Source organism: Bidens hawaiensis, unplaced genomic scaffold (assembly GCF_021521415.1).
Source record: "Bidens hawaiensis isolate Kalapana, Puna unplaced genomic scaffold, B.hawaiensis_p1.1 tig00060973_1, whole genome shotgun sequence".
NCBI lineage: Eukaryota > Viridiplantae > Streptophyta > Magnoliopsida > Asterales > Asteraceae > Bidens > Bidens hawaiensis.
The window spans coordinates 1,194-73,282 of NW_027500973.1; the positions used below are offsets into that span (position 1 = coordinate 1,194).

The 72,089-nt window shown below is 34.1% G+C and overlaps 2 protein-coding genes across 2 annotated transcripts; both read right to left on the reverse strand.

The window, feature by feature from the left end:
- Positions 1 to 26,894: 26,894 nt before the first annotated feature.
- LOC143603179 (uncharacterized) lies at positions 26,895 to 27,710 on the reverse strand. Its single transcript, XM_077080060.1, has one exon. It carries the CDS (start codon positions 27,708 to 27,710, stop codon positions 26,895 to 26,897), a length of 816 nt encoding a protein of 271 aa, XP_076936175.1.
- A 490-nt stretch (positions 27,711 to 28,200) lies between these two features.
- On the reverse strand, positions 28,201 to 30,764 carry LOC143603180 (uncharacterized). The gene is made up of 3 exons (XM_077080061.1): positions 30,688 to 30,764; positions 28,467 to 28,831; positions 28,201 to 28,394 (listed from the first exon to the last, which is right to left on the reverse strand). The coding sequence occupies exons 1-3, from the start codon at positions 30,762 to 30,764 to the stop codon at positions 28,201 to 28,203; spliced, it is 636 nt and encodes a 211-aa protein (XP_076936176.1).
- Positions 30,765 to 72,089: the final 41,325 nt, after the last annotated feature.

A 72,089-nucleotide genomic window follows, 5' to 3' on the forward strand; every position in this document is an offset into this window, starting at 1 on the left:
AGTAGAATAGGTTTTATTTTATGCATTTGAGAAATCAAGACCAAAGGAAGAATGAAGATTCAAGAAAGCTAAGACGGGCCAATAAACAAGAACTAGACACTTGAGAGCTTTGAAGATTTCAAATTGAAGATTGTATTTATTTTTCTGAGAATTTAATTCTCAAAAGTTTGACCGTGACCTTCTATAGACTTTTTGATGGTCGTGTCGGCTCTCACGTCATCAAAACCCTGAATGGCTAAAAACGCATTATTTTTTTAGTTATTTTTATAATCGTGTAGTTGTTTATAAAATAATCACAATAAAATACATAAAATTTGAAATTAAGATTTTAAACTTATAATGATAAGATTTTGAAATAGAAAAGTTATTTTATAAACATGAAATTAAAATGTTATGGATTTAACAAAACCTACTTAATAAGAACTTTTATTTTCAGTTGAGGTTTTAAAATTTTGATCGGCACAAAGGAATTTCAATTATTTATCATCTAACCGGCTACTCTAGGACCCCAAATCCTTAATATCTAAAACTAAAAAGATAACATTAACCAATTTTAAAGTAATACAACAAGTCCTTAGCTTTTATTGTTAATCTCCAACCACCCCTTTCTCGCTTGTACTTTCCGCACCATCCGTTTGGCCCTTTGAGCTAGTATTGTCACATTTTTCACACTCTCTTTCAATACCGACCTTTCCATTCCCAAGCATGATCTGAAATCTTCCAACCATGCGTTGAACAAACTTTTCGTTAGCATGTCTTCCACGTGCTTGTTGGTATCAATATTGATCATATCCATCTCAGCTTTTAACACCCATGAATAAATTGATGTTATATTTTGATATGCCATCTCTCTTTATCTTTGTCGTTAACTTTCTTTTGTCAACCATATCTCTTCTTGTACTTATGTGGATTCTAATTTCGCTTTTAGCATGACTTTTCTTTAGATTTTCCATCTATAAATGACTCTTCTTGAACTTATGCTTCTGTTTTGCCAAAACCTCCTCCCCCCTGCTAAGAGGTCTAAACTAACAAAAAAGAAAAGTGCAAACTAAGGCCTTAGGATCCCGGGACATTTCCCCAAGGAAAACAACAAATCAAACTAAATAAAAAACCAAACCTAACAAAATACTTAGGCCAAACCCCCAAACGGGTCTCAACCAAAAAGCGTAGACAACTTACGAAGAACAACCCAAAAGCAACAAATATTCAATCTAACTATTGCAAATCATGACTCAAAATAGGTCATTAAACAAAACAAAATTTAAAACCATCCATCCATAGCCGCAAGCCAGATTTGTTAAACATAAATAATCCAAGCAAGCAAGCTCAAACTATCATCAACCACATGCTTCTTCCAAAACCAACACTCAAGATGACACTAATTGCTTCAAAACTAAAGCAACAAACCCAATACTTGAGTTAACCTTATTCAAACACAAATTAACATGTAAGCCAAATCCACAAACTAATAAGCATCTTATCCAACTCCAAGCCAGCAAACATAAACCACAATTTAAGCGACGTTAAATGAGTCACAAGTAAAATCCATACACATAGTTAATACACAAAGTCAGCGTTAACAATGTCTTCGGCAGCTTCATCTTGACAAGTTAAACCATTATTTTGACATACCCCAAGCTACATCCCAAGTCTTCCAACAAAACAATTTGTAATCTTGGATCTTATAACAAACACTATGATCATACCAATTCGAATAAAACCAATCTGTCAATAGCCAACAACCATTTTTTATGACCATAATCAAACTTTTTGCCACTCCATTTGATAAACCAGAAAATTTCTATATCAATCATGCAGGTTCAACAAAGTATTTTATACCCTTAAGGATCACAAACATATACTTAACCCAAGAACTACAACCAGTTATTGTCTTATAACCCCCAACTCAACTATAATAAGCATGATTAACACAAAATATATTTTTAAAATTCCCCCATAAAATACAAACCAAAACCACACCAGTTATAATCTCATAACCCCCCAACTTAACTGTAATAAACCTAATTACCATAAAATATATTTTTAGAATTCCCTCAAAAAATTTAAACCAAAACCACACACGTTATAATCTTATAACTCCCCAACTCAACTGTAATAAACATGATTACCACAAAATATATTTTTAGAATTCCCCCAAAAAACTACAAACCAAAACCACAGCAGTTATAATCTTATAAGCCCCCAACTCAACTGTAATAAACCTGATTACCACAAAATATATTTTTAGAATTCCTCAAAAAAATACAAGTCAAAACCACACCGTTTATAATCGTATAACACCCGAACTCAACTGTAATAAACCTGATTACCACAAAATATATTTTTAGAATTCCCCCAAAAAAATACAAACCAAAACCACACCAGTTATAATTTTATAACCCCCAACTCAACTGTAATAAACCTGATTACCACAAAATATATTTTTGGAATTCCCCCAAAAAAATACAAACCAAAACCACACCAGTTATAATCTTATAACCCCCCAACTCAACTGTAATAAACCTGATTACCACAAAATATACTTTTGGAATTCCCCAAAAAATTACAATCCAAAACCTCACCAGTTATAATCTTATAACCCCCCAACTCAACTGTAATAAACCTGATTACCACAAAATATATTTTTGGAATTCCCCCAAAAAAATACAAACCAAAACCACACCAGTTATAATCTTATAACCCCCCAACTCAACTGTAATAAACCTGATTACCACAAATATATTTTTGGAATTCCAAAAAAAAAAAAACAAAATCCACACCAGTTATAATCTTATAACCCCCCAACTCAACTGTAATAAACATGATTACCACAAAATATATTTTTGGAATTCCCCCAAAAAATACAATCCAAAACCACACCAGTTATAATCTTATAACCCCCGGCTCAACTGTAATAAACCTGATTACCGCATCTGATTACCACAAAATACTAGCAGGGTGCCCGCGCTATGTAGCGGGGCACGTACCGTGTCGGTATATACGTTACCTGATGATAGTGCGCACGTAGCCTAAAATTGGACGCGTAACTCGTGCAAAGCCAGTTGCGTGTAATTGAAGATTGAACACGCGTAACCGGACGGGAATGCACGTTACCGACATTAAAACACGCTTAACCAATATACATTAATTTGAAATATACAGTAATTTGAAATATACAGTAATTTGAATTAACTCATTTTTTAAACCAACTTGTTTTGGCCTCAAAACCCGTTTCGACTTGACAGCGTTCTGACCTGGCCCCTTTCTACTCGAACCCAAACCATAACCATTTTTTGTATCGATTCATTCCAACCATATTGTACTTTTACAAATGACCCGAACTCGCCACCCGGATCTAAATGGTAAGCGCGTAACATGCTAAAATTTTAAACTAAAGACTATAGCAATATTATACTCAAATTAAAGAGAATACATTGCTCGTTTTTATGATCTATTTTTTTTGAAAAATATTAACGTGTGAAAAAGTTATAGCCGTTAAATAATCGTGAGGTGGTTGGTTTTGAATTAGGGGAAATATGTGTAACCATTATTAAACTTTACAAAAAAGGTAGTGAAGTTGAGGGATCAAAGAAGTATATTTTGAAAGAATGAAAGTTACGTAAATTTTTGAGCACCTCTAATTTCTAAATTTTTGATGTATTATGTGTTATATATAAAGCAATGAGTTTGACACCACTTAAATTATAAGAGGTCTGTAACTCAAGCTTTATATATAGTATAGATATAGATATAGATATTTTTTGAATTCCCCCAAAAATACTCAGCATCATCAAAGGAATCTTTGGACATTTTTATCTTTAAACTCATAAACCTTAATCTCATAGTTTCAATAATAGCCATGCTAAGAGCACAAGGAGATCTTTCATCTTGCCTAAATGTTCAATTGTTCGTTTCTTGCCGGATGTAGTAGATAGCAATAGACACCACCAACCTTCTAATAACACTCCAAACAAATTTATTGCATCTTATATATTAGCACAAAGATTCAGCAACAAGGTTAAAGAATTAGGAGCATCCGGTAACCTAGCCAAGGGATTATTCCTATCTAGAGGTGCAAAAAAACCCGGTTCTGGACCAGCCTGGCGGTTCCTGCTCGAAACCGGACCCGACCCTACCCTACCCACGGGTACAGACCGGGCTTTGGGTTTCCCTGTAACTATACCAGGAACCAGAACCGACCCGGACCCGATGGAACCAGTTTCGCCAATACCCGTCAAAATCTGACCCCAACGAAACCCGAAAAAAACCCGGTGGAATCGGTCGAAACACGGTCAAATACCCGACTATACCCGGAACCGGTGACTTTTGTTGACCATACCCGGTTCCGGTTCTTAAAAATACCCGGTTTGTGCACCTCTAATCCTATCCCAAACTTCTTGCAAAAGTCGCATTAAAAAAATAAATGGTTATGACCGTCAGGCTGTAATATGCTAAAACTCATCTCAAGTCTCCTAATCTCCCTAAGCCAACAATCATCTATATAGGGTAAATAATCTAAATTTAATCCTCTCCAAGCCAACTAAGCTCAACCCCTTGAGTTCTTAGATAAGTATAAGCATTTTTAATAGAAAATTCAGTTAACTTCCTATCTTTACTCTTCCATCACACCTCATCATTCTTCAAACAGGCCAAGATCCAATAATAATCCCACAATATTTATCATGATGGGAAGTTCCAATTACCATTAGTATAAAGAATCAGCTACCTTAGAGGTAAGACTAAAACCAACAGATTTAATATCTCTTCTACACGCATACTCAACTAAAGGACCCTTCTCAATAGTCGTTCCAAACAAATATACCAACCCCATTCCCAAGTATAACAAAACATTCCGTCTAGATAGACTTCTTACTAGAAATGCCATTCCAAGTATGCTTTGACATTCAAGCAGTATTCCTAACTCTAAGAGAGGCACCTAACCCACATTGGCTTTTAGAAATACAAACTTCCTCCCAATTTACTTTGGCACTTCCCTGTTTTGGATCACCTTGAAGCTAAAAAAAACACTAATTTTCTCAATTTCATCACCAACACTATACAGAATAATAAACACAGGGGATTAGTAAATTAAATTGACAAAGATAAAAGCACAACTTTAGCTATCCAAGCCTGCTAGCATAAGATAAAACCTATTTTGCCACATGTTAATTATAGCCTTAACCTTATCAATCAAAGGCTTACAATCCCTATTATAAAGCAATTTAGAAATTAAAGGCACCCTTAAAAGGCAAAATATTGAGAATTTGTGCTTGCTTCTCACCATTGACATTCCCAAAAAATATCTCTCTTAGGCTGAGACAACAAAGTAAACTCATCATGGGCATCCTTCATAGTGTTGATAGACCCCAAATCAGCTCCATGAAAGATATTTAGATCATCAGCAAAGCATAAATGAGACAGCCTGGACTTCTCACAATTTCGATGGTAAATCAAATAAGGATTATTATTAATATGCTTAATAAGAAGAAGATTAAGAACCTCCATCACCAAAGTGAATAAGTATGGAGAAATAAGGTCCCCTTGCCATATCCCTCTCTCACCCTTAAAGTACCTATGCAAATTAGAACCAATGATGTTGACTGAATAAGATGCAGAGGTTAAACATTTCATAACCCAATTGACAATTTGAAGAGGAAGTTCAAAATTTAACAAACAATTTTTTAGAAAGTTGTGATCAACAGAATCATATGCCTTCTACAAATCAATCTTAATAGCCACCCAAGCACACCCCTTGTTAAGATGATAACCCAGTTGAGATATAAAAATGTTATCATTAATCCACCTACCCGGGATGAAAGCACTTTGAGATTTGCTAACAACCTCATCCAGACAACCTTTCATTTTGTTGCAAAGTATTTTGCTTATACACCTATATAGAACATTGCCATAAGCAATTGGCATGAATTCACTAACACACTTAGGATCACAACCTTTAGGAACCAATGAAATAGTTGTTGCAGTCAGACCAACAATATCTGAACAAACCTTAAAAAACTTGGCAGAATAGAATATCCATCAGGACAAGCCTACGAGGAGCCTTAGGGTCATTGATATGAAATATGGAAAATTTAATCTCATCAAAAGTCACCCCTTTGATCAATTCATTAGCCCTACTAGAAGAGATTTTAGAAGTAAACAAACTAACAAGATTCTCAAAGGCTTTAACGTTAGAATTTCATACCCATAAGATTAACATAAAATCTAACAAAAGCATCCCTAACCTCATCTTCAGTAAATTTGTAACCCTCAACATCAAGAATTACACTAATCTTATTCTTAACCTGCCAATGAAAAAACACAGCCCATTTGTAGGCTTTAACATAGACAACTTCTTCATATCCCTCAAGTAAGTTTTATCAAGGTCATGAATTAACTCCTCGTGAACTTTGCACAATTAAAGGCTAATCTTCTCATAGTTATCATAGACATTCCCATTTTTCCGGTTCAAATTTTTAAGAGGCTTCTTTAAAGCTTTTTGTTTAGAGGTCACAATATACATATTGCAATCTTCAACGTTCATATCCCAAACCCTCTTGACAAGAGGCATAAAATCATCAAGTAAAGTTAAATTATTCTAAAGTTTAAAAGGTTTAGGTTTACCTTTACTATCCATAGGACAAGATAGGATAGTAGGAGAATGATCGGCGGTACGATAAGGCAAAAACTACCTTAGCATGATGGAAGCAATCTAAGAAGGAACAGTTACCCATAACCCTATTTAATTTCTCTAAGACACCATCTATCTTACCAGGGCATTGAACACATGTGATAAAACCCATACCAATGGACATTAACAATCAAAGACTATTCACACAATCTTTAAACTCTTCAACAGCATAATTAGTCCCCTTGCGAGGCACAATGTAGCATTATTTTCTTGTAAAAGATTATAATTTTTTGTTATTTTATTTTCTTTATAGATTTTAGGGCCAACAAGGTGATTGGGTTGACAGGGATTATTTCTACATGGGCCAGGTTATCAGGCGATCCGGTCAACTTGTGATCGGGTCAACTTGGGATAGGGTTGAAAGGATATGGGTCGTTACGAGATCGGGTCAAAAGGTACTTGGTCAAGAAGTCAACATTTGCCATTTTTAAGCAACATGAAATGGCAATACATAATTTAGTTACAAATAAAGCAATACATAATGTATATAGAAAAATGTATTACCTTTATGCTTGTATCATTATACATAAATTGATTTTATTTATATAACAAAATTGATTTTTTCCAAAAAAAAAATGAACTTAATAAAAAAAATAATGCACGTGCAAAAACATGTCCAATAACAGTCCATATATTGAAAATTTATTCTTAGTATCATATATGTAATTGAAAGAAATTTGGTTATGAACCAATTTCAGAGTATACTTCTCATATAATAATAGTTTTGAGCTACACCATGAAAAAAAATTGATAAAGTTTGAGGGGCTTCTCGACTTTGTCAATTGACAAAAAAAAGTCAATGAATAAGTTTGAGCTACACTTGAGTGTAATTTTGTACAACATGCTTCACATACAACATTTTGATCACTATTCAAGGAAAAAGAAAAGTCAATGCTGACACAAATGTTTATAATTTGATAAAAGTTATATCGGAAGTGTTTTGTCATTTTTTTCTTAAATGTCCTTAAAGATAAATTCGAAAACCCAATCACATTTAAAATTCGAACTTTCATGTTTTTACACTTTCAAGTAAAAACTTTAAACCTGTAACAATTTTGACGATAAATATATTTGCATTCTCTAATTTTTAAAATTATTGATATTACCCCTTTTTTACCCGTAACAAATTTGAGCCAAATGTAGTTATATTGTACCAGGTGATCTATTTACCGAATTTTAACCCGTAACAAACAAATTTAAGTTCCACAAAAGCCCCGAAGCAATCCTTGATAAAACAAAACCCAAGAAACTAAATATAATAAACTTTATTATTTTTGAAAGTAATTGGTAGATACTATCCTTACAATTAAACATATATATATATATATAGTTTACTAAATTAAACGAAAAAACAAATAGATAGATTTAAATCATATATTATTAATTTATAAATTTATATGACAATGTAAAAAAACCATTAGATAAATGGATTTATTTTTAAAAAAATGATAAACTTTTAAGCATATATTAATAATTTAATGATTAAAAAAACTACTTCGTAAATTGAAGGCATATTAGAGTTTTTTTTTCATTACAATCTTCAACAATATACATATTATAATATGTTAATGATATCATTTAAAATTATATTCTTTTTAATAATTAATAAACACGGTTTGTTGTTGATTTTTGGGTTTCACCAAGTATGCTGTGAAATATATTCTAACAATTTATAGTAGTATAATATGTAAATATTTATTTTTATAAAAGTGTTGAAAGTTGGTTACGATATTCCTAATATAAATAGAGTTTAGAGAAAAGTGAATAATTTAAATCATATATAATATAAATGGAGTGTAAAAGTAAAGTGAATAATTATTAATCTATGTCATATATTAGTTTTGGAAGGAAAAAAAATTGTAAGGATTAATCACAAACCGACACGTGTCTACAGTTATTTTTTATTATTAGAATAGGTAGATCTGTCAGCCCATATTGTTTTCGTACTTGTCTATATTGCTTAAATAGTTAAACAGAGTTCTCAACCATTTTCACATGCTTGCAGGTTGCAATACAAGAAGCACATGATGATGTTTGGTAAAATTGAGACAGGAACCCGATGGTGATCAGGCGTGTTCTTTGTTTCATTCATGCATCGATAACACGTTGTGAAGGTGGGTGCACTCGCGAGTTGTGATATTCGTCATAACCTTAGGAATCACCCTATGGTTGTGTTTTGGGTTTCTTGAACTTTTGCAATTGGATCATTGGTGGGATTTTGATAGCATCAAAGTTCTCGTTTCATAAAATACCAACAGTGTATCAAAGCCGCTTTTGCAAGGTTCCAGAATCGTGATCCGGTTACAAGTTCAACTCAGATAAAAGATTTGATTTTTATTGAAAAATCAATTCATGGATAAAAAAGATTCAAAATTTATTAATCGTAATTGATTAATAAATTTAAAGTTTGAAACTTTAATGTCGGTGTGTTGTTTAATGCGTTTAAAGCCATATTGTCCCATTGTGTGTGTTTGTTTGGTGGTTTGTGCCTATTTTGGAGGCTTGCGTGTATTTTTCTATTTTTGTATGTAAAAGTTAGAATAGGTTATGTATTTGACAAATCAAGACCATAAGAAGGAATGAAGATTCAAGAAAACTAAGAAGGGTCAACAAACAAACTAAATGACTGTGGTGACCGATAGTTTTGAAGATTTCAGTTTTTATTTATTGAGAATTTGATTTTTCAAAATTTGGCGTTTTGATGGTCGTGCCGGCTTACACGTCATCAAAACCCTAATTGGTTAAAAGCACATTATTTTTTTATTTGTTTTTACAATCGTGTAGTTGTTCGAACCGTAATCACAATCAAATACTTATAATTTGAAATTAAGATTTTAATTTTATAAGATTTTAAATAAAAAGTTATTTTATATAATAGTATGTGATAAAACATGAGATTAAAATTTTATGGATTTAACCAAACCTATTTAATAAGAACTTTTATTAAAATCAATTCAATTTAAAGAAACAAGATACAATCACAGTTGCATAAACACTTTTCTTATCAAACTTCTGATCGGCACATAGAAATTTCAGTTATTTATTATCTAACCAGCTACTCCTTTTGAAATTTTAAACATAAAGTTATTCAGTTTAGTCTTTAGCTTTTATTAATCTCCTCCAACCACCCCTTTAGAGAAAGAATTTTGTTCCACTCTTGTGCTTTGCATACTATCCGTTTTGACTCTTCCAGTTATTATTCTCACATTTTCCACACTCCCTTTCAATACTGACATCTTCCATCCCCAAGTATGATCTGTAATCTTCCAACTTTGCCTTATGACAAGCCTTTGTTAGCACGTCTTTTACATGCTTGTTTGTATCATATTGATCTCTCATTTTAACATCCTTTCATGAATGAAGTGATAGTATACTTTGATATGCTCTGTACATGAAATTAGAGTAGGATTATTCGCCAACTAGATAGATGATTTGTTTTCATAGAACAACCACACTTTGTAATGGATTGGTTGTTTAGGTTTGCTCAATAAACGAACCAGCCAAACCAACTCTTGCGTTGCTACTACCAAAACTTCAAATCGTGCAAATGTTGTTTGACAAGGATACCACAAGCTGTTGCTTATTGCACAATGATATTGCACTGTCACCAACAAAGAATGCTGACCACTTCCCCTTAGGGTCTCTTTCATAGTTGTCACACCCCAACCTATGACCACTTCCCCTTAGGGTCTCTTTCATAGTTGTCACACCCCAACCTAAGAACGTATGGGGCTCCTAAGCATGTTACTAAGGCACCACTAACGACCTATCTTAAACTTTCGGCTCTACCTATCTATCACACCCCAACCTAAGGCGGAAATGCCGGGGTGTCAGCTATTTGCTCACAGCTCTCAAGGTACCATCGTGCAATAATTTAAATTGACAATATCTATTTAATTAAATTGAATATTCAAACAACCAAGTACATAAACCATAACATACAACAAAACAAATTTATATCTCATATGATCTTGATTAAAATTCTTCTAACGTAAATTCTTCACTAAGTAATCACTCCCCTTTTTACTTATTTTTTTTACCTTTTTGGGGACATGTGCGTATCTTATATATTTATCTATTATCTAGTATTCAAAACCGCAACGGGTAATCCTTGTGTGTATATCCGTTTATGCTTAACTTGCTATTTGCTTTCTTGCTTTATTTGAATACATTTTGGAGAGGTCTAACATATCCGCATTATAGTATAATCATAACGTACGTAATCAAAAACCGACCGAATTGGTGTGAAGTTACGCCTCATGCTCGGGATCGACAACGCTTGGGTTTTACCACATGTTGGGTTTGCCAACCAAATAAACAGCATCTTAAATATTTTTTTTTCTTATATGTTAATGTTTTTATTCTATATTAATTTGATGAATGCTCAAATTATACAAATTGTGTCTATATCGTAACGAACGCATCAGGAACTAACAGAATTTGTGTCGACTCATTTTTATAACGCTCGGGTTTCAAAGTTGGGGTTTTGCCGGCCGCCCGACGCGATACGCATAGTAGAAAAACTAGTTAGGTATAATTTTATTATTGTGTTTCATAATAGTTTGTTCTGCACCTTTAATTTACATTAGTGGGTGTTCTCATTCCCTTATATTGACCAAAAGGGCTTCTAACTTGTAACAACAAGTAAAATTGAAGATAAAAGTATAAGACATGACAACCTTGGATGTTTTAACATCTTGTTTGGCACAATATGTGTTTTTTACAATTGTTTAACCGATAATAATACGAAGTAATATAAAAATGAAATGAACCCTCCTCTTTTCTTCTATGATTTTGTGCATCTAGTGTTTTCATGCTTAACAAAATTAGAATTCAGTTTTGTGTGCTTAGAATATGTATTTATGTTTAAAACATGTAAGTTTTCTTTTGTTCATAGTTTTGAATATGTGACATGTCAATTTGTAACATCATGAAAATTTGGGCCAAAACTGTCAAGTTTCAAAGATAAATGACCAAAAATAATATTCTGATTCCTCGGCCGATCGCGACACGCGACGGCCTTGGGCGCAACGACATTGCGTATCGCGATGGCGATGTCTGACAACCCGACATGTGGTGGACGAGTGGCACAATGTTCGCCACGTGGCACTACATCTGCCACGTGTCGCCATGTGGTAAGCCTACAAGGCTGGTCATCACTGTACGTCGCGATACGCGACTGGTATCCATAGGACCATCGCGTATCACGATGGTCCCAGAATCAACCTATAAATAGCAAGCTCATCCCAACCTCACAGCTCACTTCTCTCTCTAAAATATACTCTACCTTGAAGTACGTGCAAACCCTCCTCGTAAACCGCGCCATACACCAAAGTTTCCTCTATTTCTGTGTCATAACCCCACAAAGTTATCTTGATAAACGTGATGTCCTGAGAAGACCCGACGTCCCACCTCGATAAGTGTGCCGACGAATTTTGAAGATTTGGCGTGCCTCTATTTGCATGCCAAGGGTGTGCTGATCAAGAAGCTCGAAAGAAGTAAAGGCGTCGAGGTGCTGCTCAAATGACTAGGTTTTCTATAAGCCAACCAAGGTAGGCGTAATGCCCTAATATGTAACATCCTAAATATTATAATGATAAATAAAGAAAGTTACGTTTAGTGATTTCGCGTTATTAATTAATTAATATCGAGTAAAGAACGGATCATGGACTTAGATTAATTAAGGTGGGTTAAATGGGAATGGGCCTTAGGTCCATGGGCTTTAAGGGATATAAATATCACCTAAACCAACCTAAAACCCTAAACCCTCATTCATTTCCATCTTAATCTCTACACACTCAAAAACACACACATACACTTACACTTATATACGGCCGAGAGCGAGAGTGAGATCCAAGGCCAAGTAAACGAGATTCTTGATAGATCCTTCAATACGCAAGATAAATACAAGATCTATGGTCCGTGACTAAGCCAAACAAACACGGAAAGGTACGTTTTGATTTTAAAGTTTACATTTTTATAAACGTTTAGCCTTGAAACTTAGAACGAGAATGGATCGGGTATGAGTGAAACGTAAAGATGTAAACTTGATGATAAAACAACCTAATGAACCCGTAAACATAAACGGCTCGCTAAACCGTAGTTATGTTATTAAACGTTTTAAGCCGAAAGGTCCAAACTTTATGTCTTTCCGGGCTAAGTTTTACACGAACTAGGCCATGGGAATGATGGCGGAATTAGTTAACGTAATATCCGAGAAATTATCGATGAAATAAGGGTGATTTTGGTGATTAAGATTGAACAGAGACGAATGTTGAATAATTTCGCATGCAAGCTAACTTCGCCTTCATACAAGTTCGCTTGCAAGCAAGTTCGCCTAACTAATCAACTTCGCCGAGTACATAAGTTCGCTGAGTAAGTTCGCCAAGCCATAACTTCGCCTGGTGATAAGTTCGTTCAATGCTAACTTCGCCCGAGTTAAGTTCGCTGAATGCTTAACTTCGCTTAATGTTAAGTTCGTCTAATGTTAAGTTCGCTTAACACTAAGTTCGCTTACAGTAAGTTCGCTTAATGTTAAGTTCGCTTATTGTTAAGTTCGCTTAATGATAAGTTCGCTGGTGTTAGCGAATTAGAAAATAAATTAAAAACCTAATGAAAAATGTGTTAAGACAGTTAATGAAAATAAAATTTTTCCAAGCTGACCTGGCAGCTCGACCCCAGCCAGGGGCTCTGCCCCTTGGACCCTGCTAGGGGCTGCCGCCCCTAGACCCCGCTGCCAGGGGCGCTGCCCCCGGACCCCGTTCGTTGTGGGTTATATAAAGATAGAAATACAACATGAGTAGTAGTAGTTAATTGATACATGTAAATATATATACAGTTAGCCGTGCACAGCTCAAGAAGGGAATAACGATTAACGGAGAGCGTAACAGGATTCAGGTGAGTTTCTAGCCCCACTTCATTGTTATGTTTTCGGGGCTGTGTGCATACTCGATGTGATAGTTAATACACTTATCTTAAGTGGTAAGTGTATGCCTTGTATGATTTATGTATGATGATTGTTTGACGGTGCGTGAACGATCTTCGGATATTGCATGTACCGTCAGGTGGTAGCTAAGATATGATTGATAAGTATGATGAAAGATATGATGTATGTATGAATATATGATGTATGCATAATTTATGTATGTTATGATGATGGTACGTGAACGCTCTTCGGAGATTGCACGTATTGTCAAGGAAAGTATGTATGAACAGGTACGGTACAGTTACACGAAACAAAGGGACCAGACCCTAATAATATCTGTGATGTTAGAGACCAGACCCTAATAATATCTGTGATGTTAGGGATCAGACCCTTATAATATCTTTGATGTCAGGACCAGACCCTTATAATATCTGTGAGGTTATAGGGCGAAAGGCTCTTTAAAACGTATGATTATGTATGTAAAGAAAGTATGAAGGTAAGAATGAAAGTATATGCACTTATGTGTGTATGAAAGAAAGTTAGGAGGTTAAGTATGAAATGTAAGAAGGTATTGTATGAGTATGTGATTAACTATAACTCACTCAGCGTAGCTGACTTTTAGTATGCACGCAGGTGAGTAGAATGAGGCAGGTAGCTTGAGGAGGACACATGGCAGAGTTGGACGAAGCTGGCATCTGAAGATTTTGCTATGATGTTTTATTTTAAAAGACTATGTTTTGTTTTTAAATGACTATGAATGCTCGATAAGACAAGAATTATGGTTATGGAATGTAATGGTTTGAATGTTTTTAATGTTCCGCGAATGTTTTAATTAACTCTGATATTTAGAACTGCGTTTATGAGTAAATTCAACACGAAAGTAGGGCTACCGGTAACGGGGCTTTACATAATAAAATAATAATAAAATATTAAAAGGCTTAAACCCTAAGTTGAAAAGATACTCGATACCTCAAGAATAAAATAAAGAAAATATAACAAAGTAAATGTGAAGAAGAAATATGTGATATAAAATACATCTTCGTAATTAATATTATTATTATTTGAGTATTCTTAGATAATAATAAGTAAAGGATTAAAGTATACGTTTCTTAAAGAAAAAGAAACGTAGAATTTAAGAAAAAGTAAAACAAGTTAAACTAAAGGTTTTAAACTTGTAAAAGAAAAGAAAGAAAAGATATTTTAAACTAAAGGTTTAAAATAAAGAAAATATGTTTTGAACATGTTCATAAAGAAAATATAATCGAGTTAAAGATTATAAAAAGAGACTAGAGGTCTTAAGCCAGATTAAAGATATGGTAATAATAAAAGGTTATACTCGTACTATAGGTGCGAGATAGCAATGAAAGGAAAGAACCGGTTAGTGTATTGAAGCTGATCATTTCAAGAAAAGGTGAATATGCCCAACTTTATAAACGTGTTTAATCGAGTCAAATAAATGAAATGAATTCATGAGATTACGTATCTCTAAAACGTTATAAACAAAAGTAATCGCTAGCCCTCAGGCTGTCGTGACGTTTGTTTGGATCCTTACATATGTGGCAAAAAGTCAGTGGGTACATGGCACCACACCTGGTCATGAGTCTCCGTCACGATGGGCCGGACCTAAGTTACGTCCGAGTGAGGGTGATCATGTGTATACGTATGGTACCTAAGTAATGTCGAACGTTGCAGTGTTTGCTGGGGTGTCTTGTGTGTAACTTAAGTTTATATTATTATTCCTAAGCCACGATGGGCCGGACCTAAGTTATGTCTCGAGGGGTAATCAGGTAAAGAAAATATTTTATGCGTCAGCTTATTCACCGGCCTGTGTTGCTGACGTATTTTCTAACCATTTTGTAGATAATCAAGTTTAGAAGCTTGGAATGTTCGAAGTGCTTTCTTATCCGATGGCTTGGATAAAACTTGTTTTGTTAAAATTCTATAAAATATGTAATAATAATCTAAAACAAGTGAATATTTCTTTTGTAAACTGGGTGAGTATTTTATGCCTCGTCTTTTAGAAACCACTTAAATATAATGTAACTATTATTATTTCCGCTGTAAACCTCTTATTTTTATTAAATTACAATTGTGGTACCAACATTGGTGTCACACGCCTAGGCCGTGCGTGTGACACAATTATGGTAGCGGTGGTTAGGAAAGAAAATGAGGGTAGCTAAATTAGGTGTCGTGTTTGTTAGAGCTTGTGGTGGTTAGGGAAGACAATGGGGATAGCTAATTTAGGTGTCATGTTTGTTAGAACTTGTGGTTACGTTAATTGTGATGTTGAAAAAAACAATAATGGTATGAAATATTTTGAAAACTATAAGTTTAGGAGTCGGATATCGTATTAGTGGAGACAAAAAAGTCTTAATTGGTGATTTATAAATTTTAGTTTTATTTGTTTAATATTACGACAAACCGGTTATTTAATATGGATATAATATCTTCTTTTAGCATAAATATTACAAAAAATGTATAGCAATGACAAGAAAATATAATTTTCTTTTTAAAACTCCATGGTAACATACATGTACAATATTATGATTATAACAAAAGACTATAAAAATTAAACTCTATTACTATAAGATACAAACCATTTAACTTCAATTGGAGAGGTGTGAAAAAGACCCCTCCATTCCAAACTTTGAAGATAGTAACATGAGAATGAAGTTCTCTCAAATTTTATTTCGAAATACAAAAACGTGTTATAAACAAAAGGGGTAATTACTTATTAAATAATTGAAAGTGATAAAAAACAATTAACATAATATTGTCAAAAACAAGTATTCAAAAAAAATAAAAAAATAATATAACATAATAATGAATCGGTTGGAATAGGATTCGAATTTTAGACCTTGCAGCCTATAATCCAAATCTTTACTTTCCCTACAACACCATAAAAATATAATTGTATCATATTGCCCACAAATTGAAATATGGACTATGTATGTTTAAGTAAAATTACTCTTTCAACCCACCAATTTTACAATTATTTGATTTTTGCTTGTGTTTCTCTAGCAAGGTCACACTTTGTCATCCCACGTATTTTCCAAATGACAAAATCCCTACAAAATTCTTGGGGAGCATTATCTTGATTACTAAATCCATAAATGAAAACAATGTTATACAACGAACAATATTACATAGTGTTTAGGGTTTAGTGCCATTTGTATAAATATCCCATTGGGACCTCCGTATATTGTAAGTTGTAACTCTATCACATAAGTGGAAATTAGAAAGATGCTCCATCTGGCCTGAATAAGCTAGGATTTTATTCGGTCAACAACCATTAGTGTGGGCAGCCAAAATAATCTTCTTCAATAACTATTAACAAGTCATCATAGTGGTTTTTCTTCAACTTATTTTGTTCCAAGCTATACATCATAACGAACTATGTTTAGTTTAAGGTGCATGCTATGTTGTTATGAACATTATGATTATTGAATTCGTGATAGTAAGATGTTAATTTAATAGTAGAAAATTATTTTTGATGTTTTTTTTCATATATTAGGATATAGCCCGTGTAATATACGGGTGGTAAAAAAATACAACAAAAAAGTTAAATCTAATAATATACCTTATGGATTCATAAGGTACAAATAATGATAAATAAAATTTTATTATTCATAAATATTTAGAAACCTCATTTAATAAACATTTTTAAAGTGTATTTGTAGCTTTGTTAGTAATTCTATAAATGATAATAGTATTTATTAGTTAGCATCCAAGTTGCCTAGTCTTGTTGAATTACATGTGGAATAATGGTTTTGTTTTAATAGTACTAGCAAAAGTGCTCGCGCGTTGCTGCGGGTTTGCGCAAATTATCCCTTCGTATTGGTTTGCAGTGTCTGGTGTGTTGCGTAAAGGATTATCAGTGAGAACGTGTTGCCGCATGTGCATATGGTTTGTTGGATTCTTTTATGTGGGGTGCGTACTAAAATATTGAGCTATGCATATATATTGGATGTATCGTGTTTTGTGAAATATTTGTTAAGAAAGTAGGTTTATGGGTTTAGTGATTATTAAGCAACATACAGGATTGAATGTGTCTAACGGGTTGGTGACGACTGCAATCTCATATAGTGTTGATGTGCCATTAATCAAATCATGTTTAACAAATGTTAGAAATAATATGAGGTTGAAAATCCGTCCAAAGCAATATATATGAGTTGAGAAGGCCAATGAAAGAAAAATAATATATAACGTGCAAATAATGCAACATAAGTGACCTCACAATTCATGCATGCTTTGTTTTCAATCTTAACATAAACCACTTGGCGTACATTAAACATGGGAAGAAAGTGACATCATATAACCGGTGCAACAATGGTTTCCAAGTACATGGCACCTACACCACCATCAAGTGAGTTGACGCTGTGGAAGTATTGAAGGGGTCTCATATCAGTATCTTAATTAAGTGTCCGTGAGTTACTCATGAGAAACCACTTCCCATTTGTCATGTAGTGTGTGATTGAGCACCATAAACGCTCTGGTATAGGAGGGATGGAAGGAGGGGTGAAGAGATTGATCCAATGGTCTTGTCTTAGGATCAATAACTGGAGCGTCCGATTCTATAGGCCATTTGTAACAATCATGTAAAGATCATCTTGAATAGTAAGCATGTTGGTTTCGAGAACACCAGTTGTTTGGACTTGTGGGAACTGTAGCTTTGTCACATGCCCGGAGAAGGCATCGCATGCAATGACGACATTTTTACCTTCTATCACGGGTTTGGTAATTGTGTAGTACATGGTCGTACCACATTGAGTCCCTATGGACCAACATAATTTGCGGTCTAGCTAGGTACTCTACTTTTGCTGGGAATGGTATTTCCGTCCAAGATGTTAGTAAACGGGAGTATACATGGGCTTCGAAGGCATTTGGTTTTTGGATCACGTGCATGACTTTGTAGTCGTTCAAATGGTCCTTGAACAAAGCAACTGTATCTGTGGAGTCTACAAATATGCCTCGGTCAGTAGAGTTTGATAATGTCTTGTAGGCAGTAGTGGTTGGATTCCACAAGAACAATTAATGTGTATCATGTACCCAAGTACATAAGAGGCCATCCATGTGTGAGAGGATGGAGATGCATGTAATATCATGGGAGAATGGGCATGTGATGGGTTTACCCGGGCCGTATTCACCGGTTGTGAAGTCAATTGGATGAACAGTTCCAATGAAGCGATGGATGACAAGTGTTTTTTGGTTACTCGGAAGAAGTGATCGATACGAATGGAGCTTTTCAAAATTTCGGGTTGATAGTAAGTCGTGCCATTCCATGCATACAACCTTAAACCGGCCAACGGCTTTTGCCGGTAGTCTTGTGAGTATCTCAAGAACAACTGCGTCTGGAGACATCGTAAACACGAGGTGGGAGGCTTTCATGGAGCCTTGAACCGGCATATCTAAGTAGGATAAGAAACCAATTTATCATTTTTGGAGTGGTCTGCTACAAGTTATTTGAGTGAAATTGGGTAAAGAAAGATCATGCAATAAAAAAAATACTACATAAAAAGAGGTTGAATGATCAAATGTGTCGTATTCACACCAAAAAATTAGTATCGATAACACCAAATAAATTGCAATGTATGATATTTCAAATTAAGGAAAAAGATTAAAAAATCGAAGAGTTTATGAATATTTAAAAAGAAATGAATCTTGGCTTTCTCTTAGATGTCTAAAAACGATTTCAACAAACTAAATTTAGCTATGTTTTAAAATGAAGCTTAGCCGGCCATCTTTTTCTCGGAAATTTCATGTTGGATTGCACAACCATTAAGACGATGGGTTGCTAGGGTCCATTTTAAAATGAATATAAATGTTTTTTATTGAAATCATTTTTAGTTATCTAACTGCAAGTCAACATTCTTTTCCAATTAAAAACTCATAAGCTTTTTAATTTATTGAACTTTTGTACTTGATCGAAAAAACAAAACTTTTTAAATTTTCATTCTTTTTATTTCACACCTGATTTAATAAATTATAAATCAAGTCCAACAAAGTAGTTAATTCTTTCATAATTATTTGTTATCAATTAGTGTTTCAAAAAAATTCGGGTCTTGAATATTAGCTGGTAAGATTTTTGTTAAAAATTGCCCAAAAGTGTCTAAAAATCGGCAAGCTGTTTAAAAAAGAGAATGAAAACAAACCCGTTTGTGAACTATTTGACAAGAATTTCATTTAGTTAAACGAACAAACATGAACACATACCTAAACGTACGTTCATGTATGCTCGTTTACACTCACTTATGTTCGTACATATTTATTTATACGTTTACATTTATTTATTTATACGTTCGTTTACGTAATGTAAGTTTGTTTATATATTCAGTCAAAATTTTGGGCCCATTGTACATGTTAGTGTATGAGTTGTTAGAATCAAATAAGTAGATGGAGGCCTATATACAAAATTTCATATTTGTGTGCTCCTGGTTAGACTGCGTTAATTAGCAAAACGTTAATAATAATAACTATTATTATATGGCATGGTTCAAAAGCAAACAACGGATGCAACAAATGAAATCAAAATGTAAGTGTAATGTGTGTATATGCATATGTTTGAAAAGAATGAATCTTGATATCAAGGGCCATCTAGGTAAAATGACTGAAATTTTCGGCGCTCGTCGCTAGGTGTAACCAAGCTATTTTATGGAGATGCAAATGCCGATCACAAATATAAGTAAGAAACAAGTATAAACATAACATAGAATTTCAAAGTCTAAAGTAACACAAAAGCGTCAAATTTAACCAAGGGTATTCAACACCATTTTCTGGAAGAAGACGTAATCCAAATAATCCTGATACAATATGCATTGGAGAACGAAAGATATCTAAGGAAAAAAACAATAATTGACGTGGGAGCTGATGGAGCTTTTGGGGTTCAATGTTTGTTGTGTGCGGTGAGCAATGACCTGCAAGTTGATAGTCGGCATGTTAGTTGATAGCTTACATGTTCAATAAAAGAGACAAACATGTAGTAGAAGTAGAATAACAAATGGGTTTTCCCATCAAAAGTTACCTATCGTGTAGGTGCCAGTTGCACGTGGGTGGGGTGGGTGTGTCATTTGCCGATATTGGTGTTTATGTTTTGGAGCAACGATGTGGTATTACGAAGAGTACTAAATTCTACTTTAACCGCCCAAACACCGATCGTGTCAGGTTCCTTGGAAGCGACGCATTGCACCGTTGTAGACTTCTGTTATGGCAGCACCTACACATAGCAAACTGAACGTCGGAGTCTTGTTTGTATTTCCACACGCCACGGGGGTGGCAGTAATGGGCCGGGCAGATCAATCATCCACCGGAGGCGACGCGAGTCAACAATTAATCGTGCATTTGCTAAATTACTTACCTTGACTTCTATTGTTCACATTGACTAATCAGATTAACTAAACATTCGGTTTACATGCTGGTAATCTAAGCTCCAAATTATTAAACATATAACTAAACATGTAATTTAAAGGCATAGCAATTTTGCATATATTGCATCTAATTATTAATAGTTAAAAGTGCATAGCAATTTCATATAAAAGTTCAAGATTAGAAACCACAATATTGCACACAACCTACAACTAATTTTATTCATATTGCAACCACATTGCATACATTTAACCATGCATTCTTACTAAATTACTAAGTTTTCCAGATAGACTAAACATACCGATTTGTGAGTTTGACGGTGAGAAGTTGCAATTCTTGTCCAAAAGACAGGACAACAAATTAAACAGTTCAAAAATCTAAGACATTGAGTACACCCGTGGGACATATTATGACAGTTGCATATACATGGAAATATATAAAGCAGTTTAAAGTTCAAACTATTTAGGCTAATCGTGGTTATTAATAAAATTACATGAAGGAAGTTTTATAACTGACATTAATTGATTGGATGAGAATCCCCAAACACAGCTAGGAAAAATAACCAGTACTTGTACATTTCAAGGAAAGCAAAACTGTGGCAATCTATGGCAAAAAAAAAGTTTTATTCATGATACTAAATCTATGTAGTATGCAAATTATTTAAAACAAAACTATTATACATTGGTTTCATAGTAATCATAAATGTCATCAAGGGGTTGATTTGTAAGGTCCCACATCACACAATTTATAAAGAAAGGTGAATGTTGACAGTAAAAAAGTCTAATTTATAAAAATAGGGTATGTATACCATGGATAGGAAGTATTTCTTAAACAATGGCTTCTTTTTCTAGTTTCCACATAAGTGTTTCCCTGGGCTCCCATCTGACATATCTAGTGTATACTTTTCTGAGTTATAGCCACCACCCGAGCCATGTTATTAGGTCGTTACAACATTGCCAGCTTGATTTGAGCTAAGTTATATATCTAATAGGTCAAGTCGGATGTTGTAACCATGGCTCTAGCATTTCCTAATAGATGTCCAATAATCAGCATTTCTTGACAAGACATTGCGCATTTGTTTTTCCCATGAAACCCATTCTTTTGAGTATGTTCCTTTTTTGGAATTTAATATGAATATTAAGAAAACACATAAAGACAATTACAAAAAGGCAAAAAAAAAACAATCTAATTTAAGCATTTACAAAAAAAAGCAGAATGCTCAGAAATGTCGTACCTCCTCGTCATACACGTGATACAACATTAGCAACACGTATCCAACATGCGGTGATGATTTATCAACACTTCCCTTTAGATACAACATTAAATAGTGAGACATGTATTTAAATACAAAGCGTAAGTGGGAAGAAAACTACAGTCGCATACAAACTGAATAAAAACAAACGTACAAGATGATTAAGTACACAGCACATGATAATTGATAATGCATCAAGAGAGAACGGATTTGATTCAGCTTCTGCATGTTAACCACAACAAAAATAGCATGGCAAAATTTAAATCCTAATTTATCAATTAACCCCTTAACAACAATAAATAGTATTTGTGGGAAAAAAATATAATTCATAAAATGCATAAAGGATTTACATAAACCTTCAGAGGCGGGCACAATTGGCACCGGTGCATATTTAGCAAAACCAGATATTCCTAAAAATAATATGTGCATCTCAAATTTATAGTCATACACGTCATACCTGGAAAGAATACGAGGAGATCTTCGGTTCTGAATGGAACTGGGAGTTGGGCTAGAAGGCTGTAGGGTCTTCTCAGTCTCAAGGTGACTTTCCTCATCTCCACCTCCGTCATCAATGGCCAAAAAATATTCTGTTTGAACTAAATCACCAGCGGTAGCACATCCTATCAAAGCCTGATTTTCTGGACTACGATTCGCGTAGGTGAGAAAGCACAAGATTCCGACCAAGCAAAACATATTGAAGCATAGCATTTCCGTATCTGATTTCGTGGTGCTATAGTTGGAGGGATGGAACTCACAACTGCAAACATGGCCCATACTTATAGTATATGGCTCATCATGTCAATTGATTTGGGCTTTGAATAACATTCAATTATGAGTCATTAGAGGGTTATTACTCCTTCATCACTGTTCATTACTTTTGGTGGAAGTTATAATAATAAACATTAATTAATATAAGTATAAATGTATTGCGATTGCTTATCCGGTGTATAACCCATATGTATGTATTATTATTATATAATAAATGTAACAATTATTATAGAATAACAATCTGGTTAATTACTTAACCTTTGGAGTGCCTCTGGTAGATAGGTCTTGAGAAGTCTGTTGAGTGGTTCGATGTGACCGGGAGCTGCAGTGCGGTGGCCAGAGCGGCAAAGAGGTAGGGTTGAGCAGGAGCTGCCATTTCTTATTTGTGTGTAATAAGTAAACCCTAACCCCAACCTTGGGAAGATGGGGATATGTAAACACGTATGTATGTAGATATATAATAATTATTAGAATATAATATAGATAATAATAATAATAATAATGGTAACCATATGTATGTATTATATTATGATTATTATTATTATTATCTATATAAATATATATATATATATATATATATATATATTCTTTACACACATATTGGATCATAATGGAAAGGCACAAATGGTACAAGAGTAAATACACAAGATATGACGCTTCGTAAACTTGTACTAGACGCTTGAAGGGCGAAACAATGGAATGACAAATTACTTTTCCTACCCTATTATAAATTGTCATGTTTGTCCTTGGCCTTTAATTGTGAAATGACTATTGTGTCCATCACTTATGCTTAATAATATAATATAGATATAGATATAGATAGGTAGATATTTATTTATAATTGTTATAAACTAAAATAAAAATGAAAGAAATTTCAAATTTCCTCCACATCTAAGGTTATAAATAGCTCATTTAGTTTTGTAAATGCAACACTAGAAATCAAATACACAAGGTTAAAACTAGAAATGTATAACACTCGTAATATTGAAGTAGTATCTTTCTTGTTTGTTATATTACAATTGTGACGATCCATGCCGTTTTTGTCAGCATAAAAACTAAAGGTGCCAAGGAAGATGGAAAAACTGATGACAACGCAGTAACAATGACATACATCCTTTTCTTTTACGTGATTATTTTCAGGCATTGCGGTAATACATGCATATACTCATACTGAATTAATATTATTGTTTGTTTACAATTGTTGCGCGAGTTGAATTCAGCCGATAATGAGGGTGTGGGAAGAAGCATGCGAAGGAGCTCCACCAAGTTTGATATTAATTCCACCAGGGACTTATATGTCACTTGCTGTTTAGTTGAATGGCCCATGCAAGCATCCGGTTGACATCAATTCAGAAGGAGCTACCATAAAGGCGCCGCTGGAACCACCATGTATGCAATTACCGCGATGCATGAAGATAAACACGTAATGAAAAAAGATGTATGTCATTATTACTGCACTGTCATCTGTTTTGCCATCACCCTTAGCACCTTTCGTTTTTATGTTGACAAAAATGGCTCGAATCGTCGCAATCTGTAATGTAACAAACAAGAAATATAATGCTCCAATAATATTGCGAGTTTTATACATTTGTAGTTTTAACCGTGTGTATTTGATTTCTAATGTTGCATTTACAAAACTAAATGAGCCATTTATAAACTAAGATATGGAGAAATTTGAAATTTCTTTCATTTTAATTTTAGTTTATAACAACTATCAATAAAACTACCTATACAATTACAACAAAACCATTATTTCACATGTCATTCTACAAGACTAGGCAACTAGGATGCCAACTAGTAAATACTATTATCATTTATAAAAATTACTAACAAAAGTTACAAATATACTTTTAAATGTTTATTAAATGTGGTTTCTAGATATTTATGAATCATAAAATTTTTTTTATACCTTATGAATTTATAAGGAATGTTATTATGTTTATTATTAAATTTAATTTTTTTTGTTATATTTTTTTAATCACCACATGGGCTAAGTCCCGGTATTTGAATAAGACAATAAAATACTTTCCTACTATTAAATTAACATCTCACTAACACAAACTCAATAATAACAATGTTAACATAATAACATGCACCCTAAACTAAATATACTTCATAATGATGTATAGCTTGGAACAAAATAAGTAGAAGAAAAACCACTACAATAACTTGTTAATAGTTATTGAAGTAGATTATTTTGACTGTCCACACTAATAATTGTCAACCTATTTTAATCCTAGCTTGTTCAGGACCAGACGGAGCCTATCTTGCTAATTTTCACTTATGTGATAGAGTTTCAATTTACAATATATATAGGGTCCATGGGATCTTGATGCAAATGGCGCTAAAACCCAAAAAACTATGTCATATTGTTCATTATATGACATTGTTTTCATTTATAGATTTAGTAATCATTATAATGCTCCACAAGACTTTAGTAGGGATTTTGTTAATGGGTAAATATATGGGATGACCAAGTGTGATCTTGCAAGTGAAAAACAAGCAAAAGTCAAATATTTGTTAAATTGGTGGGTTGAAAGAGTAATTTCACTTAAACATATGTGGTCCAATATGTGGTCCAATTTTTAATCCGTTAGCAATATAATAAAATTTATTTTAATGGTGTTAGAGGGAAAGTAAAGATTTGGACTATAGGCTGCAAAGTCTAAAGTACGAATCCAATTCCAACCGATTTGTTATTATCTTATATTATTTTTTTAATTAAATACTTGTTTATGATAATTTTATGTTTATTGTTTTTTGTAAATTTTAGTTATTTGAGAAGTATTTACCCCTCTTATTTATAGAAAAATTATGTCTTTTGCATTGAAGTTTGGCAGAACTTCATACTCACATGTTACTACCTTCAAGTTAGGAATAAAGGGGTCTTTATTACATTCTATTGAAGTTATGGTTTGTATCTTATATTAACATTTTTTTATAATGTCTTTTGTTATAATTATAATATTGTACATGTATGTTAACCATGGAGTTTAAGAAAGAAAATTATATTTTCTTATTATTGCTATGCATTTTTCGTATTATTAATGCTAAAAGAAGATGTTATATCCATACTAAATAACCATTTTATCTTTATAATAAATAAATAGAACTAATAAATTATAAATACACCAATTATGACTTTTTATCTTCACTCATACGAGATCCGACTCTTAAATTTATGGTTTTCTAAATATATCACTATCAAATATCAACGATTAATTAATAACCATTAACGTTTTTTTCAACATCGCAATTCAGATGACCACAAGTCTAACAAACACGTCACCTAAATTAGCTACTCTCATTTTTAAATAACCACCACAAGCCCTAACAAACGCGAAACTTTAATTAGCTGCCCTCATTGTCTTTCCCAGCCACCGTTACCATAATCGACAGCTCACAAATTCAAAACAATGAATAAAACAAAACTTTCATGTTTTAAACATAAATACATTTTGTAAGCACACAAAACTGAACTCTCATTTTATTTAGAATGAAAACACTGGATACACAAAATCATAGACGTGTGATGAAGAAAAGAGGAGGGTTCATTTATTTTTTATATTACTTCGAATTATTATCGGTTAAACAATTGTAAAATAACAAATATTGTGCCAAACAAGTTGTAAATTCATCCAAAGGTGTCATGTCTTATACTCTTATCAGTGGCGGATCCAGAAATTTTTTTTGGGTGGTGCGCTACTTTTATATGTTTCAATTTCACCGAGTCGGGTATATAAAATTCCGGGTCGGTTTGAGGTTCGGGTCGGTTCGATGGTTCGGGAAAAGTTCATTACATAATAAAAATACGATAAAATAATAAAAGAGACACCGTCATTAGAAATTAAAAAATACATAATATCAATACAATAGTCTTTATGAATTAAAAAAAATTCTTATAGTTGTTCCCTACGAGTCTTCATCTTTTGAAATCGTTGCATTACTTCTTCAACCGAAACTTGTTGGAGGAATTCCCTTTCAATGTAACAAATGCAAGAATCGTTCATGTATTCATCACCCATCCTATTACGCAAATCCGTTTTCACATTCTTCATTGAAGAAAAACATCTTTCAACACTTGCCGTTGCAACCGGCAAAACCAATGATAACTTTATTAAACGATACACTAACGGATAATCAATGTGTAATCTTGTTTTCACCATCATTTTAGCAAGATCGCCTAAGCCACTCAAGTTGGCAAACCGCTTATCTTCTTTCACGTTAGTAATGTAGTGGCCAAGTTCATATACAAGCTTATCCTTTTCATCAAAATCAAAATCACATGGATACATCTCGGCCAAGTTTATCAAGTTTACTTTACTAAAGGCACTAAAATTACAAGACGGGCTCAAAGAACTCATATTAGTAAGCAATTTAGTGGTTACCTCATTAAAGCGGCTTCCAAGCTCTTGAATTTGCATATCGAGAACCGTGTTGAAATTATTAACCACATAATGATGACGATTGGTGATACCGGTCTTCTTTCTTTTAAATCTCGGGTCAACATACTCGGCTTCCATATCAACCACTTCAATTTCATATTTTTCACAAAAGGATGTGACATCTTCCAAAAGTGAGTCAAAACCTTCAAGTCGATACCTTTTTAGGCCTTCATCAATTAACTTAACTAGCTTAACTGCATTCAACATATCTTGATCTTTTCTTTGAAGCGCTTGACACAATGTGTTAGTAACACCCAAGATGTATTTCATCAAATGTAAATAAAATACAAAATTAAAAGTTTTTATGAATTCTTGAAGCCCACGTGATTCATTTTGGTAATTTGAAAACTCTCCCGTTTTTTTCTATATATTCAAGCACGTCAATAACACAAGGATATAAAGTAAGCAAACGGAGAATTGTTTTTTCATGAGAACTCCAACGTGTATCCCCAGCTCTTGCAAGTGACAACTCTTGATTCTTTCCACTTCCGGTTTCAACTTCCGAATTCAATCCCAAACTTTCTCTTTGACTTTCTCTTAACAAATCTATTCTTTTACAAGATCCACCAACAACATTTACTAAATTTGATAATTCTTTATAAAGTCTGTAAATCTCATAATGTTTGGTTGCAAGGCCCACAACAACAAGTTGAAGTTGGTGAGCAAAACAATGAACATAATATGCCGAAGAATTTTCTTTCAAAATTAAAGCTTTCAAACCATTAAACTCACCGGACATGTTACTTGCACCGTCATATCCTTAGCCTCTTACTCTACCAATACTCAAGTTGTGGCGAGCAAATAGGTCATCAATTGCAGCTTTAAGAGATAACGCGGTTGTTTCCATAACATGAACAAGGCCAATAAATCGCTGCTTCACAAATCCTAATTTATCAACATATCTTAAAACCACGGCCATTTGTTCTTTTTTAGAAATATCTCTCGATTCATCAACTAATATGGAAAAGACATCATCATTAAGTTCTTCAAATATCCTCTTTAATACTTCTTATGCAAAACAATTACAAAGTTCTTTCTGGATTGATGGAGATGTCATTTGATTATTCCCGAGAGCATTACCCAATATAACCTTACCAATTTCTTCACTTAGTTCTCCAAACACTTTTAAGAACTCAATAAAATTTCCCATGTAAAGAGATTCTTCAGACTCATCATGACCACGAAAAGCTAATGAACCATTCAACAATGCTTTGGTAAGTCTAGCCGAAGCATGTAATCGGATTCTATATTGTTTTTTATGTAGATCTGTTCTCTTATCAATGGCCACAGGTATAGACTGAGCTTGGTTAAGTAAGTCTTTCCCCTTTTTACGTGCTTTGTTGTGAAAACTATTGATTTTTCCAACATGATTGCTAAATTTCTCCCGACACCTATTCCAACATCGCAATCCTTCACTTAGAAATGCATCATTTTGTCCACTTTCCTTAAACAAGTAACAATGCAAACAATACACTTTATCCACTTTGACACTATATTCCAACCAATTTCCAAATTCACTAGTGTACCATTCCTCATTAAAGCGTCTTAATTTACCACTAAAATTTGTTAGAGGACAATCATGCCCGGTTGGTTGACATGGACCTCTAAGTAGATATGCCCGTCTAATTTCATCTTTTTGACTTGGGTGATAAGATGAAATTGGTTGCCTTTCGGAAGGATCCCATGGTAGATCATCCAAATTTATTTTTAATGGTTTACTACTTGAAGATGATGATCCAAGGTTCGATGGTTCACTTTGATAATATTTCTTCATATTCAAAATACCTACAAATCAACAATTTCAAACTAACAAATTTAAAACTAAGAAACTAACAAAAACTAACAAACTAACAAATTAAAACCAATAATCTAACAAACTAAAACTAAATTTAACAAATAGCTTAACATTTAAGTAGTTAATAACACCTAACAATTATGAACAATAATCTAACAGAGTAACAGTTAAGTGTTAATAACACTTAACAATTATGATTTATGAACAATTAACATTTAAAAATAAATTATTACCTTCAAAGTGGGAGCCGGGAGGATTCGAGACTGATAGGGACGGCGGTGGACGGTGGTCAGTGGGCAGTGGGCAGCGGACGGCGGTGGACGGTGGTCAGTGGGCTGCCTGCTGGGCAGTGGCTGGCTGCGTGCTGTAGTGTTGTTTGTTTGCGATTTGCGAAGAGACTCAACTCTCAAGAGAGGCCAGAGGCGCTGCAGCTGCTTTGCTTATGACCTTATGTTATAAAAAACCCTAACATCAGTTAGGGTAAGTGGGTAAAAAAAAAACTATTAAAAACGGGAATAGAACTTGCGACCTCCGGGTTACAAAACCCACAAACTACCAGCCGGGCATGCACTTTATATGTTTTTAAGATGGTTCATGTATAATTTATAGGGTGGTTCCTTTATTATTTTCTATATATAAATACACTATAATTTCGAAACTCGGGTGGTTCCGCGGAACCACCCGTTACTACCGTAGATCCGCCCATGACTCTTATGTTCAATTTTACTTCAAATTGTTACAGGTTAGAAGCCCTTTGGGTCAAATACAAGGGAATGAGAACACCCACTAATGTAAGTTAAAGGTGTAGAACAAACTATTACGGCAAACAATAACAAAATTATATTACCCGGCGCGTTGAACCGTGCTGATGACGTTTGGCTGTTTATATGCCAACACAAATTCAATCGGCATTGGGGTATGTAACTGGAACTAAGCAAAATAAAATTAATTCGTCAACACCCAGATACATCAAATTAACATATTTAAAGCAAAAAAAAAACACGTCGAGGCGGAGAACCCGACGTAAATAGCTTATGATACGAAAAATAACATATTTAAAAAGACGTACATGTGATACGTAAAATATGGACGCCGCGACAACGAATAGACACGAATTCGATGGGTATCGAATAGATTCGTTACGGTATCAAAAATAAACCCCAATAATAATTTTGACAAATTAACCTATTTAAACCAAAAAAAACAAATATAATAATAATAATAATAATAATAATAATAATAAACCAAAAAGATATTCAAAGAAAGTCTCCACATGAAAAAAAAAATTGTCAAAAAACCATTCTAGAGGTGGGACTTGAATTTGCGCACTCCTTTTCTCAATTTCTTTTCCTAAACTCTAACAAACATATCAACAACCAACATTTATCTTGTTTCTATCCCTAGCTATAAGTACCTGAAATCAGCTCGTTCTAGCACATATCCGTTGTATACCTTGCCATTGTCATGAGGTCCGTTTTTATGACAATCTTTTGAGCTTCAACCCATTCTGGAGCTTCCCTTTTCTCCATGGTACCGGGTCCGGAAAGTAAACTGAAAGAAGACCATGAATACAAAGGTGAAGCATAGCCTTTTATAGTGCAAGAAATAGGTTATTTGTTTTATGGTTGGATCATTTCTTACGCGTGTTTTCCGTTAAATAAGCACATATGAAGATATCATGTATTACTTGTGGAGTTTCGGTTGGTTATTTAAGCATGTTCTATCTACTATCTACATGCTTCTGGCGCTACTTTTAAAAACTAATAAAAACGCTTTAATAATAAAATCTTATAATTTAGGCATGTTCTATTACATCGAAATAGAATGCAAGGAAAAAACAAGGGTTAAGATTTCAAAAGCCTTTCATTAAAAAATTCAAAAAAATAATTTAAAAATCATAACTCGAAATATAAATAAAAAACTAAACAAGTAAAAGTACTAAAAAGTTTCCTCCGTTTTTGTCGTTCCATAAAAAAAACCTCAAGAAATGCCAACTTGTTTTGACCTGTTTCAATCATTTTCTTTTTTTAGTTTGACCCATTCCGACCCATTATTTATATACATTTTATTATAACTCAATCAACCCAATGGGTCACATTTGCCACCAAAGATATTTGAATGAAACTAGCTAACGATGTGATGAAAAATGCAACGAATTGCCTATGTTAATATGCAGATGCTCCTATGTTAGAAGTAAGCAAAATGCTTGGGATTAAACTCACAAGAATTACTTCTATCCTTTTAAGTTATGGCATGCATAGCCCCCATAGTGCTAGGAACCCCCCCCCCCCCTGTTTCGCTATGGGGTCTTTTGGCATGAGGTGCTATGTGCATAGCGCTACAAGGGGGAACAGGGAAAAGCCTTGGTTAATTTAGTCGTTGGCCAACGGATAGATCTATAAAAAATCAAACACTTTTATAAACTCTCTACTCAAACTAAACAAAATTCTTGACTCAAAACACCAAAAATGGAACAACCCCCCCCCCCCTCCCCCACCAATATAGATATGTACAACCACTTTTTTACGCCTAACGACAACACGACTCTTTGACGAGATGGAGGAAGATCCAGTTACGAGTCCATTCTCTTCCATGCCCGGTCTTGAAATATATTATATTGAATTGTTGGTGCATGTTTGATGCCGGGAGTTCATTGGTTTATGTTTGTAATCGATTCTGTATACAATGTGGTGTGGATGCTTATGTTTTATATGCTGGGGTGAAGTTAAATATGACAATGTTATGTAAGCGGCGAACTTAATAACTTCATTAGGTCTGTAGAAGGGGCCAACTTGATGGGAACATAAGTCAAGTCGGCCTTTGGGGTTTGGTTGTTCGTTTATTTGCCTCCAATCGTTTGTGTTGCTTATGTTTTGATAGTCACAGAGTTACAATCCGTACAAGAAGCTTTTGAGTACTCTTATTTTCTCCTATTTGTTCTATACTTAGGTGTTGTTTGTTTTTTCAGAGGTAAAATGTCTGCAGTTTGCGGACCACATCTGCAGGCATTTGTGGCATAAGAGATGGACTAAACCTCTGTAGTTTGCAAAAAGAAGACTTTTTGTTTAACGTACGCTGACTTTTTATACATTTTCATTGCGAGCTGTTTTATACATTTTCAGTTTTAGCCATGTGTATTTCATTTCTAATGTTGAGTGTACAAAACTAAACGAGTTATTTATAACCTAAGAAGTGGAGAAACTTCACATGCTTCTTCATTCAATCTACCTATAGTTCATTAACATGTCATTTTAATTTTAGTTTATAACAATTATAAATAAAACAAAATCATTATTCCATATGTCATTCAACAAGACTAGACAACTTGGATGCTACCTAATAAATACTATTATCATTTACAGAACTACAAACAAAGTTACAAATACACTTTAAACGTTTATTAAGTGAGGTTTCTAGATATTCATGAATTATAAAATTATATTTATCATTATTTATACCTTATGAATCCATCACATGTATTGTTTTGAATATTATTAAATTTAACTCTTTTGTTTTATTTTTTTACCACCCGTGTATTGCATGGCTATATCCTAATATATGAATAAAATAGTAAAAATAATTTCCTACTATTAAATTAACATCTTACTAAAACGAATTCAATAATCATAATGTTCTTAACATCATAACATGCACCTTAAACTAAACATACTTGTTATGATGCATAGCTTGGAACATAATAAATTGAAGAAAAACCACAATAGTTATTGAAGCAAATTATATTGACAGTTCACACTAATGATTGTTGACAGAATATAATCCTAGCTTATTCAGGCCCAGATGGAGCATCTTTCTGATTTCCACTTATATAATAGAGTTACAACTTACAATATATAGAGGTCCCATGGGATATTGATGCAAATGGCACTAAAACCCTAAACATTATGTAATATTGTTCATTATGTGACATTGTTTTCATTTATAGATTTAGTGATCAAGAAAAGGCTCCCCAAGAATTTTGTAGGGATTTTGTAGTTGGGATAATACAAGGGATGACCAAGTGTGACCATGCAAGCGAAAAACAAGCAAAAATCAAATAATTGTAAAATTGGTGGGTTGAAAGAGTAATTTTACTTAAACATACATAGTCCATATTTTAATTTGTGGGCAATATGATACAATTGTAATTTATTGGTGTTAGAGGGAAAGTAAAGATTTGAATTATAGTCTGCAATGTCTAAAATTCGGATCCTATTCCAACTGATTTATTATTATGTTATATTATTTTTTTGAATACTTGTTTATGATAATATTATGTTAATTGTTTTTTTATCACTTTCAATTATTTGATAAGTATTTACCCCCCTTATTTAAAACATGTTTATGTTTTTCGTATTAAAATTTGGGAGAACTTCATTCTCACATTTTACTATCTTCAAGTTTGGAATGAAGGGGTCTTTATAACACCTCTCCTGTTGAAGTTAAATGGTTTGTATCTTATAATAATATTGTTTAATTTTATATTGTCTTTTGTTATAATCATAATATGTACACGTATGTTAACCTTCGAGTTCATAAAGAAAATAATATTTTCTTGTCATTGCTATACATTTTCGTAATATTTATGTGTTATAAGAAGATATTATATCCATACTAAATAACCATTTTGTCGTAATATTAAACATATAAACGTAAAATTTATAAATCCCCAATTAAGACTTTTTGTCTCCACTAATACGAGATCCGGCTCCTAACTTACAATTTTCTAAATATTTCACTATTACATACCAACAATTAATTCATAACCATTATCGTTTTTCAGCATCATAATTCACATGACCACAAGCTCTAATAAACACGACACCTAAATTAGTTACCCTTATTGTTTCCCTAACCACCACAAGCTCTAACAAACACGAATCTAAATTAGCTACCCTCATTGACTTTCCTAACCACCGCTACCATAATCAACAAATCACAAATTCAAAAGTATGAATAAAACAAACCTTACATGTTTTAAACATGAATACATATTCTAAGTACACAATACTAGCATGAAGACACTAGCTAGATGCACAAAATCATAGAAGTGTGATGAAGAAAAGAGGAGGGTTCATTTCTTTTTTATATTACTTCGTATTATTATTGATTAAATAATTATAGAATAACACATTTTGTGCCAAACAAGATGCTTAATCATCCAAAGTTGTCATGTCTAATACTCTTATGTCCAATTTTACTTGAAGTTGTTACAAGTTAGAAGCCCTTTTGGTCAAATATAAGGGAATGAGAACACCCATTAACGTAAATTAAAGGTGTAGAACAAACTACTACGGAAAAAATTAATAAAATTATACCTAAGTAGTTTTTCTACTCGGCGCGTTGCGCCGGGGCAGCTGAAAACCCCAACTTTGAAACCCGGGGTTGGTAAAATTTGAGCGTTATGAAAATGAGTCGACACGAATTCGGTTAGTACATGCTGCATTCGTTACGATATAGACACCATTGGTAAAAGTTGAGCATTCATCAAATTAACATAGAATAAAAAAATTAACATATAAAAAAATATTTAAGACGATGTTTATTTAGTTGGCAAACCCGGCGGTGGTAAAACCCAAGCGTTGTCGATCCCGAGCTTGAGGCGTAACTCACACCAATTTGGTCGGTTTTGATTGCGTACGTTACGATATCGGAACTTAAAAACAAAAAAAATATAAAAATTGAGGTGGACCAACAACCAATTTGGGGAGGGGTCGGTAAACTTGCGCATTAGTAAAACCTAAGCGTTGCCGGCCATGGGCTTAAATAAAACCGCGATGTTACGCAGCTCGACCGGTTTCTTTCAAGTTTGTTATGGTACCGGGAATAAAAAAAGAAAAGTTGATGTATGATCAGTTTTCATTACGTTTATTATGGTAACTGAACTAAAAAACGAAAAAAAAACAAAACAAAAAAATTCCGGACCAATACGGTGCCACCGAGTGGCCGGCTACTTGTGGCACCAAAGTTTTCTTTTATATTAGTAATATTAGTAGTAATATTAAGTACGTTAGGTTTTATATATACCTAATTTATAACATCTAACTATAACAAATTACTAGGTAACTAGTATTGTTAAGGTATGTAGTAATGAATACAATTTAATAAGCTTACTTAGGTACATACAACACATTTAGCCATCGTGATACAATAACAATACTGGAAAAGAACTGTCATTTAAGATTACCGCCAAGCACTTTCATGCAAATATTAAGGTATTAAAATCTTGTGGAACGTGGCTACTAAAATAGATACTACTGCTGATGGCAAATACCTAAGGGGAATCCATCTAATGGGCCTACCATAGTACTCAAATAATTATGGATTTACCTTTACATTGGGCACAATATATGTAATTCAACCTTATTTGATTACCCGGGTATTGCAAAATAGAAATAATAGTAGCAATAGTAACTACCCTATAATACATACGTGCTACTCTACAAAATGGTCACGACATACTGCCTATCATATGGAGTATAATACTCATACTGCCTATCTCCACCTTTGACGCCCCCTCCACACTCTCCAACGGCCACCCCATACCCTCTACCGGCCACCACAACCTGAGGCCACTATTGCTTCTTAATTTCGGCTACCACGGATTAGATTCGTCACCAAACTACAAATCCAAGATTTGGTCAAACACTGGTTGATTGGAAATTTATATATAAAAAAACAAGATGATTTTGTGCAACTCATTGGCTATAAGATGATGTTTTTATAATTTTCCAAATTTTGTATATTTGAAGTTTTAAAATTCTAACCTTTCTCCGTTACTATTATAGAATATCAGATTTAATAGCCTGTGAAATTCATTATTTAAAGACATAACATCTATCAATATCAAAAACTTTCACATAGCAATAAGGGGTTTCGACAACAGTAGAATGGAAAATATTAACATTGATGTACCGGAAGACAGTGTCATCACAGATGGGATTCATATCTAAAAACTAAACGGACTAACATCAATGATTCGAAGATAGGAACATGGGACGATTTTGGAGAAGGAATAAGGAACATTTACATTGAGAGAGTGTCGTGTGGACCGGTCACCCCATGTCTCAACGGGGATTCAGTGGAGACATTTTTTCCGGTAACTTTATGAATGTTAAGTTGATATAATCCATGGTCCACATGACACTCTCTCAATGTAAATTTTCCTTCTTCCTTCTTCTGGACCGCGGTTTATATCAACTTAAGATTTAAAAAGCTACGAGAAAAAAATGTCTCCATTAAATGTCATTAGTCCATTGAGACATGGCACGACCGTCCACACGACGCTCTCTCAATTTGAATGTTCATGATTCCTTCTCCACAAGATATACAATCGTCCCATGTTCCTATCTTCGAATCGCTAATGTCTAGTCCGTTTAGTTTTGAAATATGAATCCCGTCTATGTTGACACAGTCTCCCGATACATGAATGTCACTCAGCGTAGCTTACTTTTAGTATGCACGCAGATAAATATGTTTAATGAGCTAGCATGAGGAGGGCACATGGCATGGATTGAATGGCTGACATCTGAAGGTGGAAGAGAAATGATGTTGTATATTATGTTTTTAAGAAAAGATCGAATGTTTTGTATCAAATGATTAAAGTTAACGTTTCCACAAAAGTTTTAATAAACTATGATTTGTATAACCATGTTTATGAGTAAATCCAACAACACTAAAGTAGGGCTACCGGGTTCGGGGCCTTACAAGTTGGTATCAGAGCAAAGTTCGAGAGATTTAAGCATCCTACATGCTTAGACTCGAACAGAGAATGAGATTTGAGTACGAAAAGAAAGAAGATGCCAGTTCAAGATAGCCATGTGTCACTCAATCAAGCTCAGTAAAGGTAAAGTATATGGTTAAATACTGTGCAAAGATGTTAGCTTAATTGTTAAAGGAAGGGATATGAGTATTATAGGGATAAGATTAATTGATTGTTTGATTGATTAACTGTTTAAAAGTAGAAACTAGCACGAGTGAAATCATAAAGGGAAATATGTAGAACCTGAGAAGTAATTCAAATAGTTAATTACACTTGGCCACTGTCATTAACTACTTACCTTATGAATCATGTGCTAAATAGTTCTTGGAGTGATGAGGTTTGTGTTTTCCCTTTTTAGAATACGATAGCCGGAGCTAGAGAAGTTGTGAGAGCAGGATGTCGCACTGGACGTCGCGGTGTGCCTCGTGTTGTCCGGTAACCTTCGGTAGAAACAACTTCTAACACAGGAGATGAAGGAAGCGCAGCTGGACGAAACCTAAGCAACAACGAAGGGGTTCTACTTGACCCCGCAATTAAAGAAGCTATTGTTCAAGTTGTAGTCACTGATGTGAAGAACTTGACTCCTGAAGGGTCTACTAGAAGCGGTGAAAGAACTGCTAAAAGGGTGGGAGGAGATGGTAAGAAAGATGATGAAAGAGAGAGGGAGGCCTCGAGTGTGGTTAAGTCTGTGAAAGTTGACAATAGGAGGAGGGGCCGAGGTGGGTGCAACTACAAGTCATTTAAGAGTTGTGACCCGCTGAAGCTAACCGGTTTGGTAAACGCAATCAATATTCTTCAACGGATAACCACTTGGACAAGGTTATTCGAATTAGCGAGTGACGTCCCAACCAAGCGGTAGGTTAAACCACTCAATCATTTGGGGATGAAGCTATGTACCGGTGGGAAAGTGTGGAGCAGAGGAAGACTCGGGAGGAGATTAAGATGGTGATGAAGAGGTTCTGTGCCGATACCGAAGTTGAAAGAGCTAAGATGAAGTTCATGTCCTTGAAGGCAAGAAAGATGACACACCGTGAGTATACTACTGAATTTAACCGCATGTCTAGGCTGGAACCAGACATGGTGAACACTGAATCTAAGAGGGTTAAGTTTTACATCAGGAGACTTCCACAAAATGTTCGCACTTTGGTTAAGCCTAGTAAACCTGCAATGTTTGACTCAGCTGTGGAATTGGCCGAGATGGTTTATGAGGACCTTGCTATCAGTGAAGAAGAGAAGACTGAACCGAAGAGAAAGGACCCAACCCAAAACGAAATGAAGCTAATGAAGAGGATCCACGTAAGAAGAAGGCAAGGCACGAGGAGTTCACTGTTTGTGAAAAGTGTGGAAAGAAGCACCCGGGAGAATGGATAATGGGATTAGGTGTTTGCTACAGGTGTGGGAAAGCAGGACATTCCTCCTGGGAGTGCAAGGATCACCATAGGTGTCACAATTGTGGAGGGCATGGAAACTTAGCAAGGGACTGCAGGAAGCCAAGGGACGAGAGCAGGGCAGAGAAGAATGCTTGAAAACAGTTTCCTCCATTTTCTTAAGAAGACCATTTAAGAAGGCTAGCTACTAGCCATAATTTTAATTTATGTTGACTTATTAATGAATCAATGCATGTTGTTTTATATTGACGTTTAGACTGGTGTTTATTAATCATATGAATTGTCATAGATGCATGATTACTTTTGTCATGATAAAATGTCGTGTTAAACAATAGTGTTAGATGGTACGAAACAATGTCACTTGGGAGGACTAGATGAGACTTGGTACATCGAGGGCCTCATGGACAAGCTACCACGAATAGCTAAAACCTGTGAACATCACTCGGTGAATGCAAATTCAGGAGAAAGAAGCATAAACCGGAAAACAAAGACGACTCGGCAAGTGTGTGAATATTAGAAGCGTTCCTATTGCCAAGAATGAGCTAGGTTTCCGTGACGAAACCTCTTTAAGGAGGGAAGACTTGTAACATCCCGAATTTTCAAAGCATAATATTTAAATATATTATTTATTTTTGGCATAATAGTTACCGGATTAATAGAGAAATAATAAAAGAATAAAATTAATAAAAATGGAAGAATAAGTAGGCTACTAGGTGGAATTAATTATGGACCAAAAAGGAAAGATGGGTCTTAGGTCAATGGGCTTAAAGGAGTATAAATACCCCTTAAACCCTAATCCTTTCCATTTTCATCCATCTTATCCATTTTATTCTCTACACACTCAAAACACACACCTACACCTACCTATTCACGGCCGAGAGAGAGAGAGAGAGAGAGAGAGGTTTAAGAGAAAACCGAGCTTGGAATCTTCATAGACCTTTGATATACAAGCTAAATACAAGATCTAAAGTTCATAACCAAACTAACCGTGACCTAACGAACACATAAAGTTAGCAAGGCTCAATTAAAGAAGGGATTAACAGTTAACGGAGAAAGAGACATGATCCATGTGAGTTTCTAGCCCCCATTCCTTGTTATATTTTCAGGGCTGTGTGCATACTCGATGTGAATGTTAATACACTTACCTTAAATAGTAAGTGTATGTCTTAGTGACGAATGTGATAGTTATGTTATATTATGAATGATTGCTTGACGTTGCGTGAACGATCTTCGGATATTGCACGTACCGTCAAGGAGTATGGTTGTAGAAGTGTTCCTTAAATGGATATTAAATGATAAAGTTTATGCTCCTTACATGGATATTAAATAGTAACTTATACACATTGTTCCTTCTATGGATAATGTATAATGTTCCTTCTATGGATAGCATGGTGTTCCTTCCATAGATAGTGTAGCGTTCCTTCTATGGATATTATAATGTTCCTTCTATAGAAAGTATATAGAGTGTTCCTTTTATGGAAAAAAAAAATATATATATATATATATAGTAGGGGTAATAGTAATGGTTCTTTTAATAGATATTATGTGATATACGTATCTTCAGATACGTGAAGGAAAGTATGAGAGTGAAGTGTATGTTGCCTGATTTACTAGAACTCACTCAGCGTAGCTGACTTTTAGTATGCACGTAGGTAAATATGTTTAATGAGCTAGCATGAGGAGGGCACATGACATGGATTGAATGGCTGACATCTGAATATGGAAGAGAAATGATGTTGTATATTATGTTTTAAAGAAAAGATCGAGTGTTTTGTATCGAATGATTAAAGTTAACGTTTCCGCGGAAGTTTTAATAAACTCTTATTTGTAGAATCGTGTTTATGAGTAAATCCAACGACGCTAAAGTAGGGCTACCGGGTTCGGGGGCGTTAAAATTTTCAAAAGCTTTCTTGACATGGTTTGTCCACATTAAGTTAGTTAATTAATAAGTCTTGAGTTTGATTATCAATTCCACTGATACCTATGGATTCAACATCTTACTTGCTCTTGCTAGTGAAAGTATTTTATAAATTTTTTGATTGACCTTTCGACATCAATCAACAGACGCGAGCGTGCACTAGACCCCCAAGATTTTATTTAGCAGCCACCGAGGCAGCCCGTAAGAACGATATTAGGGGGTGGGGTTCAATCCATCCCCATCATTAACATGCCGACCATTATTGGGGATGCCAACCATTATTCACTATCCGAATCCAAAATTTCGGATATCCGGTCTGATAGTAAACCGGATATCCAATTTCCTAAATTGACCAAAAAGTAGTCGAAAACAATAACATTTCTCTCTCAAAAGTAACAATCAAAATGCTCAAAATAATGAGTCTTGTAAATCCAACTTTGTTCTATGGAAAACACATTAAACTCATATCTAAAATCGATCTCAACAACCAAACTGTGTTTTACATCTTTCTTCTCATCAACATCTGCAATTTTGAGGAAGGTACAACCAAATTCACATAGGAAACTATATTTTTATTGGAAAATCTGCCATGATGAATAAAGACGCCGCGGAGAGCGAAGCGGCGATGGTTCAGGAAGATAGACGCTGGGGTGAAGAGAGGGTTTTCAAGCTTCAAGATGCTATATATGGTGCTCCGGTTGGAGCCTGGGTCTGAGGAGCATACTAGATATCAGCGTTATCGGGCCATGAGACTGTTTTGGCACAAAAGCATCAACTGGCGATTGATTAATGCATTATGCCAGGTCGACGGGATCTGAGAGTTGTTGACTGACCGGTGGAGGGTTGTGCTGGCTTGTGATGATCTCCTGTATGCCGAGATCTCACGAAAGTTTTACTCCATTCTCCGTACCAGAAATGAGATTTTGACCAGCCACATGCGGTCTCTTTAGCCCTTGACTAGCAGACTTACAAGATGTTTGTGCCGGATTTTGTTGTGGCCACATGTTTTTATACAGAGGAAGAGGTACGGTCACAAACCTTCAAAGAGAGTATGCAGGGTTATCATACGAGTGGTGATTGGGATTTTTAGATACCCTAGGGGCATTTGATGTGGCCCATTTCAGCTCTGTAGTCGAATCATCTATCAAAGACAAAGACCCAGTTTACAGGTACTTATATAGGGTCATTGCTAAACTCTCATTGGTCGACACTCTAGCCATGAGAAATGCAGCAACTTGGATTTATTTTGTTTATACTCGATCATTGGTCGCCAGGAGGCCAATATTACTACTATTTTATTACTTTTGGACGCCCGAGGTCGACATTTGGAGGGTGCATAAGCTCGATTATCTCGTGGGTCCTGTATTACACCTCTAGGAGGGGGTTATAGATAGCCGAGAGACTTTTTGACAGAGGGGTCGCTATTAGCACATATTTGGACTCGCCATAGTGGGTCGAGGTTCGACATGGCCCACAGGCCCCATCACCTGCTGCCAAGGCACTGCAGATGGGTATACCACTAGATAGGTAGCAAGTAATTGTTCTTCACATCTAGAGGCCATAGCCGTAACATCCTTTGTGACAGCTGCTACCTTATCTATCACAGCCACTTACGTTCGAGGCTTTGAAGCAGGAGATGCGGTTTTATTTTTGTGTTTTATAGGTAGCAAGTAATCATAGAAGACGCTGTTTAATACGGATATTCAAACAAACACTCCTTTTGGTACACTAGAACATACTTTCAACCTCACTATGTAGCCCGTTAGGGGTTATGATAAAAAAACTCAGTGTTTATATTTGAACATGTTATCGAACTTACACGTTTAAACATGGTTTGAAACCATTACAAAAGGTTATACGAGAGCGCAAACTAGATTTACATATAATCTAGATTATCAATACATAGTTATTTCGTACTATAATGATGCTATAGAATGAAAATTTGTATAGCCCTTAAGCATTTAATATAGGTACACACTATTCGAGAATTTTATGTATATTTCAACTTTCCATTCTCGGTTATAAATGCATGCATATTTACACTTAAATGCTTGGATAGTTGTTGGTACACGTATAGGAGACATTAAGTACATTTGTCAAGTTCATTGGTCCTATCACTGGAACATAACTAAATCGTGGTCAAATTCGCGTTTTATTAACATTAACCGGTCAAATGGACATTTTGGATATTGTCCATTTATAACTATAAAATATAGCCTAATAATCTATTTTCTACATTTTAGTATTTCTACATTTTTAGAAACCACCAAACCAATCCCAAGTTAAAATTAAGGTGGCCATCCATTCTTGTATATCGGATTCTATAAACAAAACCTTAAATCATCCATGTTTATAGGACAACCACAAGATTCAAATAAACAGTACTATAGATGCTAACTCAAACCATCACATTGAATCACATCATATCATACCGTGAAATTACAACAGTTAATAATTCATTAGTTAGCATAATGGCATCTAAAAAATTTGTTCTGGCGCTACTTGAGCTCATGGTCATTTCGGTTCTAGCGCGTGCTACTGGCAACGAAGATCAAGACTATTGGCCCGATTTGGACGACATTCGCGATTGTGTAAAAAATTTGTGGGTAAAGGAAAAGATGAGAACTCTTGCATATGGAAGTGTCGGAAAGAATTTAAGAAGAAAGAACTTAAGAGTCGAGGAATAAATGGTTCGTATATATTTAAAGTTATTTTTAGAACAACACAAATATATTTATTTGACCTTAAAAAATGTATTGTGTTTGCACATGTCAGACTAAGGTACTTTTCACCAATTACACGGTGTCACGTTGTGAAAATCTGGTTGATCACTTGAACCAACCAATTTCTTAAAAATCCTACCTCAATTTGTTATTTAATATTGAATATGGTGAGGACCGATGATACTTTTTGTGAATCCCGAATGAATTTGGTGAGGACCGATGAATTTGTTATTAATGTGACATGACCAGATATTTTTGTAAGTTCCGAGTTTAATATATGTTAGGTTCGACGACATATTTGTGAGCCTCAACCAAATTTATCTGAGTCCTGACGAAATTTTTGCAGGTCACTACCAAATTCTGTCATTCATGACCAAATTTTTGTGAGTCCTGGCAGTTTTATTCAGAATAATAAAAATAATAATAAAAAAATTATTGTGGTCATTCTCTTGAATACGAGTATCAAATGGACATTTTGTGGATATTCTCTTTGTAAAAACTACGAAAAATTGTTCAATTTCGTAGCATTTTCTTTCTAGTTTTTTAAAAGATTCAGACTTTATGAGATCATGATAGTATAATATCTTACATGTTTTTAGAATGTATTCTTATTGCATTTGACATTTATATTGTTTAATATTTTGCAGTTAGACGTTTTGGTAGATAATATATTTGACACCTAATCATCGTCAAGATTCGAGTACAAATACATACATGTTAATCTAAAGTCAAGGAAGCTTTTATACTCACCTTTTTATTTATTTATTTATTTGATTGTTTCTTATAATTATATATTCATAATATTGTATTTTTCACGCATCTTTATTTAAAATCATGGACTAGCAATGCATTGGCATGTAATTATATATTACCAAGCTTCTACATTTTCTCATTATTAAAATCTGATATCCCTACGAATACATTTAAAAGATTTAACTAAAAATAAAACGCATTAATAATAATTAAATTAAGAAAAGAAAACTTCAAATTACTAACTCTGTTTCAAATTTGCAACTTGCAACAAATGTTGATGGAAAATATAGGTGATTAAGGGTTTTATCTTAGTTAACTTAAGTATCTTATTATGTGGTACCTGAGAAAAAAAAGGCGATAGATGTCTCACGAGAACTTGATTATTTTATTTTTCACAATAAATAATTGAATAGCAAAAATATTAAATTCTTGAATACCTATTAGGTTTATTTACCCTTTAAAAAACAATAGTTAAATTTAAAACGTTTAAAATTTTCACTTCCCTTTGTTTTTCCTTTAGTAAACTCGGGTTGTGTTTTTGATTGACACATTAGCATAGGTGAGGTGGACCCATATAAGCATTTGAATAGAGTAAGTAGATTATTGTTTTATGGTATTCAAACAAACCACATTACAACAATACTGATGTCTATTTTGAAACTTACATAACGAAAGTGTTTTGGCCCAAAACACAAATGCGTGCTTGATCAACTTGTTTACAATGTAAACTAACAATAAATACAAGCTTCTTCTTGTTATGATTTCTTAACTAATGTGACGTTATAAAGGGTTTGAAAGTAAGACTAAAAGCAATAAAACCTAAATTTAGGGTTGTTTCACTAAAAAAATAGTGACATTTAATAACTATAGTATCGTACCGGTGTATCAGGCTCAAATACACACTAACACATGTTTATCTATAGTGGCAACACTTTATCAACAGATTTAATATATGTTTTAATCGATAAGTAGCATCGGTCCCAAATATTGTATAACCTAGTCTTTCATAATTAAACAAGAATTAAGAAAGAATAATACCAACTTCTATAACAAAATCAAGTTGATGCCTTCATGTAAAAATGACATTTTTCTTCAAAATCCCACCACAAAAACATTCATCAGCAAGATCGAACCATGTGTCAGTACATTCATTTGTAAATAATCGCGAGTCAAAATGTGTTTATAAGGTGGCACACGGGCTCGACAATGTATGTTTGGTTAACCAAGACCCGTTTTCATATCCTAAATCTATTTTAAACTATTGGCATGCATTTACATATTAGCCCTTTATTAAATATTCTTAACATGCATAGATGGAAAAAGAAAAGCAGCGCATAACTCCTCTACTGGAGACATAAAAGGAGGAGACGAAAAAAGTCACCATATTGATATTCATTCAACTTGCAGTCTAGATTCATGGCCTACAAACCATTGAGTGAGGAACGAATCATCACGATGAGCGGCTAGTCTTCTCGAGTCATACCCGGGATGTAGAATATTATATTTTTACTGTTTTCTCATGTTTTATGAATGAACTATTTGTAATTGTTTATGATTAATCTATGAGCATTGATGTTTAGTATTATTGTGCATTCAGTGGGTTTAGGTTTATTTCGATCAGAACGTGTAACATCCTACTTTTGATAATAATAATAATAATAATAAATAAAAGAAGCATTGTTTACTTAAGAGTGTGTTATTATTTAGCTAAGTTAAATAATAATAATAATAATAATAATAGAGTGCGGGCTTGAACAATAAAAGATGAAATAACGGATGGTGATGGGTCTTAGGTTCATGGGCTTAAGGGTATAAACCCCATTAAACCTTCCTAAAATCCTAAAACCCTCATTTCCATCTTCTAGCATCCATAACACACTCAAAAACACACATAAACACCTCTCTTCCTTTATGGATCATATTTGAATCCGAACTAAGAAGGGTTGTGTTAGATCTTCATTATACAAGCAAGAGAAACGTCCATAATCACATGTTGAATCTAACCGTAGCTAAAAGTCATCCAAAAAGGTACGCTTTAGATTAAAGGTTATGTTTTTAAGGTTGGTTTGCCCTAAGATTTGATACTAAGGCAAATCGGGCATTATTATGCAAGAAAAATATAAACTTGAATGTAAACGAGATGTTTTGAATGAAACAGTACAAACGGGTAAAGTTTGGGCCGGGTTAGTGCAAGGAAACAATACGATTAAAGTCCTATACTCATTTATCATGCAAAACGAGTCGAAAAGAAGGATGCAAAATGATGGGAATAAATCAGATTCAAAAAATAAGTAATCGAATCGAATGGCCAAAGTAATCGAATCTAGTGGGCAAAGTAATTGAATTGAGTGGGCAAAGTAATCGAATTGAATGGGCAAATTAATCGAATCAAATTCGAATCGAATGGGTGAAGTATTCAAATCTAATGGGCAAAGTAATCGAATCCAAAGGACAAAGTAATCAAATCAAATTCGATTCGACTAGAATCTGCCATTAGATTAAAATCCACCATTAGATTAGAATTTTCATTCAATTAGAATCTGTCATTCAATTAGTTCAAACTTAAGTTTTCTGATGAAATTTTAGTAAAGGACTGTTAATGCAAATAAAATTTTCAGCTCAACCCCAACCAGGGGCTCTTTGGACTCTACTAGGGGTTGCTGCCCTAGACCCCACTGCGCCCCGGCCCCCGTTCGTTGAGTGTTTTATTAAACTAGAAATATGATACGCGTAGGATTAGTTAATTGATACGTGTAATTGTTATACAGTTAGTCGCACCCAGTTAAGGAAAGGAGTTACCATTCACTCTGAAAGGAATCAGACCCACGTGAGTTTCTAGCCCCGTTTCTCTGTTATGTTTTCGGGGCTGTGTGCATACTCCAAAGTGGTTGGTTAATACGCTTACCTTAAGTGATAAGTGTATGCTATATGATTGTTTGATGGATGATAAATGAATAATGTAGAAAAGGTTAAAGGCATGTACGTAATCATGTGAACGATAATATGAAGAATTATGTATGAATGTATGGTTGAAATTGAAAGGAGGGACCAGACCCTTATAATATCTGAGAGGATAGGACCAGAATATCTCGGAGGATAGGGACCATACCCTTATAATATCTGTGAGGATATGGACCAGAACCTAATAATATATGAGAGGATAGAGACCAAACCTTAATAATATATGTGAGATTATGGGCGCAAGGCTCTTTAAAACGTATAAGTATGTACGTCAAGTAATATAAAATGTGAAAGTATGAAAGAAGGAAAGTAAGAAGGTAAGAATGAAGGTATATATATTTATAATTGTATAAAAGAAAGTAAAGTATGTTCAGTATGAAGTATGTGAACGTAATGTATGTTACCTGATTAACTAGTTCACTCAGCGCAACTGATTAACTAATTCACTCAGCGCAACTGACTTTTAGTATGCAAGCAGGTAAATAGGCTAAGGCAGCTAGCTTGAATGAAGACACATGGCATTGAACTGAAGAGGTTGACATCTTTAGAAGAATGTTATGATGTTTTAGTATGACTCTTTATATTATGTTTAAAGACAAAATTTTGCTTGTTTTGAAAAGATTTGAATGGTTATGTAATATATGGTTGAAGTTTTATATTCCGCAAAAAGTTTTAATTAACTATGATATTTAGTACTGTGTTTATGAGTAAATCCAACGCTAAAGTAGGGCACCAGGACCGGGGCCTTACAGAACGATAAGTTTACCAGTTGTTGTGATACTTGTTCATAGGGTTATTTTGATTAGTATAATGGTGATGAAGCATACAATTGCCCTTAAATTCGTCACACTGGCAGCTACCGTTTATTAACTCTAATATTTTAGAACCGTGTTTATAAATAAATCCAACGCTAAAGTAGGGCACCGGGACGGGGCCTTACAGAACGATTAGTTTACAAGTTGTTGTGATACTTGCTCATAGGGTTGTTTTGATTAGTTTAAAGGTGATGAAGCATATAATTTCCCTTAGATGGGTCACACTGGCAGCGACCATTTGATAACCAGTGGCATGCATTAGAGATTGTTGATGCCTAAGGTTTAACTAGTTAACCAACCTGATTAGATTATTGACAATTAATCTGTTAAATAACATGAGATTATTGTTTTGTTGCATATTTGAACCCCAAGTGTGATTTGCTTTTGTGAACTATTTGAACTTTGATTAATTTGCTTGTTTGATTTAAAACCAATATTTTGCTAGTGTGATCAGTACTCTTAAATGCATACTTCATAATGTTAGAAATTAGTTACACTTTACACTGACCACATACTCATCGAGGTTGTTCGACACCCTAATTACCCTAACTAGTTTAAGGTGATAAGGATACTTTACTTGATTACGCCAGTCTAGCATCAATGCACTAAATGCAACCATGATTCCTACAAAAGTGAGTTAGGTCTTTTAACATATTTAACTCGTTTAACAAAATTTATTATGAAACAAAATAATCCAACTCGGTAATCAGTTTTTATAAAATGAATTAACAATTGTTTTGCAATTAAAAGACGCAAGTCTTAATCATTAAGAGAAGCTTGCCTCTACACGTCTTAAGATTTTGCCGATTCATTCTTGTCTTTAGCACCGCATAGTCATCTATATCTGGTGATTTCGGTTTTATAATTTATTTTGTTATTTTAGTATATTTGTTAAAAGTGTAATTGCAGAACAAAGTGTTAGGACCATCACATTAGAATCTAGTTTCTAAAGAGTTAAACAATCTATTTCAACCTCGTCGTCTAAATGTTCATTAAATGCTTAAACTTTTAACATTAAGGACAATGTTTAGGTAACAGTTTTGAGTTTTTTTTAACTTTTTTTATTTCCTTATTTGTTTAGGTTTTATAATTTTTTTTATTTTTAAGGATTTTTTGTGGTTCAAAATGGTTCTCAAAGTTCCAAATTTATAAATAGTTCTCACATGATCTCAATCCTATATATATATATATACATATAATGAGGATCGTAAGGAAACTTTTTGAAATTGTGAACTTTTGTAACAATTCGGGTTTTCATATAATATATAAAATACCAATACTCGACCGTTTTCGTTTTCGGGTAATTTTAATCAACAAAAAGTGCATTTATCGAGTTATTATTATTTTATTATTATTGTTTATTGTATTTAATAAATTATCAAAAATAAACTTTGAATTATATACATTGTCTACCCTAACCCTCAGTTTTAACCCATTTTGTATCCACACCTAAAGTCTAGGGACCATTTTGCAAAATCTGCTCAAACATTATATTATATTATAACCAAACCGAGAACCAGACACGTATCCAGATCCAAATGCATTCAACCCGTATACCCGTTAAATTTCTTGTGCCTTAATCTTTGTTTCAAAGATTGAATTGTTAATTACAAATCGTATATAATACGACCTTCACCGTCATTGCAATTAGGTAATAAGATCGTATTGATTGAGTTTATCAAAATAAACAAACCGTCTTGTACAATATAGTGTTATACTATTTAGAATCCATGATAATCTAATTAAACCTGTGTGCATCTTCTTCTTGACCTTGCGACCCTTAACTCTAAAACAATTACACCATACATGATGCACAGAACCTGTTTTTGATTCACGTTTGGCCGCGGCTGTGTTTTCATCATTCTTCATCAATTCATATTCGTATAAGGTAATTTAAATGTGCTTTTGGTCCGTTCTTAATCCGCGATCATTAACCCCATAACGAACTGTCCAAGCAATAACCAATTAAACCAATTGTAATTCTATGGTTCATAAACCTAGGGGTTACAAGCTTTCGTGTGTGTGTCTTTGTATGTGTGTGTAGATATTATAAGTATAGATTAATAATAAACTTTATTTTATTAAAACCCGACACCATTATTGATGATTCTTTTCGTTAAACATTTTTTATTTTACAAACTTCTTATATATATATATATAGGGAGAGGATCATGAGAGAACTCCATTTTATGGAGAGAACTAGAGAACTAATAATGAAGTATTTTTAATTTAATTAAAAAAAATATTTTTAAAATTTTTTTTCTTCCATCCTTCTTATATGTTGTTATTCTTCACCACAAAAAAATATAAAAATAAAAAAAATTAAAAAAATTAACGAGTAATGCATATATGCAATACACCGACTTTTTTATAATGCATATGTGAAATAGTGTGCATTTTGATATTTGAAATAGTGTTGAATAGCATATATATAGTTGTTTGTATTGTTTATTTGCAATAGTGTTATATTATATACAAAAATTAAAAAAAAATCGATAGTGCATATGTGCATTAGTGTTGTATTACATATATGCGATAATGTGTTTTGCAAACAATTATTAGTGTCGTATTTGTATATATTCAATAGTGTGTATTGAATAATGCAATTGTGTTGTATTATATGTAATAAAACACTATTGTATATATGAAATAGGCATTAGTGCACATATGCACTACAGTACTACACCGACAAGGTTTTTTTTTTAGTATCAATATCATCTTATTAGAGGGAGGAAAGAAAAAAAATCATAAAATATATTTTTTAAAAAATAGTTAAATATAATTCTTTAGTAGTTCTTTAGTTCTCTCTTTAAGAGGAGTTCTCTCTAGATCCCACCCATATATATATATATATATATGTATAGGGTGGGTTATAATAAAAAAATAGTTTTCTAGGAAGTGTAAGAATAAATCTAAGCCCTTAGATCTATGATCTAGTGGTTGAGATTGGTAGTTTTTAAAATACCAAATAGTTTCCTAAGATCTAGGATTTAGGCTAAATAGTTTCCCAACTCTAAATTTTATGTTATTCCTACTCTTACTACAAAACTATATCTTTTTATTTTAACCCTTTTCTATATATATATATATATATATATATATATATATATATATATATATATATGTGTGTGTGTGTGTGTGTGTGTGTGTGTGTGTGTGTGTAATGTATTATTTTTAAACAACAATATAAAAAATGTGTTAAGCGTATTGACTATAATTTTTACCACTAGATTTTCGTTAAAGATTCCATAATATATATTTTATGATAAATATTTATTTACTTATAATATAGTTAATTAATACAATACATTAGTTACGCATTAGTATCATTAAAATTAATTATTTGTTTATATATTCATATTCATACTATCATAATTATATCTCATACTTATTTATTAACTAATTATTTATAAATTCAAATATATGTTTATTTTTTTGGTATAAAAGGTGATTTTATAAATAATAAAAGTAATGATTCTTTTAATTAAATGATAAACAATAATATTATTTTTTGCAATAATAATAATCATAGAAATCAATCGTTCGATCAATAACATTTTAATCACAAACATAACTGAAATCATCGAACCCTAATTCATTATATGTGTTATATCATTTGTAATTAACTAATAATATTATATTATTTAACTAGGAATCCTTGACGGTAAATCCTGAAGGGTTTAACATTCTCACATCCTCATTTGTATTTTGTGCATCTAATCAGGTGAGTAATCGCTCCCCTATTTTACAACTTTTAAAACTTTTTGGGACTTATGCGTACCAACTATTAATTTACATTTTATTATATTCTCAAATGCAAAATGTTAATATTTGTGTTGTGTATCAATTGAATGACTACTTGCTATTTGTTATTTGTTTATGTGTTTGGAGAGGTTCATCATTATGATCACATTATGTCGTAGTGACTGGCGTCCGATCGCATGACAATTGTTTCATCGACCACTCAATTGTTCTATCATGGTAACCAACGCCCGATTCGCATGACAAGATTTTAGCCCACACATCATTATTTGTTAGCAATATTTACATGCTATGATTTAATTGTTTATACTCACGAATAACAGTTTTGCGGTTTTTCTTATATATTATTGTAGTGTCAAAACTAGTGATTTTCTCACTTAACCTTGTGTCGACACAAAAGTATATTTTGTGCGCATTTGCAGATTATCGGGTTGGATTGTTTATCAAGATGAAGATCACGTAGAGATGACTTTTAGGATTAAAATTTATTCAAGAATTAGTTGATCTTGTTTTGTAAGGTTCTATGAATTGATGTACTTGTTTGTAAATTGTTCATTTAAAATAATTAATTAGATATTGTCACTTTACAATTGCATGAACAATCAGTTCGCGTCCTAAATTTCTGCCTTAGGTTGGGTGTGACAACTTTGAAAAACATTTTGTAAAAAAAACCCTTTAAAAATATTAAAAACATTATAAAACATAAACAAACGTGAAAATAAAAATAAATAAAAAACCAAAACGTTTATCTAGAATCATAGTTTCATGAAAGAAAAAAACTTGGTTTTGCTAAATTATACATATATGTATAGTACTTATACAAAAAGACAAACGAAGTCTTTAAAAAGGTTAAAAAAATACAAGGCATTAACTCGTTTTTGCTAAATATATATATACATATACATATATACACATATACATATACATATATATATATACACACACATATATATAGGGTGGGGTTAAAATAAAACGTGGAATGTGTCTAAGAAGTGTAAAAAGTAACCAGGTGCGTTAGATATGTTGATCTGACGGTGGATATGGAAAGTATGTTTATTGTGCGGTGTGTTTTATTAGATCTAATGGTGAAAACATATTTCCTACACTTTTTAGGAAAAATATACTTTTTATTATAACCTTGCTCTCTCTCTATATCTATATATATATATATATAGGGGATGGATCTTGCCAGAAGTGATATTACAACGAGAAGTGCGAGAAGTGAAGATATAACTCCATTAATCCCTAATTTCACTCCGTTTCATATGATGTTACATACATATATGTAGGTTGATTGTATTTATGTCTTAATTACACATTCAATCCTACCTACAAACATATAAATGTACCAAGCCACATTTAAACCTATGTACCTACACACAAACAAACATACATACACATATACAAACATACGTACACATATACAAATATACATACCTACACACATACATATGCACCTACACAACGCACCTACACATAAGAAATGAAGTGAAATTAGGGATTAATGGAGTTACACCTTCACTTCTCACTTTAAAAAAACTTCTGAAATGATCCAATATATATATATATATATATATATATATATATATATATATATATATATATATATATATATATATATATATGGCTAAGTTCATGAGAGAAGTTGCGAGAAATGCGAGAAATGATTCTGACCAATCATATAATTTCCTTTCAATATAAGATTATTTAATTAGAAGGACATATTAATAAAATTATTAATTTTCTTATTTTGGTAACTATTTCTAATTAATAGTAAGTTAGACTTTAATATATTATTTAATTACTTTTTATTTTAGCCTAACATTATTATTGTTTTATTAGTTCATAAATTCAGATAACTATTATTTCTACACAACAATTTATGGATCCTACATAATTAAATTGTTATATCGCAAACAACGTACATGGCATCCTACACAACCTCTATATATCATAAATAAAATATTATCATTTATTACTACACAAACAAAATTGTCTTTCATTCCTACACAATAATTTATGAATCCTACACAAATTGTTATATATCAAACAATGTAACATACACAAACTTTTAACAGCCTACATGGTCAGTATGTTTTTGTTGAACCATATTAACATATACCTACACATACTTTTAATAGCCTACACAATTAAAATCTTTTTGTTTATCATATACACAAATCACGAATATTGTTAAAAGGATGAAGAATATACATACACACTCTTACAATCTACCACATACAATTAATCCTACATATGTTGTGCATTTTTTTATATATAAATTATAATTTTTTAATGTTAATTATGCAACTGAACAAAAACTAAAGTTGATAAATTTAGAAAAATTGTAGAAAAACTATTAACGTGACTTTATATTAGGAAAGTAATTAAGTTATTTAAGTTTTGAAAACTTATTTTAAATAGATGATGACCATCATACCCTTTATCATTAAAACTTTTCATATTATTTTCCATTTTATTACAAAATTGACACTATAATTCTAGGACATTGATTATACCCAATCAATGGTTAAGATTCATTTCTCGCACTTCTTGCATTAATATCATTTCTTTTCTGAACCATCCCCTATATATATATATAATAGAATTTAATCTTTAGTTACATAATATACACATATGTACGTTATCATGTATCTTAATTGTACGTATGTGAATAAAAATAACATGCATATCTATTACTAATATAATACATATAAGAGAGAGGGTGTTGAATTAAGAGTTTTACAAGTGTGTATGCATATATTACAACCTTTATTGCACAGAAAGCCATGAATGATGAAACTCATAAACTAGCGGTTGCAACCCAGATTGAATTTTTGAAATAATTTGAACCCAGCGCCTATCTCTCCCCCCCCCAACCCCCACCCCCAAATTGAAGCTTACCACTGATTCTTGCTGAATTTTGTAGCCACACAATTTTAGAAATTAAGAAAATGGGATTGTAAAAGTTAAAGACATGCTATGGGTAGGGTTCCAACTTTCAATTCCACTTTGGTTTTTATAATAAATTAACTGCGTTTGAGGCTATTTAATCTTCATTGCATTTTAATTTGTATAACAATTAGTTTAAGTACATGTTAGTTTGGTGTGTGGTTTTGTATTGTGAGTAATGTTGGTTGCTTATATTGTTTTCCTAGGTGTTTTGTAATTGTTCGTTGGTTAACTCAAAAACACATTTCTCTCGGAACTCTTTAACAAGTCAAGCATGCAACTTTTACACGAGTCAAGTGTTGATAGGGGTAACAATTAGGTTGAGTGTAATGCTAGAATTCACTTAGCGTTTGGTTTATTTACATGCCTATAATTTGGTGTGGATGGCTTTCATTAAATTAATCTTGTCTTGATTCTGAGAAGGAGATGATGTCTCAATGTGTGGGACTACTCTGGAAGTTTATAGTGGTTTGTGAGCCGAAGGTGGAAGCAGCCGATGCACAGTTATGACATTAAGTACAAATATTCAAACAAAGGGTTTGGTGTATATTCAACTAATCGTGTCACTCATGGTAATTTGAAGACATTCATTAATTTCGAGGGTCTTTTTTTTTATAGGTAATTTTATATATAATTTACTATAAAACGATTACAATAGAGTGGCAGGAAAATGGGCAACAAGCTGTGCCGCCACCCCCCTTTTGAATAGCAAAGACAATCCTGCTAAAAACGAAGTTTTGGGACCTAGGAGCTGAAGAGGTTCCGTATACGACACACTGAACCTTATTCAAAAAATTCACAGCCTCTGGGCAGAAAACCAAATGTATCAAAGGCGAATGGTAGAAAGACATGTTGATTATCTAAACAAGCTCTCTCGTGTTTAGCAACTTTGCCCGATTCAGCCTTCAACGCAGCCTGCCCCACAACGAACCCACGGTCCCTGAGCCCAACAAGAGGGGACACTCCTGTAAGATCCACAAAGGCGTGTTTCCCCCCTTCCCACCCGAACACAAGAATATCAGTTGGTCGTAAAGTAGACCTCCCTTCCACATGATCCGTGAGAAAGTTAACAGGGCCCTCTTTTTTAGCATAAATCTCTGCCCGTTTAAGAACATCATACAGAACATCCCTAACCAAATCATGTCTGTATTTAAAGTCAGGCAATTCTTTGCAATGCACCGCATGGTCACCAAAAGAATCCAAACATGCCTTGCGACAAATTGGGCAAGACTCATCAGCCGGGAACATAGGGATCATTAATTGGTACTTAAGGATAGCCCGATATTCCAAACCCGATATACGTTGGCCTAATCCTTCAATGGGGATGGCCGTTAGAAAATCCTATGCGCGAGGAGCCCGAAGGCATTCTGTAACACCCCGCAACCGCAGCGGAAACGTAAACGGGGTGCGATAGACTCGTCTGATATCAACCACATTGCTTATAAAGAAAACTGAATACATTAATATACTTCAAAATTACATTATCTCGTATTTCATTACCGTCTAGGTGATACACACATCATATAATACGATACATCAAGCACTTAGCACGTAAGCAATCACTTCATCTTAGTTGTACCTGAAAAGCATGTGAGAAAACGGGTCAACTACGAATAGTTGGTGAGTTTCACAATTCGAGTAAACCATGATAAATCATTATCATAAAATAATATTATTATCGATGTAATTATGCTGAGCCCACAAGTGAGAACTCTGTTAATCCCAAAACATATCGATTAACCTCCGGGAACTCTGTTACCCCAGAATACTTCCAATAACCTCTGGGAACTCTGTTACCCCAGAAACACATTTAATAACCTCTGGGAACTCTGTTACCCCAGAAACACATTTAATAACCTTTGGGAACTCGGTTACCCCAGAACACAATTAATAACCTCTGGGAACTCGGTTACCCCAGAACACTGTTTCGGGCCTTACACTGTTAGCAACTCAGACAATTACCATCTTAATTCATTACCGTACGATTCCCGTACAATAAACATTATATAAATACGTTCATTTCCATGCGATCAGCATGTACTTAAACACTTTGATAAAAACATGCTTTCCGCCCCAGGAAAATATTTAAAACAGTTCAATAAAAAGGGGCTCGTGAAAACTCACTTAGCACATGCAAGCAGGTAACAACATTCAATATCAGTTAACACGTCCAATCTGTAATATGATCCCTACGATCGTTATTATGCAATTATTGTTTATATAATCTTTAACCTTATCAATCGGTAAATCTGGGGACACTGTTAACCCAGTACTGTACCTGTTCCGGGGCAATGTTAACCCAGAAATACTTCTCCGGACTCAGATTGTGATGTCGTTTAGAGTTCCATGGTCACAATTTCTATTAGTCGTTTTCTCGTTTTGCGTGCCTAGCACGAATATCCGTTTTATGTTTCAAAATGAGTTTGGTCACACACGACCCGAAAATCGTTGTTGACTGATAATTTAGTTAAAGTGGTGAAATTAGCACTCGGTTTAGACGCCCCGATTGACCTCGGGACCCGTTTCCGTCTTTGGCGTACCGGAAACTGTTAAATCGGTTAAAAATACCCAAATCATCCGAATTATTTTCGGATGATTCATTTTTACTTGTTTAACTCAATTATATGAAAATAGTCCATTTTTAAGGTTTTTATACACCAGTCAGCTCGCTTATGCGAACTTTACCGGTTTACGCGTTTTAACTTTAAAAGTTTGATAATTAGTACGATTAATTATCCGTTTACTCTCGGATCTTGAAATTTTGCCCAAATCACTTTTTAACAGTGGGTAATTTTATAAAAATATTTCCAGAATTAATTCTTATATTTAAAATTTATTTATCTATTTTTAAACACCATTTAAACACTAAATATGTCGTAAATACCAAACGATCTTAGAAAAATCCCAAATTTTTCCTGGATGTCCCCTGCCATCCACATAGTCCCCTGTAATTTTTCCAGAACCAAAATCTTCTTTTACAACCCCTTTTTACCAAAACCGAGCTAGAAATCCCTAGAACTCGTTTAACCGAAAAGCCTACTTAGACTTCTCCAATGGACCTCAAATTTTGTGTGTGACTTATACATGATATGAAAAGCTTATCTGCAATTTTCCAGAATTTTTCATGATATTTAACTATTTTTCACCATTTTTGGCCAAAACCGAGCATTAAATTCATCAAATATTCATCCTTTATCCAAAAATTCACAGAACTCATATTTTCATGTGTTTAACACCTCTATAAAATTTTATGACCTAACTCTAAAGCATCAACAATCTGTCCAAATTTCCCAAAACCGAACATAACCGAATATACCTTTCGTTTTCCGCCACTACAAGCTACAAACTCGTCTTTCCGTCTTATCTACCACTAAATACAGAGCCTACAAACAACATACCATAATACCAAGCAAGTTACACTCACGATCAAGCCATTTCTTTCATGGTTACGGTTATGATATTAAAAACAAAGATTTAACCGTAAAAATTCGTTTTTGATTCGTTTAACTCATTCCTTGGACCAAGATCCCTTGTATAACCCGTATACATCACTTGATCATGCAAGAATCGGTTCCATCTCGGGTTTTCACCCTTTTTCACTTGGAAACCTCATTCCCTTGCAAGAACACTCAAGAAAGGAAGATGAACACACATATAACTCGATCATTACCTCGTTGTTCTTGCTCAACACTCGGGTTTAAGCCTTTGGAATTGAGAGAAAGTGTTGAAGATTGTGTTTTGTGGTTTGAAAAAAGAAAAAAAAGATAATAAGGACCATGGAAGGCCGATCGGTCTACATGTGGGGGTGGGGTGGGACCCACAAGTTCATTTTTGGCCACTCATTTGGATATCCGCAATATGGATAATGTTTTGGATAATCTGGTTCAGTTCGTTTCTCGGTTAAATGTTTAATTCGGCTTAAAACGAGGCTAACACGGTCGTTTTTGGTCTAAAAATTGAAATTTATATAAAACCGATTTAAAAACTTAAACCATGACATTTATTAACTTAAAACGTCATATTATTAGTTATTACGCATCTTTTTCGGCTTGATCGATCGTCTCTTGCTCGGTTTGGTATTAAAGGTTTCGTTTAACGTACCGACGTACTATGAAATCGAAATCCTTTTTCTGTGCTTTAATCCACTTATCCCGAAGCTTTAATACTTCGTAACATCACTAAATATCATATATCTCGTCTATAATTGAACCCTCGATTCATTCGGGTTTCAATAATTATCGATCGTTTGATCGCATATTCAATACGGTGAATTATATATTCACGTACAATCAATACAATGAACCATGTATTCTCGTATAATTACCATGGTAACTCATGAACCCGACATTACATATGACGTAACTAACGTCCTTCGGTTAGGGTATACCTGGTTTCGTCGGAATCGTTACACATTCAAACACCGCCTTTTGGCGAGGGGATAAGGCACTCGCCACAACATGTTGGGATTTAGGGGGGGGGGATAGAGAACCCACTAAGATCAAAATTCGGAAGTGAAGTACGTAAACGATCCATCGCATCCCATAATCAGAGTCCAACCCATAAATATCACAACCCCGAAGAATATGGTCTTGCAAACACCAAGATTGTGCTCTCGAAGCCACAAAAGCATATGTAGATACATCCTCGGCCGAACATCGACCCACCCCCCATAACGGGTCGGAAGTGATGCCAACCTCCATTGGAGATCCCCAAAGAACGGAGCTCCACAAACCACGATGTCCTCAATCGCCCATCGAAGGCCATTGTCAAATATAGAAACAGCTTCCTCACGTACATAGGTTGGCACGTTCTCAAACTGAACAAAAGCTTGGCGACTCCCATACATAAGCGAAGCAAAAGAAGCTTGCATTGAGGACCCCGAAGTCTTGGGAGACAGCTCATTAGTTTCACAGAGCTAGATGCCCTTTTCAGAGCCAAACTGCTTATAAACCCCGCATCCCGGATTACAGCACCACCAAGGAGTTTCACACCAAGCACCGGCCTTCCAATCTCGCAAGGGAACAACCCCTCCTGTACCTTCACCCCATTGCATGTTGGCCAAAATAACTCTGTTTTCTTAACGTTTAATTCAAGACCCAAACGAGGCCCTTAAGACCTGATAATATCTAATGCTTTGGCTACCTCTCTAGCATCCCCGATAATCGTGCCATCATCCAAGTACCAAGCATGAAAAAGAAGCTTGCACCGATCTCTGATTTGGTGAACAAGTGGGTGCAAAACCAAGGAAAAAAGGAGAGGCCCAAGAGGGTCCCCTGTTGAACCATAGTGGTGGATTGAATGTAAGTATCACCCATAAATAGCCTAGCCGACTGCCCATATAAAAAATCCACACAAAGAGAAATGGAAGGACATCGACTCCGGACCTCATGTAGAAGGGTTGTCCTATCGACTAAGTTGAATGCATTAGAGAAATCAACAGTTAGCATAGCCAATGACCCATCTGAATGAAACTAATTTAAAAACTTGTTCACGCTATGGAGCACGGCCTCTGCCCCACTAGGGACTCCCACCCCAAATTGAAAGTCACCGAGGTATTTAGCCATCTCCTTCCCGAAACCCCCTCATAGCCACCTTAGAGACCAACCGCCTCCAAATGGCCCCAACTGCAATAGGTCTAATCCCATTGTCCGGTTTAAGCAACGGCGTAAGGGGGGCAGACACAACAAACTCTGCCAACACCTTAAGACACCTTCCCCCCAAAAATAAATTAACCACCGCAGAGATAGCCTTGAGCAAACCATCCGCAATCGGAGACCCCTCTCCGCACAACGCATCTAAAATGTGTTGGGCTCACAATCCGTCCCGCCCATACGAAGTCCCTTTAGGGAAAGATTTAATGCACCCAAGCACACTATCAACGTCTACGACAAGGGGAGACTCGGAAAGCAAGGAAGCAGGCATAATCGGAGGTGCCATGATGGGATGCTTAGACAATAGAACGTTCAAAGTATCCTTACCGAAAGGTGCAACCCCTGAAGAGCATAAAACTTTGACCGCAGCGTCCGCAACTTTCCGCAGACATTATTTAACATTGGCACCCAACCCGACGTTATCAGACTCGGGGACAAACGCATCACCACACGGGGCATCTCCTAGGGGTTGGTCAAAAAGCGATATAAGAAGCTTAAAGAAACCGTCACCGTCACCCAAGCGGATAGCGACCGTTGAATCATCCGGCATTGCTCAGACTTTGTATTGTCAGACCTGCGTTGCTGACGATTAGAAGGTCTGAAAACTCATAATATGCAACGTGGTAACAACAAAAGTTTCACCCATGCCTCAACAGACTCTGGCATAGCCGCCACCTTACCCTTACCCAGAGCACCCACTAATTTCTTATTTATTATTTATGTTCTTACTTGTTTTATGTGATCAAAGAAGACAAGATTATGCAAAGGTCAACTATGTTTGCGACGGTTTCTGGTGCCTAAAAACTTTACAATATCCCACGGGGTTTCACAAATTTATCATGCCATCTTACTTCCGTACTGAAGCGTTCTCAGGACTAGATTCTAAAGCAATCTGCTTCCACCGGATACTATCACGATTAAAGGTAACGAACTACCATTATGTTTATTTTCTTCAACACATGTCTTATAATTATTTAGGAAAAGCTTTTGCTCAAATTTGTGTGTCTGGTAATTTTGAATGGTATGTTGATTTTATATTGGAGAGTAGTGATAGATTGTTAGTATGTTAAGTTCTTTTTTGTTATTGCAGTAACGATTAAGGGTTTTTCTTGGCTCACCATTGTTTTTAAATAGATAGTCTTTTGCAAGTTGGTGGGTTCAACCTGACACGACCCGAACCCCTTTAAGTATTAACGAGTCCTAAATTAAATTTGTTTAGTATTTAGGCCATCATTTAAAACTTAAAAGAAAATTCAACATAAGATTTTGTTATTGATATAAAGTTTTGATTTCTTATTGGAGTGTAAATTTTTGTGAAAGTAATTGGGTTACTCTTTGTATATGTGATTTACGTAAGGTTAGCAATTTATTTTCAACAGTTTGAATCAACAATGTCCAGCATATAATGACTGTTGCCTATGTTTATTATTTGCTCTTGTGGCTATCACTGAATATGAAACTAATTTTTAATTAAAGTATTGGTAGGCGGGCAACAAGCTGCGCCGCCACCCCTTTCTGAATTGCAAACCCTAACCTGCTAAAGACATACCCCTGCCCCTTTGGAGTCAACACATTGCTATGCACAACCCGTTGGACCCTGGTTAGGAAACGGATAGCTTCCGGTGCCAAGGAGCCAAAGGTATCAAAAGCCAGAGGGACAAAAACATGTTGGTTCTCTTCGCAGGCTTTAGCATGTTTCTCCACCTTCTTCGTTTTAGCCCTTTTCATTGCTTGCTCAGCTACAAACTCATTATCCCTCAAACCAGCTAAGGGAGATACCCCTGTGAGGTCAACACAAGCGTGTTTTCCCCCGGCCCAACCAAAGACGAGCAAATCTGCCAGTCGTAGAGTGGATCTCCCTTCTGTGGGGTCTGTAAGGAAGTTTACGGGGGCTTCCTTTTTAGCTGATATCCCGGCTCGCCTTAAGATGTCCCAAAGAACGTCCAGCACCCAATCATGTCGGTATTTGAATCCAGGCATCTACTTTCAATGAACCGCATGCTCTCCGAATTTATCCAGGCAAGCCTTACGGCAGATCGGACATGTTTCATCTTCTGGGTACATTGGGACCATCAAACGGTACTTAATAATGGCCCTATACTCGACTGCAAACATGCTTTGGCCCAAGCCATCAATCGGGATAACGGTCAGAATATCTTGGGCATGAGGACCTTGTAAGCATTCAATAACCGCCTTCTGTCGGGGGACAATCCAAAAACTTCTCCCAGGCTCTGAGCGGTTTTTCCAAAAAGGGCATTCGCCAAAGTTTTTTGAGGCTTTGGTTGCCAAAAAGGGCATTCGCCAAAGTTTTTTGAGGCTTTGGTGGGGCGGTGTCTATATTAGAGAAACGGCCAATGTCAAAGTCTAGGAGAGCGCCATTTAGGCGTTCCAGGGCCTGCACGTAGTCTGAGTCCAGGTCGACAACTCCGTTATTCCTTAAGATGTGATTCTGTAGCTTCCAAGACTGAGCCCTCGACGCTACAAAAGCGTAAACCCCAACATCATGAGCCGAAAGAAGGCCTAAACCCCCTAAGCGCATCTTTAAAGATGCAAGTCGCCACTAAAGATCACCAAAGAATGGGCCTCCACATACAACTATGTATTCGATGGCTTCTCGAAGCCCCTTATCAAAACAGGATACCGCATCATCCATCATATGGGGGTGGCATGTTCGTAACCCAAAAAGCAACTTAGCAACCCCAATGCGAGACCTAAGCAGGAGGAGTTCGCTCAGGGGATCCCTAAGGCAAGGTAAGAGTTTCATAAGATCAACCGCACGAGATGCTCTCCGCCTCGCCAACTCCTTAATAAAGTAGGGATCTCGACTAACAGCCCCTTCAAGGAGCTTTACCCCTCTCTCTGGTCTACCAATCCCACTAGGGAAGAGCCCATCTTTGACTTTCACCACATTACACGCTGGCCAAAAAACCTCGGTTTTTTTAATATTAAGTTGCAGCCCCAATGATGGCCCTTCAGAGCTTCTAATGTCTAGGGCTTTAGCGACTTCGTTGGCACCACCAATAATAGTCCAATCATCCAAGTACCAAGCATGAAATGGGAGGTTATAGTCATTTTGTACCCGAAGAACAAGAGGGTGCAATGCTAAGGCAAAGAGGAGGGGCCCAAGGGGGTCTCCCTGCTAAACCCCAGTGGTAGCCCCTATACAGTCATCACCAACGTACAACCTAGCCGGCTAGGCAGGGGTATGTCTTTAGCAGGTTAGGGTTTGCAATTCAGAAAGGGGTGGCGGCGCAGCTTGTTGCCCGCCTACCTGCTATGTTGATGTAATATCTATGTTTCTATATAATGAAAGAAGTATTTTAAAGTGAAAAAAAAAAAGTATTGGTTTTTTTAGTTAGACTTTTGTTATTATTTTTTGTAGGTTTCCATTTTAGCATATATTTCCTAAGAGCAATACTCACTTCTATTAAAGGTATGGTTTGTAGATATAAGTTGTAAGGTTGTATAATTTTTGTTGTCTATATGTAATGGTTACGGTGCCGTATGGATATAATGTAGGAACTTATTGCATAACAAATGCATGCTTTAAGTATCGACTATGCAAATAGATTTTGGTAATTAACAGCCCTTTATTTAAAGCTTTTCTATTGTTTATGGTATCATTGTGTGAGTTTTTAAGTCATAAATTTTGTTGCCATCTACCAATGTTAACGAAGCTCAGTCTTCACAAAAAAGAGATTGTACGTCTTCAGTTTATGCGCATTTAGTGAACGCTTCAGATTTAGAAGCTCATGATGAGACGGTCAGCAACCATAGGAGTATTGTTCTGGGTTAGTGTGCAAATAAGTTCTCTGCTTTTTTTTGTTTACTTAAAACTAAAACTAAATATTTGCGTTATTTTTTTTGCAGTATAATGAACATGAACACCTAAATGGTTGCTTAGATAGTAACGTATCCAAGGGCCAGCACTTAATATCATTACAAATTGGCAGCCATTTTGACGGCAAGAAACATGCTTTTTATTAGTTGACATCAATGTAAGTACAGTTTACTTTATCAGCAACTATCACTGCCCACCGAGGCTTTTTAGTAATATTTCCATCTTACTTATTAAATTACTTTTAGGGAGATGCAATTGAAGCAATTGCGTCTGCAAAAAACACACAACCACTCATCAGCTCGATCGCTTCATGTTGGGCAATGCTATTGCATACAGAATTACATTCGCACTAATAACCGGTCAGAAGCAAGAAATTCTAGTATATCATTTTAACTTCCTGCCATACGAACTGCTTAGTACCCCCAAGAATAATAACAATATACTAACAGAGTAACAGGTACTACACATCACAACTTCTTATTATGTGCTGCAGCTTATTTACACCTATAATATATAGGCTATATGAGTTGTTTAATAAGCATAAATGAATTTGAGATGAAGTTCGGTGTATAACATTTAAATCTGTCATACATCCAGCTCCAGATCCGATTACAAAAGTATATTTTAGTAAATGGTTGTTTTGATAAACAGATAACTTTGGCGCAACATTTTAAGTCGGTTTTTAATTCCTTTCAGACTTTACTTTAAAGAAACCCGTTAAATACTATAAATGCGCCTGCGCATAATTTTTTTCTCTCACCCGTAAGATAAGCTCTGACATTCGTAGATTACCTTTACACCAAAGACAACAATGCCCGCTTGCAACTAATTGGCCAAGCTTCGTTTATAGCCAATTTATGCTTTTATTTGACTTTCAAAAGTCAAACAACATAGGTTGTCGAAGGGTACGGCGGTCATTTAACATAAAGCTTATAGAACTACCATGTCAAAATCAATTAAATTGTATACACTTAAGCTAAAAATATACTACACTTTCATTCAAAATCACTGACGGATGACAACTCTAACGCCCGAGTAAGTGATTGACGAGCTTTGGGTATTTGTTTTATTTGAACTGTGTAAAATTCGATGCCTCATATTTGTTTATTTAGTTGGATATTATTTAGATTTTTATGCTTTCTTGGGCAAAAAATTATTTGGTTATACATTTGTTGATTAGGACTGTTATAATGATGCTAATGGTTGTATTTTGGTTTATGGGAATAGCATATTTTGCTAGCATCATAATGTCATATGACATATGCTGTCAACGGGGAATAAATATTTAAAAGTTACATTTCTAATCCACTGCATGTTTAGATAGACACAGTCCCACCTTATACCGGTTAGGACATGAATTACAAAGAACCGGACTGTAATTTGCCAATAACATGGGTATGGTGGAGGTTTGCAAAATCGGTTTGGGAAGCGGTTTGGTTTTCGTTTGGTTTTTGTACAATTTGTTTTTGCGCCAGTTGGTTCGATTTGGAGATGGTTTATGCGGGAAACGGGTCGGTTTCAAAGCAGTGTCTCAGATTAGTTCCCAAACATATTCGATTTGGTATTAACCGGTTTCAACAAAGGAGTTCCAAAAACCTAAAAGAGGTGTCTCGGATTGGTTGTGAACCGGTTTATGGAGCGTTTGGGTTTCTTTTATAAAAGTTGTATTTTTTTCACACACAGATTCAACAAATAAGAATACTAATCGGTGTAATATACAATATACCACAAAAGGATTTTATAAACTTATAGAAAACGAGTACCGCATTGTGAATTGTCGTCACCGCTGCATCGCGCAGGTTCTATACTAGTATGTGTGTGTGTGTGTATGGCAGGTTCAAGATGGAACTAAAAAAATGGAGAACTGAGAAACTCTTCATTTTACATGTAAGAATATAATATAAAGCTCGATTTCACATGTAAAAAAATAGTTTTAGCATAAACTTTTTAAGACTTTTTGCTTATAAATACATGTAGAAGACATTCCAATAAAAAAACAAATTTTTGTAAAAAAACAAATTTTTTAACGTTTTTAAACTGAAAAGTAAAACTTTGTTATCTTGAAAAAGGCTTCTACATGTGTTTATATGTAAAAAGCTCTAAAAAGACTATGTAAACATGTGTTTTTTACATGAAAAATGAATTTATTTTTTTAGTATTTTTTTAAATGTAAAATGAAGAGTTTCTCAGTTTCTCATTTTTTTGAGTTCCCTCTTGAACATGTCCCTATATATATATATATAATATATTTATTTATTGTAAAAAAGTTAATAATAAACTTAGCATTTGATGATGACAGAGTTTCACAAATAAATAAGATATTATAACCAGGTTTAAAAATTGTCTGGTTTTGATGAGACCCATGACACGCTTATTATTTTACTATAAATTTGTTTCTTAATTAATTATAAATAATATCTTTTTTTTAATAAGATATTATGTTTAAGTATATCCATATTTTATAGGTTTTCATATTAAATATTTTGTGAGATTAAATTCTAATTTAATGAGTTGTTAAAACCCGTTTAAGGGCTATCTGGGTTTGGTAAGACTCATACCATGAATTCGTTTATTCACTTATTAGAGTTGTGAATCTTTCATATTGTTGAGTTAAACTCTCTCCTCTTAAATGACAAAATACTTCATACTGTTGCTTGAGAATTTCATAAGTATTCTCAAGGACTTGTGAGGTACCACCATATTGTTCTTTCAGTGCATCCCACAATGCCTTAGCAGACTTGTGATGCATTAATCCATCGTAAAATTCATTTGGAATTGCCATGGCAAGTACCACATGTGCTTTAGCATCCAATTCAATTTTCTTGTAGATCTTGATCAGATAATCCTTAGGATCCTTCTTAATCGTCTTGTTTCCATCCATTGGATCAACAATTTCTGGAACATGAGGTCCATGAACTACTGATCTCCAACAACCAGTGTTTTGGTTGCATAGATGGTGGAGCATTCATTGTGCCCAGATGTTATATTGGCCTCGAACCAACATGGGTGGTTTAGAGGATGAACCAGTATTGTGAGGATCTTGTAAAATCGACATGACTCTCAATTCAACTAGTTTTTTACAAACAACGGAGTTTTAAGCAAATATTTAGCTCCTTTTGAAATCCACAATTAGAAATATCAAATTGAGCTTACATCTTTGTTTCTGAATTGATTATTAGATCAAATTCAGAGATCCATAACTCTGATATCAATTGTTATGATCGTAGACCTTAAATCTAAGCTACTTGAACACAACTCAGTCCAATGGAATAATAAATGACTAATCTAATTGTTTGAACCAATTAATATCACTATAATTAAAATCATATTTGAATAACAAAATCAATTAGTATATGAACTTAAACAAATCAAGTAACATAATATATTTAAGCTAATTGATAGGTTTCATATGAAAGAAAATTTATGCATTAACAATAATCGAATGATTACAATCTATTGCTCGCCCTCAACCTTAGCTCATCATTCACATTGATTTATCGGTACAAAAGTACATGAATCAGGTGAGTATCGTGACGTTAAAAGTATTAATGAAGAAGAGACTCTCTTCTTCATTATATACAAGTGTTAAACTACTGATGAACTAAAAGGTGAAAGCGACATCTAACAAAAATGGTTACAAACTACAGATGAGTGAATACAAACAACTGACTAAATAGAATCCTATGCTAACTACTGATATTTGCTAAACAACTGACCCATCAGTTGTTAGACTTTAGTTTTTTGGATCTTCTCTTGATTAATCAGCTGTTATGTCTTCAATCTTTTCCTATCAGCAGTTTTGCAAGTTTTAAAGAAATAATATAACAAAACACCTTAACGGAGAACAACTATAATGTTTGAACCATCAGTTGTTTGGTATTTGGTCATCAGTTCTTTGCTAAGTTCAACAATACCCATAAACACAATACTCCAGTAGACGGACGGTGGGCACCAGCCCATCATTGCCAAGTCCTAAAATCTGCCCATGTCAATAACTATGCCTTCAAATAAAATAAACAAAAATATAAATAACTAGGCACATATAATTAAAATAATTTAGCTCGTTTAAACACATCTATAATATATATAGCTAATCCCATATGTAAACTAAACAAAAAAAAATTAAGCCGGTATATATTAAATTTCGATTGCTGAACCTTAAGCTTGGAACATGGAGAATTGTTTAATCACTTTTGCACCAACATTTTGGAACCTAATTAAAGAAGTAAACAAAAGCTGTTTAATTGAACAATTGCTCGCTCTCACTCTGAACGCAATGTCCGCTATTTCCCTGCCACCCTCGCCTCAATACCCGTCCATTGTTGAGTTTACCTCTTATCAAACTGAATTCAGGTTTACGTTTTGAACTTATCAAAATTAGTTTTACTCTAATATTTGAATATTTACTTATTATTTAACTAGAAAATTTGATTAGGTTATGATTGTTTGCTTATTTATGTGATTAATTTCTTATTTAGATTATTATATAGTGCTTTTTGAATATTATTATATTTGTATTAGTGTGTGTTTTTAGTTTAAAGTTAGGTATTTAGTTAGCTAATAAGTTTAAATATGAAACTTGTTTTTATTATGTTACACAACCCGACCAACCCGGCCCGTAATACTTTTATATAAGCATATATCGAATATTTCCAACCCTCAAAATTTTCCAGACCACTTGAAAATTGTTTCTAGGTCCGTCATTGATAAAATACAATGTTAATTCATGTTCCTGAGCTACTATGTTTATATAAAATACCTCAAAAAGAAACAAATATGAAATTCTGTATCACCACAATGGTGTCAAACAATTGTGAAATGACATTGAATTTCTTGCTAATGGATGTGGCTAGCAATTGTGGAATGAGTGAATGACATAATATGTCTTGTTAATGGGCGGGCAAACAAAAATCAGAGTCATCTTGATATTTTCATAATTAACATGAACTATTGTGGCAAAACGGACGAGAAAACATGTATTATGCTTCTTATTGATGGTGAGGTAATTAACATAAAAATTCATTTAAAAACACTGTAAAGTTAAATGGAAATATGTGTGGAGACAATTAGGTGGGGTGTTTGGACTTCATATATGTTTGGTCGACGGCCCTTTTGTCCCATGCTTTGACATGATGCTAAGTGTAATTCAATTTATTCAATATTAATTAAATACTCATTGGAAAAAATAAATAAATAAATAAATAAAAGAAAAAAAAACATGTTTGTGGGTTTAGGTTTATGTCACCTTAGTAAGTATACCAATAATTTTAAAACAGAATAAAATAAACTAAACAAATGATTTACATATCCATAAAATTTGTATTGTTTTTTTTCTTTATAAAAATAGTTATATTGTCACGTTGGCAAAAGGTAACTATATCCTTTTACTTACAAACAAATATATAAAATACATATATTAGTACCATCACAGGCCTAAATATAACCATAATTAGCTCCACCAGGTTTGATATTAAGTCCACCAGGGACTTATATGTCACTTGCTGTTTAGTTGAATGGTCCATGCAAGCATCCAGTTGAGATCAATTCAAAAGGAGCTACTATAAAAGCGCCGCCGGAGCTTGCAAAGTTCCTAACATAAAGTTGGATCTACATTAAGGTTGTAGATAATTTCACCATGAGATTATTAACACACTTGATGTAGATTAAATTTCTGTTTCGAGCTTTTGCATTGATCTCAACAGGACCCGTGTATGGACCATTCAACTTAACAATGAGTGACATATAATTTACCGGTGGAATTAATATCAAACTTGGTGGTGCTCCTTCGCATGCTTCTTCCCCCGCCCTCATTATCGCCTAAATTAGACTGGCGCAACAATTGTGAACAAACAATAATATAAAATCAGTACGAGTGTATGCAATTACCGCGATGCATGAGCATAAAAACGTAACGGGAAAGGATGTATGTCATTGTTACCGCATTGTCATCGGTTTTGCCATCACCCTTGGCACCTTTAGTTTGTATGCTGACAAAATCGGCATGAATCGTCGCAATTTGTAATATAACAAACAAGAAAGATACTGCTCCAAATATTGCGAGTGGTATACATTTCTATGCATCTTCCCACGTCCTCATTATCGCCTAAATTAGACTCGCGCAAGAATTGTAAACAAACAATAATATAAAATCGGTACGAGTGTATGCAATTACCGCGATGCATGAGCATAAAAACGTAACGGAAAAGGATGTATGTCATTGTTACCGCATTGTTATCGGTTTTGCCATCACCCTTGGCACCTTTAGTTTGTATGCTGACAAAAACGGCATAAATCGCCGCCATTTGTAATATAACAAACAAGAAAGATACTGCTCCAATATTGCGAGTGGTATACATTTCTATGCATCTTCCCACGCCCTCATTATCCCCTAAATTAGACTCGTGCAACAATTGTAAACAAACAATAATATAAAATTAGTACGAGTGTATGCAATTACCGCAATGCATAAACCTAAAAACGTAACGGAAAAGGATGTATGTCATTGTTACCGTGTTGCCATCGGTTTTGCCATCACCCTTGGCACCTTTAGCTTGTATGCTGACATAAACGACATGAATCGTCGCAATTTGTAATATAACAAACTAGAAAGATACTGCTCCAATATTGCGATTGGTATACATTTCTAGTTTTAACCTTGTGTATTTGATTTGTAATGTTGCATTTACAAAACTAAATTAGCTATTTATAACCTATGATGTGGAGAAATTTGAAATCTCTTTCATTTTAATTTTAGTTTATAACAATTATCAATAAATCTACCTATACAATTAAAACAAAACCATTCCTTCACATGCCATTCAACAAGAGTAGGCAACTGAGATTCCAACTAATTAATATTGTATCACTTATAAAATTACTAACAAAGTTACAAATATAATTTTAAATGTTTATTAAATGAGGTAGATATTTATGAATTATAAAATTTTATTTATCATTATTTATACCTTATGAATCCATAAGGAATATATTATGTATATAATTAAATTTAACTTTTTTGTTGTTTTTTTAACCACCCGTATATTACATGGGCTATGTCATAGTATTTGAATAAGACAGTAAAAATACTTTCCTACGATTAAATTAACATCTCACTAACACAAATTCAATAATAATAATGTTCTTAACATCATAACATGCACCTTAAACTAAATATATTTCGTAATGATGTATAGCTTGGAACAAAATAAGTTGAACAAATACCACTATAATAACTTGTTAACAGTTATTGAAGTAGATTATTTTGATTGTCCAAACTTATGATTGCCGACTGAATTTAATCCTAGCTTGTTCAGGCTACATGAAGCCTATCTTTCTAATTTTCACTTATGTGATAGAGTTACAACTTACAATATATAGAGGGCCCATATGATTTTGATGCAAATGGCGCTAAAACCCAAAAACTATGTAATATTGTTCATTGTATGACATTGTTTTCATTTTATAGATTTAGTTATCAAGATAATGCTCCACAAGACTTTTGTAGGGATTTTGTCAATGGGAAAATACGTGGAATGACCAAGTGTGACATTGCAAGAGAAAAACAAACAAAAATCAAATAATTATTAAACTTGTGGGTTGAAAGAGTAATTTTACTTAAACATACGTAGTCCAATTTTTAATCTGTGAGCAATATGATAAAATTGTAATTTTAATGGTGTTAGAGAGAAAGTAAAGATTGGACTATAGGCTGCAAAGTCTTAAGTTCGAATCCAGTTCCAACCGATTTGTTATTATCTTATATTATTTTTTAAGTATGTGTTTATGATAATATTATGTTTATTGTTTTTTGTAACTTTTAATTATTTGATAAGTATTTACCCCTCTTATTTATCGCAAAATTATGTTTTTTGAATTGAAGTTTGGGAGAACTTCATACTCACATGTTACTATCTTCAAGTTAGGAATATGGGGGTCTTTATCACACCTCTTCTATTGAAGTTAGTTGGTTTGTATCTTATATTAACATTGCTTAATTTTATAATGTCTTTGTTATAAACATAATATTATACACGTATGTTAACCATGGAGTTTTAGAAAAAAAAATATTTTTCTTATTATTGCTATACATTTTTCGTACTATTTATGCTAAAAGAAGATATTATATCCATATTAAATAACCATTTTATCGTTATATTAAACAAATAGAATTAATAAATTGAAAATACCCCAATTATGACTTCTTATAGTTTTCTAAATATATCACTATCAAATAACAACGATTAATTTATAACCATTAACGTTTTTTTTCAACATCACAATTCACATGACCACAAGCTCTAACAAACACGTCACCTAAATTAGCTACCCTCA

Coding starts and splice junctions, on each gene's coding strand:
- LOC143603179 (XM_077080060.1), bottom strand. CDS start 27,710: ATGAAATACATCTTGGGTGTTACTAACACATTGTGTCAAGCGCTTCAA.
- LOC143603180 (XM_077080061.1), bottom strand. CDS start 30,764: ATGGAGAAAAGGGAAGCTCCAGAATGGGTTGAAGCTCAAAAGATTGTC. Junction 28,832..30,687: donor GACCTCATGACAATGGCAAG/GTATACAACGGA, acceptor ATGTTGGAATAG/GTGTCGGGAGAAATTTAGCA. Junction 28,395..28,466: donor ATCAATCCAGAAAGAACTTT/GTAATTGTTTTG, acceptor TTTCCATATTAG/TTGATGAATCGAGAGATATT.